The sequence below is a fragment of the Phaseolus vulgaris genome, chromosome 11, assembly GCF_000499845.2.
Source record: "Phaseolus vulgaris cultivar G19833 chromosome 11, P. vulgaris v2.0, whole genome shotgun sequence".
Classification (NCBI taxonomy): Eukaryota; Viridiplantae; Streptophyta; class Magnoliopsida; order Fabales; family Fabaceae; genus Phaseolus; species Phaseolus vulgaris.
Genome location: NC_023749.2, coordinates 18810128 through 18882216, shown reverse-complemented (window position 1 = coordinate 18882216; position 72089 = coordinate 18810128). Strand labels below are relative to the sequence as shown.

Sequence of the window (72089 nt, the reverse complement as noted above, 5' to 3'; positions counted from 1 at the left end):
GTTTTCTTAATTTTCTTTGCAACTAAACTTTTGTTAATTACTTCTTTAATTACGTGATTAGACGGTGAGTGTGTCTTCAAGGGCTCCAAGTGTCCAAGAAGCCTCACCTAGGGCCGACTAGTGTAGAACTATCTAGTTTAGCAATTGTTAATTGTTTCTAATTACATTTCCTTGCTTAATTAGTTACGTTTTTCAAATTGTGTTGTTTTGTTTAAGCTTTGTTAATCCTTGCTTGGTTAATTAGTTAGCTTGCATTGTTTTCTTGCATTAAAATCTGATTTCTCAACTTAATTGTGTTCTAAGTAGTTTACTAAGAGAAAGCTTTGTGTGAAGACATTGATGGATAGTTTTTGGCTAAGGCAAAGGCTTGGTTTTTAAGTAGTCCACTGTGACTGACCTCCCTTACCTGGAAAACTACCTTCTTTGACTTTCCTAAATTTTCTCAAGGTAAAATACTTGTATACACAAAGCTTTTAGTCATGTCTTCTTCTTCTCATTCTCCAAAGTCTATTGAAAGTGAAGTAAAATCTATAAAAACTCTTTTGAAAGAAGTTTCACAAGCTGTGCAAATGATTTCTTTTAGACAATTGGAGAATGAGACTAAAATTAATGAGTTGACTAAAGCCCAAGAAGAGAAGTCACAAAAATAAAAAAAATCTCATACTCATGCATCTAAAAGTAATGAGTCTCTAGGGGAGGGGAGCCTTAGAATCAATGACTATTACCAACCACCCCCTAGAAGAAATAGGCAAAGGGAGCAAGAGGGGCCAAGGGAGATTAGAGTAGACTTACCTCACTTCCATGGTAAGGAGAATGTAGAAATCTACCTAGATTGGGAGATGAAAGTAGAACAACTCTTTGCTTGCCATAGGGTGAGTGAAGAACGCAAGGTACCCCTAGCCGCCCTTAGCTTCCAAGGGAACGCCATGTATTGGTGGACCTCTCTTGAAAGAGAAAGACGTCTTCATAGGGAACCTCCCATTACGTATTGGAATGACCTTAGGGGAGCCCTAAGACGTCGCCACATACCTTCCTACTACCATAGGGAGTTGATGGACAAGCTCCAAAGACTCCAACAAAGAAACATGAGTGTGGAAGAGTGTAGGCAGAAAATGGAGCTCTACATGATGAGAGCATCCATTAGGGAAGAGGAGGACACCACCATAGCTAGGTTCCTTAGTGGCCTATCACTTGAGATAAGAGATAGGGTAGAACTCCTTCCCTACCAAGACTTGAATGACTTGGTTCAACTTTGCATTAAAGTTGAACAACAAATCTTGCGCAAAACTTCAAGTCAAAGGGTGAGTTCCTATTCTAGCTTTTATCCCAAGAAGGAATATAGAAGGGAGGGTAGCACATCAAAAGAAAAACAAAAAGAACCTACCAAAACCTTAACCAAAGAAACCTCCACCCCACCCATCCGAGCTAGAGATGTTAAGTGTTTTAAGTGCTATGGTAGAGGGCATGTGCAAGCACAATGCCCAAACCAAAGGACTTTGTTTCTCAAGGGTGTAGATGAATACACTAGTGGCGAGGATGAGCCTAGTGAGAGAGAGGAAGGGGGAGAGGATGAGAGGGTAGCTCCACTAGAGGGAGAATTGCTTATGATTAGGAGAACCCTCAACAATCACCCTAGCACATCCATGGAAACACAAAGGGAGAACATATTTCATACAAGATGCAATGTTTTAGAAAATATATGTTCCCTCATTGTGGATAGTGGATCTAGTTGTAATTGTTGGAGTGCTAGAATGGTGGAAAAGCTTAATCTACAAGTAGTTCCTCACCCAAAACCTTACAAATTGCAATGGATTAATGAAAATGGGGAACTAAGTGTAGATAAGCAAGTGAAAATCAAGTTTTCCATAGGGAACTACAAAGATAAAGTTTTATGTGATGTAGTGCCTATGGAAGCTTGCCACATCTTATTAGGGAGACCATGGCAATTTGACAAGAAAACCTTGCATGATGGTCTCACTAACGAGATTTCCTTCACCCACAAGCATAAGAAATTTGTACTTAGTCCTTTACCACATTCTCAAGTGGTGAAAGACCAAATACAAATGAAACATAAGAGGGATGAGGAAAAAAAAAAAAGAGCGCTAGAAAAAGAGAAAATCCTTAGGGATAGGAAGGCGCGGGAGAAGAGTGTTCCTTCCCACAAGGTTGATCAACAAGAAAATCCTTTTGAAAATGTTTTGGAAAATTTGCTTCTTGTTGAACAACCAAGCCTTATCTTTTGTAAAGGAACACTTACATGCACTGCCACAAGTAATGAACTCATGAATCTACCTCCTCAAATAGAAAAACTTTTAAGTGAATTTGAAGATATATTCTTTAATGAGGGACCCATTGGACTCCCTCCCATTAGAGGTATAGAACATCAAATTGACTTCATTCCGGGGGCAAGCCTACCAAATAGGCCCGCTTATAGAACAACCCCCGAGGAAACCAAGGAGATAGAATCACAAGTACAAGACTTGTTGGAGAAGGGTTGGGTTCAAAAGAGCCTAAGCCCTTGTGTTGCACCTGTCTTGTTAGTGCCCAAAAAAGATGGAAAATGGCGCATGTGTTGTGATTGTCGAGCAATCAACAACATCACCATCAAGTATAGGCATCCAATCCCAAGGCTTGATGAACTACATGGGTCAACCATATTCTCTAAAATTGACCTTAAAAGTGGATATCACCAAATTAGAATCAAAGAGGGTGATGAGTGGAAAACCGCTTTTAAGACCAAATTTGGATTATATGAGTGGTTGGTGATGCCCTTTGGGCTCACTAATGCCCCTAGTACATTCATGAGGCTCATGAATCATACCGTGAGAGATTGCATAGGTAAATATGTAGTAGTTTATTTTGATGATATCCTAGTGTATAGTAAAACCCTAGAAGACCATCTAAGTCACCTTAGGGAAGTTCTTCTAGTGCTTAGGAAAAATAGTCTTTTTGCCAATAGGGATAAGTGTACTTTTTGTGTAGATAGTGTAGTTTTCTTAGGTTTCATAGTCAACAAAAGGGGGGTGCATGTTGACCCCGAGAAAATCAAAGCCATCTGAGAGTGGCCCACTCCACAAAATGTAAGTGATGTAAGGAGTTTTCATGGGTTAGCTAGTTTCTATAGAAGGTTTGTACCTAATTTCTCAAGCCTAGCTTCTCCTTTGAATGAACTTGTAAAAAAAGATATTGCATTTTGTTGGAATGAAAAGCATGAGCAAGCCTTCCAAAGGCTAAAGGCTCAACTCACCAATGCACCAATTCTAGCTCTTCCAAATTTTTCCAAAACTTTTGAGATAGAATGTGATGCATTGGGAGTAGGCATTGGTGCGTTATTGTTGCAAGGTGGACACCCCATTGCATATTTTAGTGAAAAACTCCATGGTGCCACCCTCAACTACCCCACCTATGACAAAGAGCTCTATGCTCTTGTGCGAGCCCTAAAGACTTGGGAACACTATCTTGTGTCCAAAGAATTTGTCATCCATAGTGATCACGAGTCTTTAAAATATTTAAAGGGACAACACAAGCTCAACAAGAGACATGCTAAATGGATGGAGTTTCTTGAACAATTTCCTTATGTAATCAAATACAAGAAAGGAAGCACCAATATAGTGGCCGATGCTCTTTCAAGGCGGCATATACTCTTTTCAAAATTGGGTGCCCAAATTCTTGGATTTGATCACATAAGAGAGATTTACCAAGAGGATCAAGAACTTTCATCCATCTATGCCCAATGTCAACATAGAGCGCAAGGAGGGTACTATGTGGCCGACGGATATCTTTTTAAAGAAGGAAAACTTTGCATTCCCCAAGGCACACATAGGAAACTCCTTGTCAAGGAATCACATGAGGGGGGACTCATGGGCCATTTTGGAGTTGATAAGACTCTAGACCTTTTGAAAGCAAAATTTTGTTGGCCACACATGAGAAAAGATGTCCAAAGACATTGTTCTAGATGCATATCATGTTTAAAAGCAAAGTCTAGAACAATGCCTCATGGTCTCTACACCCCTTTGCCGATTGCAAATGCTCCTTGGGAAGACATTAGCATGGATTTCATTTTAGGACTCCCTAGGACTGCAAGAGGCCATGACTCTATCTTTATGGTAGTGGACCGTTTTAGCAAAATGTCCCATTTAATTCCTTGCCACAAGGTAGATGATGTTCAAAATATTTCTAGACTCTTCTTTAGAGAAGTGGTGAGACTTCATGGTCTCCCTAGAAGTATAGTATCCGATAGAGATCCCAAGTTCATAAGCCACTTTTGGAAAACTCTTTGGGGCAAACTTGGAACAAGACTACAATTTTCAACTTCTTGTCATCCTCAAACGGATGGCCAAACTGAAGTAGTCAACCGATCTCTTGGGACTATGCTTAGGGCTATCATGAAGGGAAACCATAAATCTTGGGATGAGTATCTTCCCCACATTGAGTTTGCTTACAACCGAGTAGTCCACAAGACTACTAATGCTTCTCCTTTTGAAGTAGTATATGGATTTAATCCTCTCACACCTATGGATTTGTTACCTCTTCCTAATCCACAAGAATTTGTGCATAAGGAAGGAGTAATCAAAGCCGAATTTGTGAAGAAAATGCATGAGAAGATTAAACTCCAAATACAACAACAAAATGAGAAGTACACAAGATACAACAATAAAGGGAAGAAAGAAATAATTTTTGAGGAAGGAGACTTAGTTTGGCTTCACCTTCGCAAAGATAGATTTCCAACTCAAAGGAAGTCCAAACTAAGTCCCCGAGGTGATGGACCCTTTCAAGTCCTCAAGCGAGTCAATAACAATGCATACAAATTGGATCTACCTCTTGAATATGAAGTACATGACACTTTTAATGTAATTGATCTTTCTCCATTTGTAGGTACCAATGACGACGAGGACGAGTTGGATTTGAGGACAAATCCTTTCCAAGGGGGAGGGGATGATGGAGGAGGGCTAAGCTCACCACACTATGAAAGCCAAGCTCCAAGCCTAGACCGTCTAGAACCATGTGGGAAGCGTCTAGACTCAAAAGGAGAGCGTCTAGCACAAGATGAGGGGCGGCTACAAGAGGAGTGTCTAGGAGGAAGCCTAGACCGTCTAGGACCTATCACTAGGTCCATGACCAAGCACCTTCACGCACAAATGGGTCAAGCAACGGATTGGAGGGAGAAGAACTTATACATGCTACATGGAGGCCCATTAGGGGTGGCTTAGTAGTTAGTGTAGTGTTAGAAAGCATAAACTTGTCTTATATGTGATTTACCCTAGATTTTGTGCACATTCTAGAACTTTGCCTCACATGGTCGGCCATGTGCCCATGTGCTCCATGTGGAGTAATTTCCATTTCATTTAAGTAGCATTTCATCTTCTCTTAGCTTAGGATTTACGGCCTCCTTAGCCTATAAAAGGAGAAGCCCATCACTTGTATTTTCAAGATTAATGAGAGTAATGTTATGCTGCCCACATTGTGCCATACATTGCTTTTGCCTAGTTTCTAGGACCTAATCTTCATCTTCATCACCTACCATAGGGCTGGCCGAACCTCCCTTCTTCCATACTCATCATGCACCTTCAAGATCACCACAACTCCTAGGATGCACATCTCAATCCATAGCTTCCGCACCATTGTTCACAAATCCAAGAAGAGCTCCATGAGAATGCCATCATATATAGCATGGGATGACAATGAAGTCTCATCCTCAAGTTCTTCAGATAATGAGGAGGCTAATCTTTGCCTTCTAGCATCAGTGAAAAGTAGTGTGGACTCTACTTCAGCAAGTAAAGGTACCACCTATGATCAATTGCTTAATGCATTTTATGAAACTCACAATGAAGCCAACCGATTGGCCCTTTCGTTCAACCGGTTGAAAGGTTTAAATAACTGGTTAGAAAATAAAGTTACGAGTCTAGAGGAAGAACTGTGCAAAACAAATGAAGATTTAGAACATCTGGATTTGATCTACAAGAATTCTTCTTGCAGTTGTGAGAAAATGAACTGTGAAAATTGTGATCTTCTTGAAAAGAAGATTTGTTATCTTTTGAAAACTTTGGACAAGCTTACTACTAGAAAGTCCAACTTTGAAGATGTTTTAGCCTCACAGAAATGCATATTTGGAAAATCAGGTTTGGGATTTTATCCTCAAAGCAAAGAAAAAAAGATTGCAAAACCTTTTTCAAAGTTTCCAGAAAAACAATCGGTTAAAGTGTCGTTTCAACCAGTTGTTACATGCTTCTATTGCATGAAGAAAGGCCATTCTGACAGGTATTGCAGGTTTTTTAATTCTCTTGTACCTGAAGGCATCTACAAATGGATTCCAAGATGTATTGTGAATACAAAAGATAAAACTAACACCGAAGGTCCCAAATTTTTCAAGGGATCAAATCTTAAGATTTAACGAAGTTATGTTTTGCAGATTTTTGATTTCTTTTGGAAGGTTCAGCAAGGACTGGATATTCTGTACATATCTGCATATCAGGATCTAGTGCTGGATTCTTGAACTTCTGATATTATAAATTCTGTAATCTGAGAATTATATTCTCATTCTTTGTTGAGAACTCATGTGAACAAGAATTGAATGCAATATGTCTCTCTATGTTTCTATGAGTGATTTTCATATATTCCATCTATTCTAAATATGTTTTATTGTTTGCAAATATGTGGAACTGAATAATTACATGCAACATGTGCTTTTGGTTTAAAACAAGTTTTTCTTCTCAGAACAGAATTTTAACCGATTGTTTCCTCGAAACAACCGATTATTTTGTGTCTGATAAGATCTGAACTTTTTTTTTTTTTTAAGGTTGAGATTTTGTTAAAACCCAGTGGTTTGTATGGTCAAACTTGCCTTAAATTGATGTTTGAATACAGTTTAACTCTGGTACAATTGCTTTTAATAGATCAGATCTCTACTTATCTTGAAAATAAAAAATGTCTTAAATGCTTGGTAAAATATCACATGTGAATTTGTACTTTCTGATTTGACTGACAGTGTCAGCTTTATGGTTCAGATTTGATTCATTTTTGTGTTGAATGCAACCAACTTTGACCAGGGGCTCTTTGCTATAAAACCCAATGTACTCAACTACTGTTTCCACACACAAATAACTGGTTAAACTGGAACTGTTATTTTTATCTTTCTTCAAAAGCTTTCTTTGCAGAAACTATTTTTTATTTAAGCAATGGCTAGATCTCCTCCATCTGCAAAAAGAATGAAGTCCAGGGGTGTCAAAAGCTTTGGAAATCTTGAAGGATGGTTTGCAGGAGATACCAATCTCATCAACAAGTACCTACTAGAGACTAGTAGAAAGAATGTGAACACTCCAAAGGTAGTTTCATTCACATGGATGAAACATCAGAAGTTGGATTCTGTCAGGGCTGTTCTCAAAGAACAAAAGTTGAAGAGGTTCCTAGAACTTACAGGGAATATCTATTCTGATCTTATAAAGGTATTCTACACTAACCTTAACTTTGATGGTGACTAACATGTTTCTCATGTCAAAGGTGTAAATATGATCATTACAAGTGAAGTATGGGTTGCTGTGACTATGTTAGAATGTATGGCTTTAAACTAGAGGGGGGGGGGGGTGAATGGTTTAAAGAGGGATTTCAAAAACTTTTAAGCCTTGAATGAAATTACTTCGAGAATATCTTGATTAAGAAATTAGTTTTTCAAAACACAAAGCTAAAAGCACAGCACCAGCAAAACAATCGGTTGTTTCACAGAAACAATCGGTTGTTTATACCAGTTTAGAAATATCAAAACTGAATTTAAAGAGTTAAGGGATAGAGAAAATGCACACGGAGATTTATACTGGTTCACTCTAAACCCAGAGCTACATCCAGTCTTCTTAGAAACCACTGAGGAACACCACTAAGTAATCAAACCTAGATCACTTACAACACAACCAAGAAAGTGACCTTGATCCCCTCAAGACACACACTTCTCTTGGTCAACACACCAACACTAAGAATGCTGATCTTGATCCCCTCAAGAACACACAACACTTCTCAGCAAACACACAAAGGTTCTTGTTCAACAGATACAAGGATTACACTTGTTACAGAAGCAAATCTGAAATCAATACAAGAGAAAATCCTATCTCACACTCTTTGATCAATCTCAATCTCTAAGCAATCTCAACTCTTTGAAAATCTCAAAACTTGTGTAAGTGTTCAAAACTCAAATCTATTTTTCTGAATATATTCAAAGATGTTGTTTGTTATAAAATCTTAACAAACTATTAATTGCCTTTAAAGATTGGTCAAAGCATTAAAGACTGGAGCGTAAACAGTTAGAAAATCATTTAATGCTTAGTCAAAGCATAAACCATTTTTCTGCTATGGTATCAAAACAAACAATCGGTTGTTTCCTCGAATCAATCGGTTGTTTTGGTTTTAACAACTCAACCATTTGAAAATATTTTTCAATCTTTTCTAAAAACACTTAAGTATACAACAATCGGTTGTTTCGACAAAACAATCGGTTGTTTTTCATTTAGTTTGAAAAACACTTTTCTTTTAAAAGATTGAGAATGCCTATGCTTTGGATTCAATCAAGAGTGGATTACAAAACTCAATCTACCCCAAATCCTATCTAAGACAACTCAGCAACAGCAAGCACAGCCTAGCCTTCAACATCCTTCAAAGGGTTTGGATTCTTCAAAGCTTGAACACCACTTGGTTCAACAATCACCCCCTATTTGATGAAGACAAATCCCTGGTGCTTGTGTTTGATCTGATTGAATCAGAAGCAGTACCTGCAAAAATAGCATATCTACCATCCAATGCTTCTTACAGCAGCAGGTTAGATTTTCACACATTTAAAGCATAAAACTTGATAAACAATCGGTTGTTTACTCGAAACAATCGGTTGTTTCTATCAGCAGCAACAGAAAAACAGTTTTATATAAGAGATTTTAACAAAATTAAACAGTTTCAGATAAGGATACACAAGACCAAATTATTCTCCCCCTCTTTGTCTTCACAAATAGACTTTAACAGTAACAAAACAGATTTATGAGAGATTATTAAGATCAAGGATACCTAACTCATTTCTTAGGAAGAAAAACCTCTCTTTTGGTAGTGATTTAGTGAAGATGTCAGCTAATTGCAGTTTGGTCTCCACAAACTTCACTTCACAGTTCCCATTGTTTACATGATCCCTGATGAAATGATGCCTTATCTCAATATGTTTGGTCCTTGAGTGCTGAATTTGATTTTTGGTAAGATTGATGGCACTTGTGTTATCACACATGAAAGGGACTTTGCTGATCTCCAATCCAAAGTCTGCAAGTTGTTGTTTGAGCCATAGAATATGTGCACAACAGCTTCCAACAACAATATACTCAGTCTCAGCAGTAGAGAGAGCAACACAAGCTTGTTTCTTGCTATGCCATGAGATTAGGCTTGAGCCAAGAAGGTGGCAAGTGCCACTTGTGCTCTTTCTTTCTAGCTTGCAACCTGCAAAGTCAAAATCTGAATAACCAATTAAATGAATTGGAGAGTGAGAAGGATACCATAACCCAACAGATGATGTTCCTTTGAGATATTTCAGAATTCTTTTTGCAGCTTTGAAGTGTGACTCTTTAGGATTTGCTTGATATCTAGCACATAGACACACCGCAAACATGATGTCCGGCCTACTAGCTGTTAGATAAAGCAAAGAGCCAATCAATCCTCTGTATTTGGTTTGATCTACACTCTTTCCAGCAGAATCAGCATCCATGTAGCAGCTTGATGGCATTGGAGTGCTTGCTTCTTTGCAACTTTTCATTTCAAATTTCTTGAGAATCTCCTTGCAATACTTTGATTGACATAGAAAGATCCCATCCTTTGTTTGCTTAACCCGCAATCCAAGAAAGAAAGACAGTTCTCCCATCATAGACATTTCAAACTCACCTTTCATTGCAGCCACAAATTCTTCACACAACCCATCTTGTGTAGCACCAAAGATGATGTCATCAACATAGATTTGCACAAGAATTATTTCTGAATTTGAATTTTTGATGAAGAGAGTCTTGTCTACCATTCCCCTTTCATAACCATGAGATAGCAAAAAGTTGCTAAGCCTCTCATACCACTGCCTTGGAGCTTGCTTCAGTCCATACAAAGCCTTATTCAACTTGAAGACATGGTTGGGATGCTTATGATCTTCAAAACCCGGTGGTTGATCTACATACACTTCCTCATTTATGTAACCATTCAAGAAGGCACTCTTGACATCCATTTGGAAGAGTTTGAAACCACTCATACAAGCAAAAGCCAGCAGCAGCCTTACAGCCTCCAACCTTGCAACAGGGGCAAAGGTTTCACCATAATCTATGCCCTCCTCTTGATTGTAGCCTTTGGCAACTAGCCTTGCTTTGTTTCTTGTGATCATACCATCTTCATCCAACTTGTTCCTGAAAACCCACTTCGAACCTATAATGTTCATTTCATATGTTCTAGGGACAAGAAACCATACCTCATTCCTTGCAAACTGATTCAACTCTTCATGCATAGCTTCAACCCACTTCTCATCCTTGAGAGCTTCATCAATTGACTTTGGTTCAATTTGTGAGACGAAAACTGTGTGCCTGTAGAAGTTTGAGATGGAGCTTCGTGTGGAGACACCTTCCTTTATCTGCCCTATCATGTTTTCCACTGACAGATCTCTAGAAATCCTCCACTCTTTGGGCAACTCACTCTGTTGCAGAATTTCAATCGGTTGTTTCGGCGAATCAACCGGTTGTTTTTCTGCACAGATTTCCAGCTTCTCCAAACTGATGCTCTGTTCATCCTCTTCAGCTCTGGTCTTCGGGATTTGGATGTTTCTGTGATCTACCTCATCAAAGACAACGTGAACTGATCCTTCTACAGTCATCAACCTCTTGTTGTAGGTTCTGTATGCATGACTTGTGAGAGAATACCCTATGAAGATGCCAAGATCCGCTTTCTCAAGTTTTCCTTTCCATTGTTGAGAACGAAACAACTGCAGCCAAAAACTCTGAGATGGTTGATGTTAGGCTTCCTTCCATTGAAGAGAGTCTTGTCTACCATTCCCCTTTCATAACCATGAGATAGCAAAAAGTTGCTAAGCCTCTCATACCACTGCCTTGGAGCTTGCTTCAGTCCATACAAAGCCTTATTCAACTTGAAGACATGGTTGGGATGCTTATGATCTTCAAAACCCGGTGGTTGATCTACATACACTTCCTCATTTATGTAACCATTCAAGAAGGCACTCTTGACATCCATTTGGAAGAGTTTGAAACCACTCATACAAGCAAAAGCCAGCAGCAGCCTTACAGCCTCCAACCTTGCAACAGGGGCAAAGGTTTCACCATAATCTATGCCCTCCTCTTGATTGTAGCCTTTGGCAACTAGCCTTGCTTTGTTTCTTGTGATCATACCATCTTCATCCAACTTGTTCCTGAAAACCCACTTCGAACCTATAATGTTCATTTCATATGTTCTAGGGACAAGAAACCATACCTCATTCCTTGCAAACTGATTCAACTCTTCATGCATAACTTCAACCCACTTCTCATCCTTGAGAGCTTCATCAATTGACTTTGGTTCAATTTGTGAGACGAAAACTGTGTGCCTGTAGAAGTTTGAGATGGAGCTTCGTGTGGAGACACCTTCCTTTATCTGCCCTATCATGTTTTCCACTGACAGATCTCTAGAAATCCTCCACTCTTTGGGCAACTCACTCTGTTGCAGAATTTCAATCGGTTGTTTCGGCGAATCAACCGGTTGTTTTTCTGCACAGATTTCCAGCTTCTCCAAACTGATGCTCTGTTCATCCTCTTCAGCTCTGGTCTTCGGGATTTGGATGTTTCTGTGATCTACCTCATCAAAGACAACGTGAACTGATCCTTCTACAGTCATCAACCTCTTGTTGTAGGTTCTGTATGCATGACTTGTGAGAGAATACCCTATGAAGATGCCAAGATCCGCTTTCTCAAGTTTTCCTTTCCATTGTTGAGAACGAAACAACTGCAGCCAAAAACTCTGAGATGGTTGATGTTAGGCTTCCTTCCATTGAAGAGAGTCTTGTCTACCATTCCCCTTTCATAACCATGAGATAGCAAAAAGTTGCTAAGCCTCTCATACCACTGCCTTGGAGCTTGCTTCAGTCCATACAAAGCCTTATTCAACTTGAAGACATGGTTGGGATGCTTATGATCTTCAAAACCCGGTGGTTGATCTACATACACTTCCTCATTTATGTAACCATTCAAGAAGGCACTCTTGACATCCATTTGGAAGAGTTTGAAACCACTCATACAAGCAAAAGCCAGCAGCAGCCTTACAGCCTCCAACCTTGCAACAGGGGCAAAGGTTTCACCATAATCTATGCCCTCCTCTTGATTGTAGCCTTTGGCAACTAGCCTTGCTTTGTTTCTTGTGATCATACCATCTTCATCCAACTTGTTCCTGAAAACCCACTTCGAACCTATAATGTTCATTTCATATGTTCTAGGGACAAGAAACCATACCTCATTCCTTGCAAACTGATTCAACTCTTCATGCATAGCTTCAACCCACTTCTCATCCTTGAGAGCTTCATCAATTGACTTTGGTTCAATTTGTGAGACGAAAACTGTGTGCCTGTAGAAGTTTGAGATGGAGCTTCGTGTGGAGACACCTTCCTTTATCTGCCCTATCATGTTTTCCACTGACAGATCTCTAGAAATCCTCCACTCTTTGGGCAACTCACTCTGTTGCAGAATTTCAATCGGTTGTTTCGGCGAATCAACCGGTTGTTTTTCTGCACAGATTTCCAGCTTCTCCAAACTGATGCTCTGTTCATCCTCTTCAGCTCTGGTCTTCGGGATTTGGATGTTTCTGTGATCTACCTCATCAAAGACAACGTGAACTGATCCTTCTACAGTCATCAACCTCTTGTTGTAGGTTCTGTATGCATGACTTGTGAGAGAATACCCTATGAAGATGCCAAGATCCGCTTTCTCAAGTTTTCCTTTCCATTGTTGAGAACGAAACAACTGCAGCCAAAAACTCTGAGATGGTTGATGTTAGGCTTCCTTCCATTGAAGAGTTCATATGGAGTCTTCTTTAGAATAGGCCTAATAAGCACTCTATTCATCACATAACACGAAGTGCTCACTGCATCCGCCCAAAAGTACTTAGGAAGAGATGATTCACTAAGCATTGTCCTTGCTAGCTCTTCAAGAGATTTGTACTTCCTCTCTACCACACCATTCTGTTGTGGAGTTCTTGGTGCAGAGAAATTGTGCAGAATCCCCATCTTATCACAAAACTTGCTGAACTTCTCATTTTGAAATTCTCCTCCATGATCACTTCTAATAGAACCTATGGTGCAGTTCTTTGTATTTTGCAACCTTCTTGCTAGCTTCTTGAATGCAGAAAAGGCATCACTCTTCGATTCCAAGAAAAGAGTCCAAGTGAACCTAGAAAAGTCATCAACAATAACAAGAGCATAATAATTTCCACCAAGGCTCATAGTTCTTGATGGTCCAAAAAGATCCATGTGAAGAAGCTCAAGGGGTTTTAAAGAAGAAACAACATTTTTTATTTTAAAAGAACTTTTCACTGGTTTCCCTTTTTGGCAAGCTTCACAAATATGGTCCTTCTCAAACTTGAGCTTTGGTAGCCTAATCACAAGATCCCTTGAAATTAACTTGTTCAAGTGATTCATGTGAATATGAGCAATTCTTTTATGCCAAAGCCAAGATTCATCTTGCTTGGATAGAAGACAACCAATAGAACATGGTGAAGAGATATCTAGAAGATACACATTATGGACTCTCTTACCTACCAACATTACCTCTTTGGTGTTGGGTAGACAGATGTCACATGTGTTTGACTTGAACATCATTTGATATCCCTTGTCACATAGTTGGCTAATGCTCAACAGATTGTGCTTTAGACCTTCTACATAGAGCACATCATGGATGACCAAGATGTCTTTGTCTCCTATGGATCCTCTCCCAAGAATCCTTCCTTTGTTGTTGTCCCCATATGTGACATGCCCTTCTTGCTTAAAGGAGATACTCAGGAACTTTGATTTGTCCCCTGTCATGTGCTTGGAACATCCACTGTCCAAGTACCATTGTTGCTTGCTCTCCTCCAAGATTTCCTACAAAGAAGATTTTCAAGTACAAAGATTTGGTCCCCTTATGAATGTGGGTCCATTTGGTTTACATTCATCAATTGAATATCTATTACACTTAGGAATCCACTTCATAAAGCCCTTAGGAACAACATATTTTCTGATTTTACAGAACCTCACATAATGGCCTTTTTTCATGCAATAGAAGCATGTAACAATCGGTTGTTTCGATGGTTCAATCGGTTGTTTTTCTGGCATTTTCGAAAATGATTTTGAAAATCTATCTTGTTTGTTTTGTGGGTTAAAACCTAATCCAACTTTTCCAAAAACACAGTTTTGAGATGCCAAGACATTCTCAAAGTTGGATTGACCTTTAGAAAGCTTATCCACAGTTTTAACAAGATAGTGGATCTTCTTTTCAAGATTTTCGCAATTTTCACAAACAAGAGTATCACATTTGCAAGAGGAGTTTTTGTAAATGATTTCATGGTTTTCAAAATCTGTTTTTGAATTTTCTAATTTCTCTTCAAGTGATTTGACTCTGTTTTCAAGCTAGCTATTCTTTTCCTTTAACCGATTGTTCAAGAGGGCCAATCAGTTGTCTTCTTCATGCGTTTCTTGAAAGGCTTGAAGCAGTTGACCATAATTTTCAAAAATTTGATGAGTTAGATGAACTTACACTGCTTGAGTCATCTTTCTTTCTGGCCATGAAGCAGAAGTTGAAGTTTTTCTTGTTTTGCCTTCTTTTCCTTCTTGCTTGACTTTTTGACCTTGCCTCCTTTGGTTCATTGTTTCCATGAGCAGCCTTGAGTGTGTCCCACATCTCTTTAGCAGTTTTGCATTTTGATACCTTGAAAAACTCATTAGTATCTAGTGCAAAAGCTATTATGTTTTGAGCAGTACAATCAAGCTTGGCCATTTTACATTCATCATTGGTCCATTGAGACCAAGGTTTTGCAATGAAAGAACCACTCTTTTTAAACTTTGGAATGTAAGGACCATTCTCAATTGACTCCCAAATTCCTTGATCAATAGATTCCACAAAGATTTTCATTCTGGCTTCCCAATACTTGTAATTTAATCCACAATAAAGGTGGTTTGTAGATTGAAGAACCTTCCTCAAAAGATTGTTTTCCAGCCATAGAAAAAAGATTTTTGGATCAACTTGAATAACTTTCAAGAACCAAGCTCTTAATGCCAATTGTTAGAATGTATGGCTTTAAACTATAGGGGGGGGGGGTGAATGGTTTAAAGAGAGATTTCGAAAACTTTTAAGCCTTGAATGAAATTACTTCGAGAATATCTTGATTAAGAAATCAGTTTTTCAAAACACAAAGCTAAAAGCACAGCACTAGCAAAACAATCGGTTGTTTATACCAGTTTACAAATATCAAAACTGAATTTAAAGCATTAAGAGATAGAGAAAATGCACACAGAGATTTATACTGATTAACTCTAAACCCAGAGCTACATCCAGTCTTCTCAGAAACCACTGAGGAACACCACTAAGTAATCAAACCTAGATCACTTACAACACAACCAATAAAGTGACCTTGATCCCCTCAAGACACACACTTCTCTTGGCCAACACACATCCCCTCAAGAACACACAACACTTCTTTGCAAACACACAGAGGTTCTTGTTCAACAGATACAAGGATTACACTTGTTACAGAAGCAAATTTGAAATCAATATAAGAGAAAATCCTATCTCACACTCTTTGATCAATCTCAATCTCTAAGCAATCTCAACTCTTTGAAAATCTCAAAACTTGTGTAAGTGTTCAAAACTCAAATATGTTTTTCTGAATATATTCAAAGATGTTGTTTGTTATAAAATCTCAACAAACTATTAATTGCCTTTAAAGATTGGTCAAAGCATTAAAGACTGGAGCGTAAACAGTTAGAAAATCATTTAATGCTTAGTCAAAGCACAAACCATTTTTCTGTTATGGTACCAAAACAAACAATCGGTTGTTTCCTCGAATCAATCGGTTGTTTTGGTTTTAACAGCTCAACCATTTGAATTTTTTTTTTCAATCTTTTCTAAAAATACCTAAGTATAAAACAATCGGTTGTTTCGACAAAACAATCGGTTGTTTTTCATTTAGTTTGAAAAACACTTTTCTTTTAAAAGATTGAGAATGCTTATGCTTTGGATTCAATCAAGAGTGGATTACAAAACTCAATCTACTCCAGATCTTATCTAAGACAACTAAGCAATAACAAGCACAACCTAGCCTTCAACATCCTTCAAAGGGTTTGGATTCTTCAAAGCTTGAACACCACTTGGTTCAACAGACTGGACTAAGGTCTTCTGGATTGCGAATCAATAGGGGAAACCTTGGAGTAGTGGAAGATTTCAACAAAATTCAGCTTTACAAAGGTTGTCTCAAGGATCCCCACTCCAAAGTGAGGAATTTTTCTGTTGGAGGGATGAAGCTTGATGAAAGGCTTGTAGCCTTCATAGTATCATGGATTCTAACATCTAGGGGGAGCAACCATTCAACTCTTTCTGAAGAAGATCTTCTTATGATCTACTGCATCGTGAACAAAGTGAAGATCAACTGGATTCACACAATCAAAGAACACATGGAAAAAGCCATGAGGTTATGTGATTTTCATTATCCTTATGTTGTTTTGATTTCAAAGTTCCTTCATTATTTTGAAGTAGATATAGAAGGAGAAATAACAGAAGTCATCAAGTCTTCCAGTGAAATCAATAGTGGATCCCTAGGCAAGATGGGGTTTACTAAGATTGGTGGAAGATGGGTAAGCAAAGGTGGTGATCATGTTGGCCCAAGTGGAACTAATGAAGAAGATGCAACTGAAGAGGCAGCAATGCAAGATGATCCTGTTGATGAAACTCAAGAAGGTATGCATCATGACACCAACATGGGAGAAAGGATGACTAGCATGTCACCTTTTGAGATGCAAATGATAAATAGAATGGACACATTTGCTGATAATCAAAGGAACCTTTATGAGTTGTGTGAATCAAGGTTTACCAACATGGAGACACGGTTTTCCACTCTGGATGAACAGATTGAGGAAGTTCAGAGGCAGATTCTGGAACTGCAATTTCAAAGGGAGGATAGTCCTTCTTTTTAGATTAGTTTTTTTTATGATGTTTTTCTTTCCTACCTTTTGTCTATTTGATGAGACGAATAGGGGAGAAGTGTTTGAGAAGTTGTAATGTTCTTAATCTCGTGTGTTTTCTGTTTTTTTTTTAACACTGTTATTACTACTATTAAACTGCTTTAAGTTTCTGGAAGTATTTGAAACTGTGATTTTTGGTTTACAGTTTTTCAACCGGTTTTCTCTGTATTATAACCGATTGTTCTTATGCAGGTTCTGCTTATATTTAAAATTTGTTATACAATGCTATTTGTTTGGATTAGACTATTCTGTGTTTGTTAAGTAATTATAGGATTCAACAAATTCTAAACAAAGAACATTTTTAAAAAGCATCCCAGGGATTTGTCTCCATCAAATAGGGGGAGATTGTTGAAGATGGGAAGCTTTGATGTGCCAAATCCTCATGAAGCCTAAAGTTGTGTGATGTTTTAGATCTAGGTTTTGGTTTGGGGTTTAGAATTGTTGTAAGATCAGTGTTGATACTCAGGCAAAGCTTTTTACAATCTGTTTTTAAAGATTAAAGTGTTTTTCCATGCAAAGGGAAAAACAACCGATTAAAATTTCGAAATAATCGGTTGTTTGTCACTTAGCTGGCAGAGCTGTTTTAATTTTTTTTTTTGAGTCAGTTGCATAACTGACAAAACCATTCAACCAGTTAAATCGTGGTTTTAACCGATTAAATGTGTGTTTTCACAACAGGTTTTTGAAAGTCTGTTTTAACTGTTTTGATTGTTCAAAACTGTAATCATGATAGCTTTTCAAGGTATATAAAATGAGTCTTAGTTTTAACAAAATGAGATTGATGAAGAGAGAAGTTTTTTTTTACTCTGATTGAGCTTTGATTTGAGAAAAGGTTTCTACCAAGTTTTTCTTTAGCAAGATTGCCTTTGAAGCTTTGTTGTGGTTCAGAGAACTGATCAAAGGGTTCTGGTGTATATAGGTTCTAGGTGTTTTTCTATCTTGTTCAAGTTCTTGTAATTGTTCAATATTACTTTCTGTAGAACTATGGTAAAATCCTCTAAAGTCAGTGTGATTTTGACTTGAGGTGGTTGTTGTGTGCAAAGAAGGTGAGAAGGCTTTATGGGATTCAAAGTCACTTCTTTGTGGTTGATGTATGTGTAATCTGTTATTGATTGCCTAGTGAATACTCAGTGGTTTGGTTGAGGACTGGATGTAGCTCTATGATTGAGTGAACCAGTATAAACTCTAAGTGTGATTCTCTCTATCTTTTCTCTCATTAACTGTTTGTAATTTATGTTGTCATAAACAACCGATTGAATCGTAATTTCAATCGATTGAATTTCTGATACTAGTTTATATTTGTTTTCTATATTGGTTTTCTTGGGCAACAAGCTTAATGTTTCCTCATCACTTTCATCACTTGAGTCTTGACAACTTTTGTTCCCAACAACCTTCAATGTAATTGTTTTGACACGTTTGTCCTCATTTTCTTGAAGGTTCAGCCTATCCATTTTCAACTCGTGCTCTCTTAGCTTTCCAAACAATGAGGCAATGGTCATGGAGGTGAGATCCTTCGATTCAGATATGGCAGTGACTTTGGGCTGCCATGACCTATCAAGACACTTGAGACTTTGATGTTGAGTTCCTCTTTATCAAAAGTTTTCCCAAGACTCATAAGATGATTTACTACATGAGTAAACCGTTTTTGCACTTCAACAATGGTTTCACCCTTCTTCATTCTAAACATCTCATACTCTTGTATGAGAGTATGCTTTCTTGCCCTTTTCACATCATTTGTGCCTTCATGAGTCACATCAAGAGTGTCCCACATTTCCTTTGCAGACTCCCATTAAGATACCCTGAAATAATGTTATTTTTAATAATGTTTATAAATCCTCTAACAATTCTAGTAAAAAAATTCATGTATCTAATGTTTCTCAAGTCCTTGTATCCCACACTCTCTCTAATTACTCCCCTAATTCTCTTCCATCAATAAATGTCCATCCATGCAAACTAGGTCTAGGTTTAACCTTTACAAATGTAAACTTTGTCCTTCACTTCTTTTCACACTTTAAACTTAAAACTATTAAACGAAACTCTTGCTAAACTAATGAACCTTTGACTCATATAGCATTCACTAAGTCAGCCCAACCTTCTAGAAGGGTAACCAAGAGCATGACACAAAACTCAGGGCTGGGTCAAACTCATTTCATAGCTAGGGACTCAGGGTCAGGGCCATTATGTCCTAAAGGATTACAAGGAGCAAAGTACAAATTATTATACTTGAGCATAAACTATTTTCTCTGCTTTGTATTTTGTAGAATAGGAATTAAATAGTATAATCTGGGCTTGTGTCAAGCCCAAATTAAAAAACCTAGCTTCTAAAAGGTGAGCCCCATGTGCAGGCCCTAGTTACACTTTCCACATTAAGTACATGCTTAAATGTGAGAAACATAACCCCTTATAGATCCACAATTAGTAACACATTTTTAGAAGTTAAGATAGTTTATTTTGAATTTCAAATTTTCCTCCATGCCTTAATCACATGGCACCTATTATTATAAATATGTGGTCACGCCCTCTTGTAAATCCCAACATATTTTGAGTAAAGAAACTTTGCATAAGTGATTTTTTGAGTGTCTAAAATTCTCTGAGTCTTATATTAGCAAGATGTTTCAAGTGGTGACTCTCTTCATCACTTATCTTGGAATTCCTCTCCTCCAAGTGGTGACCTCCTTTATTTCCTCCACCTCCATGAATGACTACAACCATCTAAGTTTTCATTTCTTCTTCTCTAATTCCATGTCTTTCATTTTCGCCAATTCTACTCTATTTTGAGTTCTTATTTTCCGCTTGCATATTTTCCTTTGTGTGAGTCTTTTTCCTTTGCTCTTTGAAGAAAACCTTCGCACTTACTTAATCACTTGGTTAAGTTCGTGTCCAGTGGCAATCCTCACTGATTCATCACCATAAATTTTAATCCAAGTGAAAAATCTAAAAGTATGTACAATTCTCAAATCAACTCATGTCATAACCCTTAATGTTTTGCTACATGAAACAAGAATATGAGATTCTTCTTAGTATAAAAAATTGGAATCTTTTCATCTCCCCTTAAATAGACAAGTAGTGGGTTATAAATGGATTTTTTTTAATTGGAGAGAATGTTGACAACTATGTTAACAAGGTTTGATTAATGGCTAAGGGCTTTAATTAAGTTGTTCATTTTTGCTATAATAAGACTTTTCCCCTATGATAAAGTCAATCATAATAAGATTGATTATCACTAAAAATGTGAACTATTTCAATTAGATGTCAATAATACAATTTTAAATGACTAACTATGTATATCTTTAAGAAACTATCCACATGCAACAACAACAAGCCTTTGAGGATTTAGAAAATTTTCCAGTGTGTGAAATTAATGAAGCTTTATATGTGCTCGAATAGGGCTTACGACAATGGTTTGAAAGGCTTAAAGGGATTCTCCTTCCACCTGGATTCTCTAATGACAAATGTAATTTATCTTTATTTGTTTATAATGCTAAAGTGCATGTCATAAATTTTGGTTTGTGTGAATGATGTTATAGTTACTGGCATTTCTAATATTCAAATTCAACAATTAATAACTGAGCTTCAATCCATTTTTTTTTAAATAATTAGGAAAATTAAATTCCTTGGTACATAAGTCAAGTCTAAGAATGATGACTTCCTTCTCTTAAAATCAAATATATAAGATATTTACTCCAAAATACAAAGATAATAAAAGCTTAATTTATGCCCTCTCCTGTGAAACTCAATTGCAAGTTCATTAAAAATGTCTCCAAATATCTTTAACGACCTTACAATTTATATATTAGTTGTTGGTGCTTTCCAACAACTATTTTTATACGATCCAAATTGAGTTATATTATGTGATGGTGTTGGTTCCATTTCTGAATTGGTTCCTTGGAGAATTGAAGGTGGATTGGCGGAAGCTAATGGTTGGAACAGACAAGGATGGTTCCAATGGAGCTATGGTTTCCTTGAAGGTGCATGATAGGTAGGGAAAGTGATTGGTTGGGCCATATCACTTGGAGAAAGGTGAAGAAGAAGATTAAGGTGTCTATCCTAAGACAAGAGAGTGAGAAGGCATGCAATCTTGCTAGCAATTCACTCATTCATTAATCTTGAAAATTCATGAGCCAAGCACCCCTTTATATAGCTTAGAGGTCTGGCCATTGTACAAGAGAATTGGTGGGAAAATTTAAATAAAATTGGTTTGAAAAAGGCGCCTAAAATGAGTTCACAAGGCAAGCATGACAAAGTGTGCTCCATGTGACTTATTTAGGTCTAAATGATCGGCCTATGTTAATTAGGAGTCTTCGAGAAACCCTAATTTAACCTAGGTTGGTTTTTAATGCCTAAACCCAACCCTAGTTACAATTAAGAAAAAAATTACAAGTAAAATTCTTATTCTACTTTACAATTTTACACTAGGTTTATGACATTTTTGAACATGTATAGAAATGATTCTCTGCCATCAGTAGCAGAGTCCTAATCTTCTTGTATCTTCCTTGCCATGGACCTAGTTGTTGGGCCTAAACTTGGGCCTGAGCTTGGCCTCTTTCCATCATTATACATAATGTATGGTAATTTATAGTAAATCCTTTGAATTCTAATTAAATAATTGTTAAATGTATTTTGAAGTACTTAAAATTAGGGATGACAGTGTGGGTCAGCTAATCTTGCATAAAGTTGCCTCACAAAAAAAAATGCAGATTGATTTATTGGACCGTCCCGCATGTGAGTTGACCCGCAGGCCTACGGGACAAGTTGTATAAGAAGTAATTTTTTTAAAAGTAATGAAAAAAGAAATTAAATATAAATTTTGAATAAATTTAATTTTTGTTTATTAAGTTTTTTTTTCTTATTTAGATAAAATAGGTAAATGATCTCATAGTATTATTTTTATGACACATGCATAATAAAATATGGGTAAAAAAATTATAATGATGTTTTTTATTTTTAATGAAATTTAAATTTAATTGTACTAATAAATTGACTAATAATATATATATATATATATATATATATTAAGGTAAATTACATGTAGACACATGATTACTATACTAATTTGGAAAATAATATATATAATACTATATTTAAATTTTATTATAAAAACAATGGTTTGATTATTGCATTTAACATTTGATGAGTATTAAAACCTAAATAATCTATGCATTTTTAAAGACAAAAAACACTATTAAATATTAAAAAATCATTATCGAATTTCGTGAAGGTGTTATGAATTAGGGAATAAGGATAGTTTCTTCATGCACCCTCCCTTTCTTCTTTATGCCATACTTCAAAAAAATACTCAAATTACTCTTTTACATTTTTCATTGAATTGTTTTTTAATTCCGAAATGTGAAATTCAAAGACTTCCTAGGTTATAGAACTTGGAAGTTGAAATTTGTGTTTCGGAATGTACAATATTCTATATTGCACAATCCAAAATACAAATTTGTATTCCATATTATAGAATTTGGAATATACGATTTTAGATTTTTTGAGAATGAGGTTGCAAGAAGAAATTATGAGAGTGAAGAAAGAAATTTCTAAATTTGTAAAATATGCAGGCCAACCTACACTTGACCCACACGCACTATGGGCTATGCTAAGCGGGACAACGAATTGAAATAGGCAGAAATGATGAGGGTGTGAAAAGAAATTTCTAAATTTTTAAAATATTCGGACCAACCCACACTTGATCCGCACAAGCTGTGAGTTATGCAAGCGGGACAATAGGTTGAAATAGGCAGTCCACCCAGCGTTTTTGGGTCATCCCCCTTGTTATCCCTACTTAAAATGGCTTCTAACAATTTTCTCTCTCTCTCATTCCAACATTGTGAAAATTAAAGTATTATGACAATTATTCACAATTCGGTTCTTCACTTCAAAACTAAACGAAATTGATATCTTCTTTGTCAAAAGGAAAGTATTTACTAACAAGCTTCAAGAATATCATATCATTGTTATAGACTAATGGGTTGATACTGTCACTAACTCTCTTTTGTTAGAAAAGATGGCTTTAAACTAAAGGGGGGTGAATTGTTTAAAGGGGTTTTCGCAAACTTTTCAAAGATAGAATGAATTTATTTCAGAAACCAATTGATTCAGCAATTCAGTTAGCCAAAACAGCAAGCAAAAACTGTAATACTAGAAAAAACAATCGGTTGTTTCTTCGAAACAATCGGTTGTTTATACCAGCAAACAACTAACAAACTGAAATTAAAGAGATAGGGATAGAGAAATTGTACACATTGTTTATATTGGTTCACTCCAAACCAGAGCTACATCCAGTCTTCTCAGAAACGCTGAGGATATCCACTAAGCAACCACACCTTGATCACTTACACAACAACCAAGAGAATGACCTTGAAAACCTCAAGAAACACACTCTCCTTGGCCAACACTAAGATTGCTGATCTTGAACACCTCAAGAACACACAGCCAATCTTAGCAAAAACACACAAACGAATTGTTCAGCAGTTTACACAGATTACACTTGTTACAGATGAATATCTGAAATCAATACAAGTAGAATCCTATTCCAGCACCTTGATCAATCTCTCAACTCTTAAGCAATCTCAGAACTCTTTGAAAAACTCTTTGTTCTTCTTCTTAAAAAAACTTTGTCTTAGGATCTTAATCCTTAAAAACAGTTTTTCAGAATATATTCAAGGATATAGTTTGTTATCAAATCTTAACAAACTCTTAATTGCATTTAAAATAGATTGGTCAAAGCATTTAATGACTGGAGCGTATTCAGTTAAAGCATTTAAAGCTCAGTCAAAGAAAACTGTTTTTCTGTTATGGTTTCAAAACAAACAATCGGTTGTTTCCTCGAATCAATCGGTTGTTTTGTTACTTAACAGATTTCACCATTCAAAAACAATTTTCAAACTTTCTCAAAACACCTAAGTGTAAACAATCAGTTGTTTCGACAAAACAATCGGTTGTTTCAACTTAGTTTGAAAAACATTTTACTTTGATAAAGATTGAGATGCTAATTGCTTGAGATTTAATCTAAGGGTGGATTACAACATTAAACTACCCCAGAACAAAGCTTAAACCAGCACAACAACACCAAGCAAAGCAGAGGCTTCAACATCCTTCAAAGGATTTGGATTCTTCAAAACATTGAACACCACTTGGTTCAACAATCTCCCCCTATTTGATGAAGACAAATCCCTGATGCTTGTGTTGTACCTGATTAAATCTGAAGCAGTTCCTGCAATAGAACTTTGAGCAACACATTGAACTTCTGATATTCTGTTAGCATACAGATAAACATTTAAAGCTTAAAACAGTTAATATTAGAAACAAAATACATGTTACCCAAACTGTTTTTAACAACATGAAAAACAGAAATATTTAAACAAATTGGAAACACAGCATATATCTCCCCCTATTTGTCTTCACAAATAGACAAAGATAAGAGGTAAAACAAGATATTGTTCCATTACATCAGAATTAAAACAGCAACAGCAGAAGGAAAGAAATTTTAAAGCCAGAAAAGAACAGCCCAAAAACAATCGATTGTTTTGTTGACCAATCGGTTGTTTTTCCTTCATTCTTCTTCATCAGCAAACTGAAGATCAAAGATTTGATTCTGGACAGGTTCAATCTGTTCATCCAGAGTCATAAACCTTGCATCCATGTTGTCAAACCTTGTGTCAATCCTCTGGAAATTTCTAACACACAGATCATGAAGGCTCCTTTGATTTTCAGCAAAGCTATCTAGCCTATCCATCATTTGTCTTTCAAAAGATGACATGGTTGACATTCTTTCTCTTTGATATCAATCAGCAGCACTAGGCCCTGCATCTTGAAAATCTCTAGTTGGATCTTCATGTTGAACATCCATATCAGCAGGTTCATCTTGTTCAAGATGAGCAGCACCACTTGATGAGGCACTATGATCACCATCCTTACTTATCCATTTTCCACCTACTTTTGTAAAGCCCATCTTGCTGAGTGATCCATTGTTCAACTCTTGAGTTGACTTGACCAGCTCAGAAGTTTCATCTTCAAGATTAACTTCAAAATAGAGTAGAAACTTACATATTAAAACAGCATAGGGATAGTGGTAATCACCTAACCTCATGGCTTTTTGCATATGTTCTTTGATTATGTGAATCCAATTGATCTTCACTTTCCTGGTGATGCAGAAGATGTAAATCAGATCTTCTTCAGTCAACACAGAGTGATTACTCCCCCTTGGAGTTAGAATCCAAGTTACAATGAGAGCAAGCAACCTCTCATCAAGCTCAAACCTCCAACCGAGCATGTGCTAACTTGAGATTGATTGTTCTTCAAGCAACTTTTGTAGAACTGGATTTTGTTGAAATCTTCCACCACATCAAGGTTTCCCTTGTTGATTCATAGACCAGAGAACTTAAGCCCAGCAACAGCAGCCCAAACCTCATGAGTTATCTCCATTTCCACACCTTTCACATGAGAAACTAGGTTGTTTCCCTCAAACTTCAAGTTGGTGTAGAATACCCTCACCAAATCTGGATAGATGTTCCCTTTTAGCTCCAGAAATTTTCTGAGTGATTGGTCCTTGAGAAGCCTCCTCACTTTGTCAAGCTTTTGACTTTTCAGCCAATCAAAGCACACAACCTTGGGGTTGTTTATCTTCTTGACACTTGTTTCATATCTATACTTCTCAATGAGATCGGTGTCACCAGAAAACCAGCTTTCAAGCCTTCCTCCAGACCTTACAGCTGTGGTTTTGACTCTTTTAGAGGTGGGAGGGGTTGATTCCATGACAGCAGAGACGAAAACTCACTTCACAGAATTTTTGCAAGAGATGGTGCAAGAGATATTGCAAGAGATGTTGCAATTGGTTGTTCTTGTTGGAAGAAATCTGCACCTAATTTTATAGCAGTAAGAGAATCAAATTGAATTTAATTTCATTCAATGGGTACCTGATTTTCAGAGAGAGGACTTGACTCTGTTCTAAATAGAAAATGTCAGAAAAAGCTGAAAATCACATGGTCTTCACATGTGATCTTTGACTAGTCATTAAGGCTCTTGAATTTTCAAGATTTTGGAATATATTCCTTTATGACTTGTTATAACTTCTTTCTGATCATGATTAGCTTTCAACACAGATCCTTTGACCAATATTCTCCCTTTGAAATTGATCTGCAACGGATAGTATTTCAAAACGCAATTAAATCAATTTCTTCACAGTGCTGTCAGACTCAAAACAATCGGTTGTTTCGAAGAAACAATCGGTTGTTTTTCTGCAGCAGTTAAAAACTTGATTTTGAAATTTTTAACCATAAATAGAAACATATTAAAGCACATGACATTGATTAAAAGAAAATTAATCACAAGAAAGAACTTTGAAACAGAAATTGAGAACTAATAAAGGAAGGTCTTATCCTTGTGTTGTTTCTTCAATAAGCCAATTGCTTGTTGATCAAGAAAACTTCTTTTCACTGTTTTGATCTTTTGCATAGCATTGATTCAGCTTCAATGACTGCCTTTATCTTCAACAGCTTGATCAGTTGGCTCAGTTCTTCTTTTTCTCTTCATTTTTCCTGCATAAACTGTTAGAATATATGGCCTTAAACGAGAGGGGGCTGAATTGTTTAAGAAAGATTTTAGTAAACTTTTAAGCTTAGAATGAAAATTCTTCAAAAGAACCTTGATTAAGGATTCAGTTTTTCCAAAACAAATAGCAAAAGCACAAAGCTGGAAAAACAATCGGTTGTTTTAGCGAAACAATCGGTTGTTTATACCAGTTTCAAAATATCAAAACTGAATTAAAGAGATAGGGATAGAGAAATTGTACACAGTTGTTTATACTGGTTCACTCCAAACAAAAGCTACGTCCAGTCTTCTCAGAAACCCTGAGGATAAACACTAAGCAATCACCACTTGATCACTTACACCACAACCAAGAGAATGACCTTGAACACCTCAAGAAACACACTCTCCTTGGCCAACACTAAGATTGCTGATCTTGAACACCTCAAGAACACACAGCCAATCTCAGCACAACACACACAAACGAATTGTTCAGCAGTTTACAAAGATTACACTTGTTACAGATGGAAATCTGAAATCAATACAAGTAGAATCCTATTCAACACCTTGATCAATCTCTCAACTCTTTTGCAATCTCAGAATACTTTTTAAATACTCTTCTTTCAAAACTTTGTTTCAAGATACTTAAACATCAAAAACAGTTTTTCAGAATATATCTAAGAATATAGTTTGTTATCAAATCTTAACAAACTCTTAATTGCATTTAAAATAGATTGGTCAAAGCATTTAATGATTGGAGCGTATTCAGTTAAAGCATTTAAAGCTCAGTCAAAGAAAACAGTTTTTCTGTTAAGGTTTCAAAACAAACAATCGATTGTTTCATCGAATCAATCGGTTGTTTTGTTATTTAACAAAATACACCATTCAAAAACAGTTTTCAAACTTTCTCAAAACACCTAAGTGTAAAAAATCGGTTGTTTCGACAAAACAATCGGTTGTTTCAACTTAGTTTAGAAAACATTTTGCTTTGTTAAAATTGAGATGCTAATTACTTTGAGATTTAATCTAAGGGTTGATTGCAACATTGAACTACCCCAAAACAAAGCTTAAACCAGCACAGCAGCATCAAGCAAAGTAGAGGCTTCATCATCCTTCAAAGGATTTGGATTCTTCAAAACATTGAACACCACTTGGTTCAACAATCTCCCCCTATTTGATGAAGACAAATCCCTGGTGCTTGTGTTGTACTGATTAAATCTGAAGCAGTTCCTGCAGAGAAAGCATTCATACTATCCAAAGCTTCTTACAACAACAAGTTAGATTTCAACTCATTAAGCAGAATAAACAATCGGTTGTTTACACGAAACAATCGGTTGTTTCTATCAGCAGCAACAGAAAGCAATTTTATATTCAGAGATTTAAAATTTTTATGCATATAAGACATAGATATAAAAGAACCAATAATTCTCCCCCTATTTGTCTTCACAAATAGACTTGAACATGTATTAAAGACAGATTTAAGAGAGATTATTAAAATCAAGAATACCTAACTCATTTCTCAAGAAGAAAAACCTCTCTTTTGGCAAAGGCTTTGTGAAGATGTTAGCTAGCTGCAGTTTGGTCTCCACAAACTTTACTTCACAGTTCCCATTTTGCACATGATCTTTGATGAAATGATGTCTTATTTCAATATTTTTGGTCCTTGAGTGTTGAATTTGATTTTTGGTAAGATTTATTGCACTTGTGTTATCACACATCAAAGGAACTTTGCTTATTTGTAAACCAAAATCTGCAAGTTGTTGTTTGAGCCATAGAATCTGTGCACAGCAGCTACCTGCAGCTATATATTCTGCCTCAGCAGTAGAGAGAGCAACACATGCTTGCTTCTTGCTATGCCATGAGATTAGGCTTGAGCCAAGAAGGTGACAAGTGCCACTTGTGCTATTTCTATCTAGCTTGCAACCTGCAAAGTCAGAATCTGAATAACCAATTAAATGTATAGGAGAATGAGAAGGATACCATAGTTCTACAGAAGATGTTCCTTTGAGATATTTCAGAATCCTTTTTGCAGCTTTGAAGTGTGACTCTTTAGGATTTGCTTGATATCTTGCACATAGACACACCGCAAACATGATGTCCAGTCTACTTGCTGTTAGATAAAGCAATGATCCAATCAAACCTCTGTATTTTGTTTGATCTATACTCTTTCCAGCAGCATCTGCATCCATGTAGCAGCTTGATGGCATTGGAGTGCTTGCTTCTTTGCAATTCTCCATTTCAAACTTTTTGAGAATTTCCTTGCAATACTTTGATTGACTTAGGAAGATCCCATCCTTTGTTTGTTTAACCTGCAATCCAAGAAAGAAAGATAGTTCTCCCATCATAGACATTTCAAACTCACCTTTCATTGCAGCCACAAATTCTTCACATAACCTATCTTGTGTAGCACCAAAAATGATGTCATCAACATAGATTTGCACAAGAATAATTTCTGCATTTGACTTCTTGATGAAGAGAGTCTTGTCTACCATTCCTCTTCCATAGCCATGAGATAGCAGAAAGTTGCTAAGCCTCTCATACCACTGCCTTGGAGCTTGTTTCAGACCATACAAAGCTTTCTTCAACTTGAATACATGATTAGGAAACTTGTGATCTTCAAAACCCGATGGTTGATCTACATAGACTTCCTCATTGATGTAGCCATTCAAGAAGGCACTCTTTACATCCATTTGGAAGAGTTTGAAGCCACTCATACATGCAAAAGCCAGCAGCAGCCTCACAGCCTCCAATCTAGCCACAGGAGCAAAGGTTTCACCATACTCTATGCCCTCTTCTTGATTGTAGCCTTTGGCAACTAGCCTTGCTTTGTTTCTAGTGATCACTCCATCCTCATCTAGCTTGTTCCTGAAAACCCATTTCGAACCAATAATATTCATTTCATTAGTTTTAGGGACAAGAAACCATACCTCATTTCTTTCAAATTGGTTTAGCTCTTCATGCATAGCCTCAACCTATTTCTCATCCTTGAGAGCTTCTTCAATTGACTTTGGTTCAATTTGAGAAACAAAAGTTGTGTGCCTACAGTAGGTTGAGATAGAGCTACGTGTGGAGACACCTTCCTTTATCTGCCCTATGATGTTATCCACTGACAGATCTCTAGGAATCCTCCACTCTTTGGGCAGCTCTCTCTGTTGCAGAATTTCAATCGGTTGTTTCTGCGAATCAACCGGTTGTTTTTCTGCACAGATATCCAGCTTTTCCAAACTGATGCTCTGTTCGTCTTCCTCAGCACTGATCTGTGGGTTCTCACTGGTTCTGCGATCTACCTCATCAAAGACTACATGAACTGATTCTTCTACAGTCATCAACCTTTTGTTGTAGATTCTATAAGCATGACTTGTGAGAGAATAGCCAATGAAAATGCCAAGGTCAGCTTTTTCATCAAACTTTCCCAAGCTTTCCTTTCCATTGTTGAGAATGAAATAGCTACAACCAAAGACTTTGAGGTGACTGATGTTAGGCTTCCTTCCATTGAAAAGTTCATATGGAATTTTCTTCAAAATGGGCCTTATAAGCACCCTATTCATCACATAACAAGAGGTGCTCACTGCATCTGCCCAAAAATACTTAGGAAGTGCTAACTCACTAAGCATTGTCCTTGCAAGCTCTTCAAGAGATCTGTTCTTCCTCTCTACAACTCCATTCTGTTGTGGTGTTCTTGGAGCAGAGAAATTGTGTAGGATCCCCAACTTCTCACAGAACTTTGCAAGCTTCTCATTTTGGAATTCTCCTCCATGGTCACTTCTTATGGAGCCTATGTTGCTGTTCTTTGTGTTTTGAAGCCTTCTTGCTAGCTTTTTGAATGCAGCAAAGGCATCACTCTTTGATTCCAAGAACAAAGTCCAAGTGTACCTAGAGAAATCATCAACAATAACAAGAGCATAATAATTTCCACCAAGACTCATAGTTCTAGAGGGTCCAAAGAGATCCATGTGAAGGAGTTCAAGAGGTCTCAATGAAGAGACAAGATTTTTGGTTTTAAAAGAACTCTTCACTTGTTTCCCCTTTTGGCAAGCTTCACAAATGTGATCCCTCTCAAACTTGAGTTTTGGCAGCCCAATCACAAGATCTTTTGATATTAGCTTGTTCAAATGATTCATGTGAATATGAGCAATTCTTCTATGCCAAAGTCAAGATTCATCTTGCTTGGATAGAAGACATCCAATTGAACATGGTGTAGAGATATCTAGAAGATACACATTATTAACTCTCTTACCTACCAACATTACCTCTTTGGTGTTGGGTAGACAGATTTCACATGTGTTTGTCTTGAACATCACTTGATATCCCTTGTCACATAGTTGGCTAATACTCAAAAGATTATGCTTTAGGCCCTCAACAAAGAGCACATCATGAATCACCAAGATGCTTTCATCTCCTATGGATCCTCTTCCAAGAATTCTTCCTTTGTTGTTGTCTCCATAGGTGACATAACCCTCTTGCTTGAAGGATATTCTCAGGAACTTTGATTTGTCCCCTGTCATATGCTTGGAGCATCCACTGTCCAAGTACCAAAGATGTTTTCTTTCCTCCAAGATGTCCTACAAAAAGATTTTCAAGTGCATAGGTTTGGTCCCTTTATGAATGTGGGTCCATCTGGTTTATACTCATCACTACAAACTTTATTTTTCTTGGGAATCCACTTCATAAGCCCTTTAGGAACAGCATGTTTTCTGATTTTACAGAATCGCACAAAATGACCTCTTTTCATGCAATAGAAGCATGTAACAATCGGTTGTTTCGATGGTCCAATCGATTGTTTTTTTGGCATTTTCGAAAATGATTTTGAAAATCTATCTTGCTTGTTTTGTGGATTAAAACCCAATCCAGATTTTCCAAAAACACAATTTTGAGATGCTAGCACACTCTCAAAGTTAGATTGGCCTTTAGAAAGCTTATCCACTGTTTTAACAAGATAGTGGACCTTCTTTTCAAGATTTTCGCAATTTTCACAAACTAGAGTATCACACTTGCAAGAGGAGTTTTTGTAAATGATTTCCAGATTTTCAAAATCCATTTTTGAGTTTTCTAAATCCTCTTCCAGTGCTTTTACTCTGCTTTCAAGCCAGCTATTCTTTTCTTTCAACCGATTGTTCAAGAGAGCCAATCGGTTGGCTTCTTCATGAGTTTCTTGAAAGGCTTGAAGCAATTGACCATAATTTTCAGAGTTTGAAGAGTTTGATGAACTTACACTACATGAGTCATCCTCCCTTCTGGCCATTAAGCAAAGATTGAGGCTTTTCTTGTTTTTCCTTTTCTTTCTTCTTGCTTGACTCTTTGTCATTGCTTCCTTTGGTTCATGAGCAGCCTTGAGTGTCTCCCACATTTCCTTAGCAGTTTTGCACTTGGATATTCTGAAAAATTCATTAGTTTCTAGTGCAGAAGCTATAATATTTTGAGCAGACTTATCAAGCTGAGCCATCTTACATTCATCATCTGTCCATTTGGACAAAGGTTTTGTAAAGAAAGCATTTTCCTTTTTGAACTTTGGAATGTAAGGACCATTCTCAATTGAGTCCCAAATTCTTTGATCAATAGATTCAATAAAGATTTTCATTCTTGCTTCCCAAAACTTGTAATTCAATCCACAGAATAAAGGTGGTTTGTAGATTGAAGCACCCTCCTCAAAAGATAGTTTTCCAGCCATAGAAAATTTTTTAGATCAACTTGAATAACTTTCAATAACCAAGCTCTGATACCAATTGTTAGAATATATGGCCTTAAACGAGAGGGGGGGGGGGTGAATTGTTTAAGAAAGAATTTAGTAAACTTTTAAGCTTAGAATGAAAATTCTTCAAAAGAACCTTGATTAAGGATTCAGTTTTTCCAAAACAAATAGCAAAAGCACAAAGCTGGAAAAACAATCGGTTGTTTATACCAGTTTCAAAATATCAAAATTGAATTAAAGAGATAGGGATAGAGAAATTGTACACAATTGTTTATACTGGTTCACTCCAAACAAGAGCTACGTCCAGTCTTCTCAGAAACCCTGAGGATAACCACTAAGCAATCACCACTTGATCACTTACACCACAACCAAGAGAATGACCTTGAACACCTCAAGAAACAAACTCTCCTTGGCCAACACTAAGATTGCTGATCTTGAACACCTCAAGAACACACAGCCAATCTCAGCACAACACACACAAACGAATTGTTCAGCAGTTTACAAAGATTACACTTGTTACAGATGGAAATCTGAAATCAATACAAGTAGAATCCTATTCAACACCTTGATCAATCTCTCAACTCTTTTGCAATCTCAGAATACTTTTTAAATACTCTTCTTTCAAAACTTTGTTTCAAGATACTTAAACATCAAAAACAGTTTTTCAGAATATATCTAAGAATATAGTTTGTTATCAAATCTTAACAAACTCTTAATTGCATTTAAAATAGATTGGTCAAAGCATTTAATGACTGGAGCGTATTCAGTTAAAGCATTTAAAGCTCAGTCAAAGAAAACAGTTTTTCTGTTAAGGTTTCAAAACAAACAATCGATTGTTTCATCGAGTCAATCGGTTGTTTTGTTATTTAACAAAATACACCATTCAAAAAAGTTTTCAAACTTTCTCAAAACACCTAAGTGTAAACAATCGGTTGTTTCGACAAAACAATCGGTTGTTTCAACTTAGTTTAGAAAACATTTTGCTTTGTTAAAATTGAGATGTTAATTACTTTGAGATTTAATCTAAGGGTTGATTGCAACATTGAACTACCCCAGAACAAAGCTTAAACCAGCACAGCAGCATCAAGCAAAGCAGAGGCTTCATCATCCTTCAAAGGATTTGGATTCTTCAAAACATTGAACACCACTTGGTTCAACATAAACAAGTTCAAGTTGCAAGATTTGGTCCCCTTACAAATTTGGGTCCACTTGGCTTTTCTTTGCTGTTAAAAACATCACATCCCTTAGGAATCCATTTTATAAGACCTTTAGGAACACAATATTTTCTAATTTTACAGAATCTAACAGAGTGGCCTTTCTTCATGCAGTAAAAGCATGTAACAACTGGTTGTTTCGTCTTAACAATCGGTTGTTTTTCTGATTTTCTTAGAAAACTTTTTGAAAACCTATCTTGCTTGTTCTATGGATTGAAGCCTAAACCAGCATTTCCAAAAACACAGCTTTGAGATGCCACGACATTCTCAAAGTTTGACTTCCCTTTTGAAAGCTTGTCCACAGTTTCAACAAGATAGTGAACCTTTTTCTCAAGATTTTCACAATTTGTGCAATTGAGAGTATCACATTTGCAAGAGGCATTTTTGAAATGATTTTCCAGTTTTTCAAAATCAATTTTTGCTTTTCTCAGATCCTCTTCAAGTGATTTAACTTTCTTTTCAAGCCCATTGTTAAGATCTTTCAATCAGTTGTTTGAAAGAACCAATCTATTAGCTTCATCATGAGTTTCTTGAAAAGCTTTAAGCAATTCACTATAGTTTTGTTCATTTAAGGAAGCACATGAACTTACCTCACTTGAACTGCAAGAATCATCATCATCCTCAGCTACTAAGCATATGTTGGCTTTTTCATCTTCACTTGATGATGACACCTCATTTTCATCCCAAGCTATGTAGGCTCTTTTTGTCTTGCCTTTCTTCTCCTTGTAGCTTGTCTTTTTCTCTTTGCTCTTGTTGGGACAATCTGCCTTTATGTGACCTTGCTCACCACAACCAAAACAAGTATAGTTATTTGAATTAAATTAATTGGGTTTCTTGTTTCCATACCTATCCTTGTTGTTGTCTTTGTTGCGGTTTCTCTTTAGAAATTTGCTGAATTTTCTTGACAGCAAACTAAGATTTTCCTCATCACTTGAATCTTGCTTTCCCTTATGTTTGGATGCTTTCAAGGCTATGCTCCTTGTGTGCTTATCTTCACTTTCTTGAACATTGAGTCTATTCATCTCTAGCTCATGTTCCCTAAGCTTTCCAAACAAAGAAGCAACACTTAATGATGTTAGATCTTTAGATTCGGAAATAGCAGTTACCTTTGGTTGCCATGCTCTATCAAGACATTTCAAGATCTTGATGTTCAGCTCTTCTTTGTCAAACGTCTTGTCTAGGCTCATAAGGTGGTTGATGATGTGTGTAAACCTTTTCTGCACTTCAGCTATGGTTTCACCTTTAAGCATTCTAAACATCTCATACTCTTGGATGAGAGCATGCTTTCTAGCTCTTTTCACCTCTTTTGTTCCTTCATGAGTGACTTCCAAAGTACCCCACATTTCTTTTCATGATTTGCATTGTGAGACCCTGAAAAACTCATCAGAATTTAAAGCAGAGGTTATAATATTTTTGGCAATGCAATCGAATTTGGCCTTTTTACTTTCTGCATCAGTCCATTGAGACCATGGCTTCTCAATGACAGAACCATCTTTTTCAAACTTTGGGATAAAATGACCATTTTCAATTGCATCCCAAATTCCTTTGTCAAGAGATTCCATAAATATTTTCATTCTAACTTTCCAAAACTGGTAATTCAAACCACAAAACAAGGGTGGTCTGTTTATTGAGGCACCTTCCCCAAACGGTACTCTATCAGCCATTTTAAAAGATTTTAGGATCAACTTGAATGACTTACAAGAACCAAGCTCTTGATGCCAATTGTTAGAAAAGATGGCTTTAAACTAGAGGGGGGGGGGGGGTGAATTGTTTAAAGGGGTTTTCGCAAACTTTTCAAAGATAGAATGAATTTATTTCAGAAACCAATTGATTCAGCAATTCAGTTAGCCAAAACAACAAGCAAAAACTGTAATACTAGAAAAAACAATCGGTTGTTTCTTCGAAACAATCGGTTGTTTATACCAGCAAACAACTAACAAACTGAAATTAAAGAGTTAGGGATAGAGAGATTGTACACAGTTGTTTATACTGGTTCACTCCAAACCAGAGCTACATCCAGTCTTCTCATAAATCCTGAGGATATCCACTAAGCAACCACACCTTGATCACTATTCACTTACACAACAACCAAGAGAATGACCTTGAAAACCTCAAGAAACGCACTCTCCTTGGCCAACACTAAGATTGCTGATCTTGAACACCTTAAGAACCCACAACCAATCTCAGCAAAAACACACAAACGAATTGTTCAGCAGTTTACACAGATTACACTTGTTACAAATGAATATCTGAAATCAATACAAGTAGAATCCTATTCCAGCACCTTGATCAATCTCTCAACTCTTAAGCAATCTCAGAACTCTTTGAAAAACTCTTTGTTCTTCTTCTTAAAAAAAAACTTTGTCTCAAGATTCTTAATCCTTAAAAACAGTTTTTCAGAATATATTCAAGGATATAGTTTGTTATCAAATCTTAACAAACTCTTAATTGCATTTAAAATAGATTGGTCAAATCATTTAATGACTGGAGCGTATTCAGTTAAAGCATTTAAAGCTCAGTCAAAGAAAACAGTTTTTCTGATATGGTTTCAAAACAAACAATCGGTTGTTTCCTCGAATCAATCGGTTGTTTTGTTACTTAACAGATTTCACCATTCAAAAACAGTTTTCAAACTTTCTCAAAACACCTAAGTGTAAACAATCAGTTGTTTCGACAAAACAATCGGTTGTTTCAACTTAGTTTGAAAAACATTTTACTTTGATAAAGATTGAGATGCTAATTGCTTGAGATTTAATCTAAGGGTGGATTACAACATTAAACTACCCCAGAACAAAGCTTAAACCAACACAGCAACACCAAGCAAAGCAGAGGCTTCAACATCCTTCAAAGGATTTGGATTCTTCAAAACATTGAACACCACTTGGTTCAACATCTTTCACCTACTTAGTTTCTTTTTCTGAAGCCCAAACTCAATGTATATCTCTTTCTAATTTTCAAAAATATTTCATTTACGGGGGATATTAGTGTATTTTTTTTTATAATTAGTTTTCGAAAATTGTTTGTACAACTCTCAATTCTGCCAGAATAGATTAGTTCTATTTAAGAAGTAATGTGTGGTTATATTGAAACTTGAAACAAATTTGAAGATGGAGTATCTAATGTTTTCAATCACATAATTGGTTGAAGATACGAGAGATGAATAAATTGATTATTTTGTTTTATCTTGTTTTTCTAGTTATATTTTGAGCTTATAGTGTGTTGTTGGCAACTCTTTGATCTATAGTTTGAATTTGATTATGTTAGAAAGTGTTTAAAAGTCGTTAAAGAGTTTGAGCTGTGTTTTAATGGGTTTAAAGGTCTTTTAATGTGTTAAAATGTTTTTTCTCTTGTTGGGTTTGCAAGGAAAACCATTTCAATCAATTAAACAAATTATTCTATTAAAATCGCTTAAAACTCAAAATTTTGCAATTGATTTTATTTTAACAAACTAAAATGAACTTTTAATTAACATATTCGTAAGAGATATATGTTTGCCTTATAATTAGCTTTGTTTTATCGATTAAAATGATTTTTTAAATAATTAACATAACTTAAAACTTAGATTTTACTATTTTTTACATATTAAAATATAATTTTAATATATTAAAATTACAAAGCATTGGCTTATGACTTTGTTTAATTGGATTGGAACAATTTTAATTTATCAAAACTATCAGTTATAAAGACAAACATATATCTCTCAAGAATTAATAAATCTGATGAAATCTTTTTTATTTTAAAATTTTGAGAAACATTTCCTCAAGATGATTTTTCTTTTTTAGAATTTTTGTGAAAATTATTGATTTAAACACTTAGATTTAAACCAATTATTTAAGAGTTCATATATGAGATTATCTTATTTCTTTATTGTATTTCTCAGCTTAATCATTTCCAGGTGATTTTGTGTAATGTTTTGTGTACTATTTATGATTGATTAAGGTGTTTAGTGTGGTTGATAGTAAAAAAAATTCTAGAAGGGAGAATTACATGGAGTTTCAAAAAATTTCGAATTAAAAAATGTATAATTTATAAAATAACTTTTATAAAGAAATAAACACAAAAACAAAATTTATACTGCTTCATGTTTGAGTTCTAGGCTACATTTAATTTTCTTTCGAGAAATCTTGAAGTGTTATCAACAAATTGATTACAAATGCACCTATGATTTGCCTTGTCAATCTTTCCATTTTTCCATTGAGATAAAAAATTCAAATATTCTTAATTGTTATTTTGAACTATAAAATATAATAATTTTTAAAAAGATAACTCTTAATGAGAACATCAACTGACTTTCTTATAAGGTGGATACTTTCACAAAGCAAAGAATACATGTTTATCACACTTCTATTACTAAAAAGGATAATATACATATTCATGAATGAATTGTTACTAATATAGTAAAACTTAATAGACATTATTATATTTTTGGTTAGATTGTTTTTATTTTATATTTTATATTGTATTGGTCAGAACTCGGACATCAACGGTCCAGTCACATTAATGGACCACGTAGGTGGGTCCAAGAAATAATAATGAGATATTATCCATATGAAAGAGGGACCTAAGTCATGAGAGGATTCATGCATGTGGTGTGTATAACACGTTCAGGTCTAGCACAAGTAAATAATTCTTGGAGGCGCTAAGGCCCGTTAGGGTTAGGGTTTCCAAGGATAGACTGCATGCATGACACGTGAATACTTAGGGCACCCATAGAACAGATGACCCCGCAGCGCTTGTACATAAGTTGGTACCTTGGCGGCCATGCTGTTAAGAGTTTGCACTCCAAAAGAGACAAATCCTGTGTTGCGACTACGCTAAGCTTGTGCAACGCATCACAATATGCCTCACTAGTAACCCTAATTCCACTAAAGGAAAGATCCTCCGGAGTTGACCTAGATACAACCTATATAAATGGTGGTAAGAACCCTAGAAAAAGTATGTCGTTTCTAAGACTGAAACTGCTTTACATACTTTATTGTTTCTTAGCCTAGTACTGACTTGATCGTCGGAGTGCAATCAACAGGTAGAGCTCCCTCTGTTTCAACGGAGCCACTCTCAGCTACTCAAGGAGAGAGCGAAAACCACCAAGAGATAGGAGGAGCCACCATCTGTCTTTGAAGTCAACGGTGACTGAGTCAACGGGCGTGAATATATAGTTTTAGAGATGTGACTATCACTTTGTAAAATCTTTTTAATGAGAAATTTCTTTATTTCTGCATGCTTGATAGCAAAATCCATGACAAATACTTGTGTGAAAGGTTAAGTTTCCTTGTTTGAAATAGTTATATAAAAATAGACATTATAAAAGACATATATAACTATAATATATGTCATCATGTCATACATGAGACAAGTGTGGTCAATATTCTTAATTAATTTGAAATTAATTATTTCAAAAGCATATTTTTACGTTAATATGAAATCCTTTTTATTTCTCAATTAAAGTATATTGACGCATATAACACTATTTAAAGTGTTTATCCATGTCGAGCAAGGCATTTTATAAATATATAATTTTTATATAGAAATTGATTATACGTTTTTGTTAAGATCTAGTTTTTCTTTTTATACGTCACGAGTCTTTATAAAGCATCTTATGGATGTTTATAATTATGGAAGATTTTGTATTTGCAATCAGGCTTAAACAAGACAAATATTAGATAACTAAAATGTAATACTTTCAAAAATAAAATTGTGGAAGTAGAATATTAAAAATACCTTACAAAAGATAAAAATATTGAATTTTTTAATTAAAAAAATAAAATAAAATAATATATATATATATATATATATATATAATACGAAGGTCTCCTTCTCCTATAATTTATAACATAGTATTAGACTTTAATCTATACAACTTTAAGTTTTATATTGAATGTTAAAAAATTATTAATAATACAAAATTTCAATGTATCTATATTATTTTATTCATATGAAAGAAAACGGAGAAAACATATGAAGGAAGTATTGATTTGTGTTTTAATAAAATTTTTTAAATATCGTCTTATGATAATAATTCAAACAATAGTTTTATGGAATTGATGATTAATGATTCTCATAATAAGAATTTACAAGAAAAAGAAAAAACATAAAATAGAAACCAATTTTAGACACAAAAAATAATTAGTTGCTATAGTAACTAAATTAGAAACCATTTTAGAAACTAAAAACAAATTGATTTCTAAATTAGTTTTTATTATTGTTAAATGATTTCTAAATTGGTATCTAATTAGCTACCAAGGTTTTAACTACCAAGGTTTTAACTACCAATTATTTAGTTTCTAAATTTGGTAGCAAAAACCTTGGTTGCTAATTATATACCAATTTAGAAACCATTTAACAATAATAGAAACTAATTTAAAAACAAAATATGTTTTAGTCTTTAAAATGGTCTCTAATTTTGTCACTATAACAACTAATTATTTTTTGTCTCTAAAAATTTGTTTCTATTTCATGATTTTCTTGTAGTGTGTGTCTTATGTGATACTTTAAACGAAATCTTTTGTTTAACACATTCACTTGTTTAAAAATATTTATCTAATTTAATTTTTTAATAGTAACTCTCTCTCATAATAATATATATGACGATAATAACATGAAAAGTAAAAGAGATCAAGGAAAAAAGAAATACACATGGTAATTTTATATTGGTTGGTCTGACAAGAAAGTATATGTAGTTTGATATATCCTTAGTTGCATCAAGTTTTTCAAACAAAACTAAGCTTCCCCTAATATAATATAGAGCTAACATAGGTCGAATCCCTAAAGGCACATCTCATAGGGGTGACAATGCGGGCGGTGACCCGTATCGCATAGACCCGCCCCGCGCAAGAAGTGCGAACTTATTTTACTAACCTGATCCGCATAAGAGATAACCCGCAGACTTGTGGACCAGCCCGCATAAGAAAAATATATATTTTTTAAATTAAAATTTCATTACTTATAAAAGAAACTTATTCTCATTGGTAAAAAATTAAATTTGTATTCCTGTTTTAATTCATTCAATTAAGATAAAAATATGAATTCAAGTACAAGGATTATTAAAAGACTTGATTAAAAATAATTAAAGTTTTTTTTGAATCTATTTTTCCTATTTATGTATGTAAATGTATAAGAGTATCTTATCAAAGTTTTGCTACAAAATATTTTAATGAAGATGACTAATTTTGTAACTATCTTATTGAAATCTCTTCTTTATATTAATTTTTTATTAACAAATTTTAAATATAAGACTTTACTTAAAACTAAATTCAATCTCACTCTTAATATTAACTCCTTTCGATGATTAAAATAAAATATTCATTTTTTAGTACATTAAATTCAATTTTTTAACATAAATAAAATAAAGATCACACTACAATAATGGATGAGTGAGGTATGATTTTTTTTTCTTTTTGTAGAATAAAATTTATTTATTTTTATTTATGTGGGCCAACCCGCCCCGCCCCGCCCCGTTGTTGGCCCGTGCGGGCTGCCGGTTATGGAGGCTAGATTAATGAGTCGTCCCGTGCTTTTTGGTAGCGGGTTGTGGGCCGGCTCGGATAACCCGCCCCACATTGTCATCCCTAACATCTCATATATTATATTTCCACTACTTCATATTCTCCTAAAACAAATTACAATTGGGGAAAAGTCTTTCAGAACCCCTGTTAAATACCGTGGGTTTAAGAACCTTCATAAAATATCATGGGTTTCAAAACCTCCGTAAAATACAATGGGTTTAAAAACCTCTGTAAAATACCACGAGTTTCAAAATTTCCATAAAATGACTTGTCATTTGAAATAACCTTCAACCCCATTTTCCACCATATCTAACGATCCTCCTGATTTATCTCTTCCACCATAGACACACTATTCTTCGGTATAGGCTCAATGGTCGACAACGACAGTCCTAGCAAGGAATCACAATTCAACCACATTTATGTCTATTATATCTATGGAGAAGAAACACTAGATAAGACATTATATTTTTCATACTCCAATATTGCTTCTTCCATCACCTTACTGCCCCAACTTTATATATCCTAAATAATTGTATTATCTATCAGATGTGGGCTTAAAAGCCATGTGTGTTCTTAGATACGAGGGCTTAAAATATTGCAAGAACATATTGCGAGGATAAATTAACTTTATTACTTCTCACTTTCACAATGAATTAATTAATGGCTGCATTTTAAAATAAAGGTCTTAATTTAAAATATTTCAAAATTATGAGAATTAAATTTTAACAATTATAACTAAAACTAAAATTGCACATAAAATATACGTACATCAAAAGCTAAAACAACATAAGTCATGTTTTTTGAAGTATGAGCTCGTAACTAAAAGAACTAAGAATTATATAAACCAACTACCATCAATCATAAGAAATATGCAAATCATAAGAAATATGCAAATACTGTTGAAATACTTATTATCCAAGATTAGTTGTTGAAATACTTATTATCTAATTATTTTGCTTTCAAAATAATTTTTTGAAACTTTAGAAAACTTATTTATAATGTAAAGTTATACTTTCAAAATTTTAAAGAATTCAGTTATAAAATTTTATATTAAAACTATATAATTTTTAATTATTTATTTATTGAAGTTTGAAAAATAGTGTTTTATTGAGGTTATACACTAAATCTTTGGAATTTAATGAAGGTTAAAAAAAATTCCGTTATTTTGTTGAGGTTTAGAATAAACCTTTGAAATTTAACGAAGGTTAATAAAACCTCTATTATTTTGTTGAGATTTTAAAATAAACCTTTGGAATTTAACGAAGGTTAAAAAACCTTCATTATTTTGCTGAGGTTTTAAAATAAACCTTTGAAATTTAACGAAGGTTAAAAAAATCCATTATTTTGCTGACATTTTAGAAATAACCTTTGGAACTTAACAAAGGTTAAAAAAAATCTTCGTTAATTAAATCAATTTTTAGGATTATATTAATCTTCGCTAAATAATCTCTCTTGAAATTCCTTTTTCTTGTAGTGAATTGTAGGAAGAACCGTCGTCTATTGTTGAGTTTGCGACCATAGGCAATGGTTTTAGCGAAGAATCGTCGCCTATGAGCTTTTTAATTTGCACCCAAAGCTCCCTTCGTTCTCACTGTTTTAGTTTGAAAGCTTTCTCTTCTCTGCTATGTCGCGGCTACGTCGTTTGGCTTGTGTATTTAGTTTTTTTGTTATGTTTTTGGTTATTAATGTTTATTTTGGTTGTCCTAAGTTGTTTGTCTTCCTTCGCCATTACCACTGTTGTCGTTGGTTCCTCCTCCCTTGCATCCTCTTTGTTCCTTCTCTATCTATATTGTACCTCCAAGTTAGTTTTTATTTTTTTAATTATATTTTATTTATTTAATTTTATTATTAGTGTTAATAAAATTTAATAATTAATATTATGGTTTATAATCAATATTAATAAATTTATACAATAACTTTTAGGGTTTATAATTAATACTATTTTAGTTAATGTTATTTTATTTATATAATTAATACGAATAAAATTTTAGATTTGTAATTAATATTTTAGTTAAATTATTAATTAAATGATTAATTTGATCATTAGTTGTACTTGTTATAATTTAGAAACGATTATTTTGAATTGCATGTATAATTAGAATTGATTATTTATTGAATTGCATGTATAATTAAAATTGTTAATTTTTGGAAATGCATGTATATTTATAATTGTTTAATACATGTTGGTATTGAGTATGTGAGTATCCTACCCATGGAAAATTATTAGATTTTTTATTGAGAAATCCAAATTTAGTAAACTTTCATTGAGAGATCCTTAATTTTCGGTTTGAGATTTAATATATGTATTTGGCTACTACTCCTCCAGTTGTAATTTTTTTTTAAACATTTAAAAAAAACATAGGAGGTTGTAGTGACAATAATTATATTGAGTCTTTAATTGTCTAGTTGGATAGTTTGGGAAGAGAAATCACTTTTAATTAATTCATTAGTACATAACTTGAAATCTACATCTCATATATTTTACATAATTTTGGTTAATTGCATTTTGTGTTGTTCTTCAATTGCATATTTGATTGTGGAGATTTTGTGTCACCACTTTCATTTTGTGCCACCTGAAGACAGATACAGAGTGTTGCCGAAATTTTGTGAAATATAAGAGATGATGATTAAAGTGTATGTACTATTGAATTATAATAAAAGTAAATATTTTCTAATAGGACATGTTCATACATTTAATAAAAAATGTGAGATTTTACATGCATTAGTCAATATCTTAATGACCATTAGAGAATATACATATGGATCAAGGTTGAATTAAACCTGCATAAGTTATGATTACGAAAGAAAAGTAGAAGAATTATACAATTGTGCAACATAATGTCAACACTAGTGGTGATGGAGTAAAGTTCAGGTGTCCAAGTGTTAATTGTTTGAATGACTGAAAATTGGATGTTAATAAAATGAGGGAACATCTTCTATGTGAAGGGTTTCTACGATCTTATACAACTTGGATATGACATGGTGAATTATTACATTTACCAAGTGTGTATGTATCCCAAGAATATGTTCAGTCTACCATGAATGAATGATGATTGATTGAAGGACATGATTCATGATGTTGGAGCTGAGTCTTTTGCAGAAGCGCATGTTAACAAAAGTATGTCAAGTAATATAGAGACTCAATTATATCCTGCATCAACTAACTTCACACGATTATAAAAAATTAGAACGTAAAATAGAGTGAAGAATAAACCATTTATAGACAATCGTCTAGCAAATAGTCTATCAACATATGAAATGTAAAGAAATAAAATATAAATGATAGAATATAAAAAGACGTGAAAATAAACTGCATTGTAAACTAAAATAGTAAAATGTAAAAAAGTAAATGACTAGAATGTAAATTGCGAGAAATGTAAATTATAGGAAACATAAATGATTGGAAAGTAAAATGCAAGAAAGTGAATTGCTGAAATCTATAAGTGCAGAAACTTAAAGACTGGAAATGTAAAACAAAGTCTGACTGAAAATGTAGATTGAAATTGATTTAACATGAACCGAAAACAAAGTAGATGCGTAAATTGAAGAATTGTGAATGAACATAAATTAAAAGGAAAAAATAAATTCAATCTATGAACGTGAAACATGGAACAAACCATGGTTCGATAATCTTCAACTTTGAATGTAAGAGACTCAAATATGGATTCCTTTTTAATGAAGTAAACACAACCAATTGAAAAGAAAATTTTGAAATGAATTCAAAGAGGAAAACACTAAAATAGAGCATCATCAAACATGATCTTTAATTCATTGTTCCAAAAGTTAAATTCACTTCCAAAGATAAAGTGTAGAATGTAAAGCAATGTAGAGGGTAGAGAGAAGAAGAAATGCGAGAGGATGAAGAAGAAAAATGAAGAAATTTCAAAGAACTGAAAAATGACAAAAACTATTAAATGGAAACTGAAAACCTGAAAATTAAACTAAACTACTATTGTGCCTAAGTTCTTGATGATACATATATTTTTTTCTATAACTGTATAGTTATAGTGTTTGGAAGCATTACAAGTGGATGGTGTTGAACATGAGAACTTTGATGTTTCAAATCCACATGAAGCCTGAAGTTGTACTGCTTTTTTGGTTTGGGTTTAGATTAGGTTATTTAGAATCTTTGTTAAAATCAGTTCTTAATCCTACACAAAGCTTGATCAAATAGTTTTAAAAGAAACAAAGTGTTTTTCCAAGCAAAGGGAAAACAACCAGTTGAATCATCGAGATAATCGGTGTTTGTCACTTAGCTGGCTTGAGGTTTTTGAAACTGCTTTTTGACTTAGTTATGCAACTGCTTGACTCATTCAACCGGCTAAATCGTGGTTTCAACCGGTTAAATATGTGTTTTCATAACAGATTTTTGAAAACTTATTTTAACTGATTCAACTGATTAAAACTGCCTTAAACGACTACATTTCAAGTGTTATAAATATAGTCTTTCTTTCAAAGAAAAATACACAATCAAATACAACAAGTATTGATACATATTTGAGATCAAAGAAAGAGATTTGTTTTTGAAAGGAGTTTTTCAAAGTGCAAGATTGTTGTTCAAGCTTTGTTGTGGTAACAAGTTCTGATCATAGGAGTTTCCTGTATTGTGCAAATTTAGGTGTTTTCTATCCTTGTCTAGACACTTGTAATAGTACTTCCTTTAACTGTTGTATGTGTTTGAAATCCTGCAAAGACAGGGGTTGTTCTGTCTTGAGGTGTTTGATATTTCAAAGAGGGTGAGTGAATCTTGTGGGTTGCAAGGTTACCTCTTTGTGTGTGTATTGTAATCTGGTTTTGATTACTGGTGGAACTCAGAGGTTGTTATGAGAACTGGATGTAGTTCATGAGTGAGTGAACCAGTATAAACCTATTGTGTAAATCTCTCTTTCTCTCAAACTCTCTATAATTGTTTGATAATTTTGTTGCTGGTATAAACAACTGATTAAAACGTATTTAACCGATTAAAATTTTGATATTTGTCTCTGTTGGATTGTTTTGATTGCTTTCCTTAAGTGTTTATCTAGATTGTTTGATAAAGATTCATTCTATATTAAGTCTTTGCGAAAATCTTTCATAAAACAATTCACCCCCCTCTTGTTTAAGCCATCAATTCTAACAATTGGCATCAAGAGCTAGGTTCTTGAAAAATACTTAAGTTCTTGTTTCTGTTTTTTCTGAAAAATCTTTTTGATGGCTGACAAAATGCCTTTTGGGGAAGGTGCTTCTTTGAATAAACCACTTTTGTTTTGTGGTAAAAATTATCCGATTTGGTGCATAAGAATGAAGTTCTTTATTGAATCATTAGATAAGGAAATTTGGAATGTTATTTCAAACAATGCCTACATGCATATGCCTGAAAGTAACTCTGCATCATCTAAAAAAGAACACCTTGACTGTATAGCAAAAAATATAATTGTCTTTGCTCTAGATTATGATGAATTGCTCAAGATTTCAGAATGTATCTTAGCTCAAGAAATGTGGGATACCCTTGAGAAATATCACAAGAATCCAAGGAGTGCTTTGGTCGATAAGGAAGAATCTTCTGTTGATTCATCTTCTTCAAAAACCAAGATGGAGGTTGCTTGGAGAGAAGACAACACTTATGGTATCTAGATAGTGGTTGTTCCAAGCATATGACTGGAGATGCATCCAAGTTCATCAACATTTCTCTCAAACAAGATGGGCATGTAACATGGGGTGACAACAACAAGGGAAAGATCCTTGGTAAAGGTACCATAGGCAATGAAAATAGCTTGCTTATTCATTATGTGCTTTATGTTGAAGGTCTGAAGCACAACCTGCTCAGTATTAGTCAACTCTGTGACAGAGGATATTAAGTCACCTTTAGAACGAATTCGTGTGAGATTCGATTGCCAAATTCAAAAGATGTTATGCTCATTGGTAAGAGGTATAACAACATCTATTTGCTTGATATATCCAACTTCACATCAATAGGTTGTCTTCTAACAAAACATGAGGAATCATGGCTTTGGCATAGAAGAATTGCACACATTCATATGAATCATTTAAATAAACTTGTTTCAAATGAACTTGTTCATGGCTTACCCAAACTCAAGTTCGAGAAGTAACATGTGTGTGAGGCTTGTCAAAAGGGGAAACAAACTAGAAAATCTTTTAATTTGAATTTGTGTTTCAAATTCAAAACCCCTTGAGCTTTTGCACGTTGATCTTTTTGGTCCTTCTAGGACTATGAGCCTTGGAGGAAATCTGTATGCTCTTGTAGTTGTAGATGACTTTTCCAGGTTTACCTGGACTCTTTTCCTACACTCAAAGAAGGAAGCATATCCAGAATTCAAAAAGCTGCAAAAAGGCTGCAGAACACATGTTGCAGCAACATTGGAGCTATCAGAAGTGATCATGGAGGAGAATTTCAAAATGAAAAGTTCATAAGCTTTTGCAACAAGCTAGGAATCTTCCACAACTTCTCTGCACCAAGAACACCCCAACAAAATGGAGTCGTGGAGAGGAAGAATAGATCTATGGAAGAGCTTACAAGGACTATTTTGAATATTTCTTCCCTGCCTAAGTGCTTTTGGGCTGATGTTGTGAGTACTGCTTGCTATGTGATGAACCGTGTGTTAATCAGGATTATCTTGAAGAAAACCCCATATGAGCTATTGAATAGAAGGAATCCAAACATAAGACATCTAAAGGTCTTTGGATGTAAGTGTTACATTCCAAACAATGGCAAAGAAAGTTTGAGTAAGTTTGATGCTAAATCAGACAAAGGTATCTTTCTTGGTTACTCTTTATCTAGCCAAGCTTATAAGGCTTATAATAAAAAGCTTATGACTGTTTTAGAATCTATACATGTTGTATTTGATGAAACTAACAAGTATAAACAAGGTTTAGCAAAGATCAACACAAAAGAAGATGAACAGAACATCTTCCTGAAGAATCTTAACAACAACAAAAAAATTAAACTGGTTGATTCTACGAAACAACCAATTGAAAATCTGCAGCAGGATGATCTACCAAAGGAGTGGAGGATCCCAAGAGACCTGTCAGTTGATAACATCATTGGCCAGATCAACAAAGGTGTATCCACAAGAAGAAGTATGGCAAACTTCTGCAACCATACAACTTTTGTTTCCAAGATTGAACCAAAAATCAATTTGTGATGCTCTCAAAGATGAGCATTGGACAACAACAATGCACGAGGAGCTCAACCAGTTTGTGAGAAATGATGTGTGGTCCCTTGTCCCGAAAACAACTCAGATGAATGTTATAGGTACAAAATGGGTTTTCAGGAACAAATCGGATGACTCGGGCATCATCACAAGGAACAAAGCCATGCTCGTTGCCAAGGGATACAACCAAGCTGAAGGAATTCACTATGATGACACCTTCGCACCGGTAGCAAGGTTAGAAGCTTGAAGACTTTTATTAGCTTTTGCTTGCATGAGTGGTTTCAAATTATTTCATATGGACGTGAAAAGTGTTTTTCTCAATGGAGTTGTAAATGAAGAGATCTATGTTTCACAACCACCTGGGTTTTAAGATCACAAGCATCCTGATCATGTATACAAGCTAAAGAAAGCCTTGTATGACTTCAAGCAAGCACCACGACAATGGTATGAAAGGCTAAGTCACTTTCTTTTATCCCATCAATATGAAAGAAGGAAGGTTAATAAAACTATGTTCATTAAAAAGGTTGATTCTGATGTTATCTTAGTACAAATATATGTGGATGATATTATATTTGGCTCTTCTAATGCAAAACTCTGTGAGGATTTTGTCAAAGCTATGCAGGAAGAGTTCGAAATGTCAATGATGGGGGAACTTTCCTTCTTCCTTGGACTGCAAGTCAAGCAATCCAAAGAAGGCATCTTTGTATGTCAATCCAAGTACTGCAATGACATACTCAAGAAGTTCGAGATGGAAGCCTGTAAAGCTGCAACAACGCCTATGTCAACAAATTGCTACTTAGATGGTGATGAAGCTGGACCAGAAGTTGATCAAACCAAATACAGAGGATTAATAGGTTCTTTGTTATACCTAACAGCAAGCATACCAGATATAATGTTTGTTGTCTGCCTATGTGCACAATTCCAATCTTGTCCTAAGGAATCACATCTCAAAGCTACCAAGAGGATTCTGAAGTATCTGAAAGGCACAACATCCATGGGTTTATGGTATCCTTTGCATTCTCCTATTCATTTAGTAGGATACTCTGACTCTGATTTTGCAGGTTGCAAACTAGACAGGAAAAGTACAAGTGGAACATGCCACCTACTTGGATCTAGCCTCATTTCATGGCATAGTAAAAAATAGCATTTGTAGCTTTATCAACAGCTGAAGGTGAATATATAGCTGTAGGAAGCCGTTGTGCACAAATTTTGTGGATCAAACAACAACTTGAAGACTTTTGATTAAAGATTAACAAAGTTCCTTTACTGTGTGACAATACGAGTGCCATAAATTTGACGAAAAATCAGGTTCAACACTCAAGGACAAAGCATATTAAAATTAGGAATCACTTCATCCGTGATCATATCAACAATGGAATTGTGAAATTAAGTTTGTCTAAAAAAAAGTAATCTTGCAGACATCTTCACCAAGCCTCTATCCAAGGATAGGTTCTATTCTCTAAGGAATGAATTGGGTATAATCGATATGTATGCCTTGTCTTAAAGTTGTTTTTAATTCTGCCTTTTGTCTATTTGATGAGACAAATAGGGGGAGAAGTTGGTTCTATAATGTTCTTATTAACTGCTTTCTTTATTGCTTTGAACATTGCTGCTATGAACTGCTTTAACTGGTTAATATTTGAATTTTGTTAAACTGTTAACTTTGATATAAAAAATTTCAACCAGTTATTCATGCGAAATAATCGATTGTTTATCTGTTTTGCACTTATGTATTTTTGCTGGTTTCTCATCTGATTTGGCTGATATTCCTGTTTTGGATATCACCAAGAGAGAACTAGTTTCTGGTGCTTATTTGATTTGGAATAGATTACCCTGTGTTTCTGTGTTTGCTCATGAATGCAGGTTGACCAAATTCTAAACAAAGAATATTCCTAAAAGCATCCCAAGGATTTGTCTCCATCAAACAGGGGGAGATTGTTGAACATGGGAGCTTTGATGTGTCAAATCCACATGAAGCCTGAAGCTGTGTTGCTTGATCAAATAGTTTTAAAAGAAACAAAGTGTTTTTCCAAGCAAAGGGAAAACAACCACTTGATTCATCGAGATAATCAGTTGTTTGTCACTTAGCTGGCTTGAGGTTTTTGAAACTGCTTTTTGAATTAGTTATGTAACTGCTTGACCCATTCAACCAGTTAAATTGTGGTTTCAACCGGTTAAATGTGTGTTTTCATAATAGATTTTTGAAAACTTGTTTTAACTGATTCAACTGATTAAAACTGCCTTAAACGACTACATTTCAAGTGTTATAAATATAGCCTTTCTTTCAAAGCAAAATACACAATCAAATACAACAAGTATTGATACATATTTGAGATTAATCCTGCCTGTTGACCGAAACGCTGGAGCCTTGCCTCGTCAAACCTGGATCGACTTCTGCGCCGTGTTAGCCTCCGTCCTTCACCGCGATCCACCTCAAGAACCTGCAAAAGACAGAACGGCGCCGTTGCGGCCGATCACGCTCCGACGTCCAAGTCAGCGACTGAACCACCAAATACTAAGAGAAAACTCAAGAACTCTAAGGAACCGTGCACAAATTCTCTCTCAGCGTACTCTCGTTCTAGCAGTTGTAAAGAAGTAATCTAAACGCATGCGTACCTCAGAAGTTCGTTAGAAACTCTTATATACCTGGGCACTTTCTCTCTCCTGGCAGTTACACATCTGGACACGTGGCTCGCATCCAGCTGTACACGTGCCATCATCTGGAGCATCCTTGACTTGGGCGCTACTTCTTACTCTTCAGGTTTTTGGCTAAGTTACTTATGCATGATACGACTCAGTGCATAGCTGCCTTGGAGCGTGATCTCTTCTGGGTGGCGAGTTCGGGTGCCTTCGTACACACCTTCCCTGTGGTCTCGCCGGCCGCCTTCATGATCTGCCCTACCTGCTTCACCGTATACGTTCAAGTAAGCTGTCTCCCGACCTCATCCTCTGGCCAGCTGGGAAATGACTATCTGCCGTTATCTTCGACGGTGTCCTTGTTTTGGCGATCTCTAATTACTTGTTCGCCCGGGTTCACATCTGGCGACTTCATCTTCAACCCGGTGACCGCCAGTTTAGGTATGCTGGAGATCGGAGCACGCCAACTTAATAACTGGTGACTACACGAACCCCCCGACTTCCTTCCCTTCTGCCAGCCAGGTGTCCCATCCAACATGCCTATATAATAGCTCGATGCCACGTCATCACTTCCGACTACCAGGGCGGTACAGAGATCAAAGAAAGAGATTTGTTTTTGAAAGGAGTTTTTCAAAGTGCAAGATTGTTGTTCAAGCTTTGTTGTGGTAACAAGTTCTGATCATAGGAGTTTCCTGTATTGTGCAAATTCAGGTGTTTTCTATCCTTGTCTAGATACTTGTAATAGTACTTCCTTTATCTGCTATGTGTGTTTGAAATCCTGCAAAGACAAAGGTTGTTCTGTCTTGAGGTGTTTGATTTTTCAAAGAGGGTGAGTGAATCTTGTGGGTTGCAAGGTTACCTCTTTGTGTGTGTGTTGTAATCTGGTTTTGATTACTAGTGGAACTCAGAGGATGTTCTGAGAACTGGATGTAGCTCATGTGTGAGTGAACCAGTATAAACCTATTGTGTAAATCTCTCTTTCTCTCAAACTCTATAATTGTTTGATAATTTTGCTGTTAGTATAAACAATTGATTAAAACGTAGTTTTAACCAATTAAAATTCTGATATCTGTTTCTGTTGGATTGTTTTGATTGCTTTCCTTAAGTGTTTATATAGATTGTTTGATAAAGATTCATTCTATATCAAGTCTTTGCGAAAATCTTTCATAAAACAATTCACCTCCCTTCTTGTTTAAGTCATCAAATCAGGCCCATAAAACTTATCAAAAACTAACTAAACTAATTGTGTTCAACTTTTTCTTGAGTTTTTTTTTACTATCTAATACTCATTTTGTTGATTTTCACTATTTCAACTGAACTTCTTCCACTCTTTATGATATAAGTATCTCATTAAAGCTGATTATGTTAAAGACCAATTCCTACAAAATTTAAGCTACAAAATGTAGTTTTTATTATATTTTTTAAAATCCTAATTTCTTAAAGAAAATACAAATTTACTCTTAAAATAGAAAATAAGAACAGTAGAAACCTCTAAGAGATACAATTAGTTTAGAAATTACGATAAAATTGAGAGTTATTTGAGTTCTCAATTAAAAAATTGAGTCCAACGAAATAGAATAATGTTCCAAAGCACAAAACTAGTATTATTTCAGATTGTAGTGACACCTGGCTAACATGTTAAGTATTTTCTAGTTCATAGCCACTATTGGCTAACCCCTTCAGTATTTTTTTGGGCTTGTAACCAATCTTGGCTAACCCCTTGAGTATTGTTTGGGCTCGTAGCTACTCCTGAATAATTTCTTGAGTATTTTTGGGTTTGTAGCTAATCCTGGCCAACCCTTGAATATTCTTTGGATCAGAACAACTCACGGCTAAAACAAGTATTCTTGGATTACAACCACTATTAGCTAAAATGAGTAATCTTTGGAACACAACAACTTCGACTTAATATGAGTATTCTATGGAACACAACGACTCTTGGCTAAAATTAATATTATTTAGAACACAACCACTCTTGGCCAAGACTAAATATTCTTTGAATAACAACCACTCATGATTAGTGATCTACATATCACATGGTTGCTCACTAGAGAGGAATATTGTCTTTTAATGTATACAAGGTTTATGCATTCTCTTGTAGTTTGCTAAGTGAACACGAATAGTATTCTATATGAAGCTTCTAAGGGCACATAAATTTTAGTAGCGTCTTAGCACTTTACAACAATGTCTTTGTTGTTTCTTCTTCTTCATGAATAATTTCAAATAAGTTGTTCCCGCCGGTTGACCAGATTGTGCTTCGTGCGTAGCTAAGACTCGCGTATCAAGGACTCCCTTGTCTTTGTTCCAAATCCCCACCCTACACCGCCGTGAGTACCTAAAAGAAGTGAACAAAGGGGCGCCCTCGCGGCCGTTTGCACTCCGACAATCAAGTCAGCAAGTGAGAAACATCAAAAGAACACACCTCCGTATCGGAGCACCGTGAATGGATGCTCTGAAGGTGGTAAAATAACTGGGTAATTAATTTCTCTCTAATTGCTTGTGCGTACAGTGGGTCCGCGAGCAAGCAACTAGAGTGTGTGTGTAAAACTGAGTCTCGATCCCCGTCTCAAACGTCTAAAGCCCCTTTTAAACGTCTAAGGCATTTAAAGTGTCTTAAAGCGCGTTTTAAGCGTTTAAAAACGTTCAACGCATTTAAAATGTTCAAAGCATTTAAAGCGTTCAAAACGAAAACTGAATAAAAACGTACCTTAGCAAACTTTCAGGGAAACTTATACACCTTGATGTTTCAGTACTTACTGCCATGTGTTCTTCTGACTTGATCGCTATTCTACATGGAAGGCCTTACAACACCGTAACCCAACTTAGGGATATTCCATCGTGTAAGTCCTCCTTCTCGAAATGCATCTAGCGCAAGGGGTGACTTTCTGGGTGCCAACTCATGCGCCCCAGCCTCTAGTCACTCACCCTGGGAGTGTACCTACCTTCCTCTCGTACTACGCACATGGTTCGCCCTTGGGCATGGGTACTTCACGAGTCAGGTTACCCCCTACTAGCACTAAAACCATGGCCTTGGAGCCACCTTTCTCTTACTGTTCTGAGGTAGCAGGCCCCTCGTGGTGTCGCCCCCTCCACGGTCTTTCCTACCCGTGGGTATCGGGGGAAGACACCGTTGACGCCTTATCCTGGCGACGCCTCATCCTGGCGACGCCTTAAACGGTCAACCTATTGACTTTCCTCCCTGGGTCCCACCATATGTTTGACTTTGGCTTTGACTTCGACTTTGGTCAACGCCCGAGGACGGGACGGTACATAAGCCCTCCAGTCTTGAGCTGGCAACTTGTTTTCAGCGAAAAGACTAAGGCCTCGCCCTATCGTCCACGTGGCATTCTGATGCTGACTAGACATTTCTGCGTGGTGACGTGACAACTTAAGTCGCGCGCTAATCTCTCGACACGTGGCACGATCCTACGGTTGGGGATGAGTGTCGCTAGCGCTTCTCAAGTTAACGTTATAACCTTTCAAAACGCGCGCTCAAAGCACTGTTTCATCACCTCTCATTTCTCTCTGTACTGTTCATCTTCCCTGCGACCTTTGCGTTCTTCATTCACGAAAACTCACACCTTTTCGACTTCCAACCACAAAAGGTATGGTCTTTCTACTCGAATGGCCCTTACTCTTTGTTTATGTTTATGTATTCTTCTCGCTCCTTCGTTCAACCCCCCCTCCCCCCCCCCGTTCTTCTCTTCTCGCGTGGGTAGGGCTTTCTAGGGTTTCTTCCCACTTGCTCCTTCAAACCTTCTTTGCTAAGCCTTTGCTTTTTTTCTTCCTTCTTCAGCTTTTTCATCAATCCATGGCGCGTACAAAAACAACCGCCAATCCACCACCCCCAAGGATCAACTATAGGGCTCACTACCCCTGGGCCTCTGATGAACTCTTAGCCGAGTGTTCGACTCTAACCACCGTCGAAGACGTGGAGAACCATCTGGGTGACCCACGTGCATACAACTTCAATGCCTTCTCCAGTAGACACGACTTCCACATCTCCGTTCGTCACTGCATCCCCGGGGAGCCGGTCTGCATGGATGATAGGTCCAACGGTGCGAAGCCCTTCTTCTTCCTCTACCAGATGGTGTTCAAACGAACCGGTCTGCGCCTACCCTTCCCAGGCTTCGAGAGGGAGCTACTTACTGAAATTAACGTAGCCCCTGCCCAGCTACACCCCAAGAGCTGGGCATTCATCAGGGCGTTCGAAATTTTGAACGGGTACCTAGGCCTGCCACCATCAGTCGACATTTTCCTCCACTTTTTTGAAGTGAAGAAACAAGGGAAGAGCCTCTGGGTGAGCTTCTTTGGAGTTGCTGGAAGGATAATCCTCACCCTCTTCCAAAACTCCTACAAAGGATGGAAAGGCAAGTTTTTCAGGGTGTGTTGCACCAAACGCGACCCCACAGCCCTGGATGGCTTCCCCCTGTATTGGGTGAAAGAGCCAAGGCTGATTAAGCCCAAGTCCTTAGACGAACTACCCTCTGCTGATAGAGAGGTATGTGTGGCTTTAGCTGGCATGGGAGTCGTCTTCAACACCGCGGAGCTCATAGCTCGTGAGTTTGATGCGGACGCCCTTACTCAATACTTTGGTAGGAGAATCTACGCCCATACTTGTCTTCTTTATCTTTGCCCCTTAATGTGCTTTCTCTTATTGCTGTATGTGCTGTTTTTCTGCTCCAAACTTATGTGTGTAACTATGTGTATCTGATGCTTCGTGCTTAACTGGTATTGGCTCTAACCTTTGTTCTTTTGCCTGTCTGGTGTAGCCTCAGTGACGGACTCGTCAAGGCGTCTTGCTCTGGCTAAGGCCTTAAAGGCTCGTACTAAGGCGACATCTGCGAAAGCTAGCGCCTCTGACACCCCCATGACTGAAAAAACCCCTTCAGAACCTCCATAAAGCCCAACTTCACCACACACCGCCCAAACAACCAATTCACCCCACACCCTCCAAACGCCTAATTCACCTCCTCCCATCGCTGCAGTCCCACTGGCTGTGGCCAACACCCCTACCCCAGCCCCCCTTGATAAGGGCAAAGGCGTGCTCACCATCCCCTCTGATGACGAAGGTTCAAACGAGGGACATGCCTTCAAGAGGAGGAGGACCAACAGATTCTTCTCCTCACGATCTGCATCCCCCCAACATGGAGGGTCCATAAGGGACAACCCCCCTAGCGCCACATCACCATCACCACAACCGGGCCAAGAAGAGGGGGCAGAATCCGCACCGCCGTCTACACAAACACCTGCTGCACAAGCCCCTGCCCCAGAGATCTTAGAAATTCCCCCTCCAATTATACAACTAATGAGGGGCTTCACTGAGAGGTCGTCGGGAAGTTCTTCCGGCGAGGCCAAGAAAGAAGGCATGCCCTACTACATGGGGGCCTTCCTTGATATTGCTCTCAAGTGACGCGCACAAGCGAAATCCAAAGCTGTCGAGATGCAAGCCCTTCAGGCTCTCAAGCGAGAGGTGGCCACCCTGAAGGAGGAGAAACTGAAGCTCGAACGCCTCTGGGAGCACAAGGAAGATGCTTACAAAACCTCTCTGATGGAGACCCGGAAGGCGGAGGAGGCGACCAACCTGAGGCTGCACGAGGCTGGCCAGAAATATGTTGACCTTCTGGGCTCCATGGTCCCTCTGCAGGCGGAGGTTGCTGAACTGAGGGCGGCTGCTGTAAACTCCAAGGCCCTCGAGGTAAAACTGGGTGAGACTGAGGGGGAGCTAGCTGCGAAGATCGAAGCTTTCAACCTTCTCCAAGATGAAAATGGCAAAACTCCAAGCTGATGTCAACAAGCTTCAAGTGGAGAGGGAATTTCTGGACAAGCAGCTAGCCACCAAGAACTCCAAGATCGAAGAACTGGAGAAGTCCAACAAAGAGCTCATTGACGACATGGCTGGCACATTTGAGGAGGGGTTTAAAGAGGCTCTGGCTCAAGCAGCGTGTGAAAATTGAGAGATTAACACCTCAAATTGTGACCCCGGCAACCAAATTGTTGATGGAAAGGTGGTGCCCCTCAACCTCGGGGAATGAGCAGTACTTAATTGATTTCATCTTCTTTGTAAAGTTGTATTTACAACATTTGAACTATCTGTAACTCTGATACCCAACTTTACTTATTTAAATGCCATTCGAACATTATCTTTAAATTCTTGTTCGCTCTTAGCTTCTCTTGCACCTTTATCTGCTTCTGCTTTCTTTACTATATCAAAGGCGTAACTGGTACTTACCTTCGATGTATCTCTTCGTCACTTTGCCTTTAACTCTTTAGGTAGCACGTGATTTTCTCTTTTACTCTTCCTTTCTAAGTCGTGATGCATACCCTTCTCTTGATCTCTTTGCTTCAAACTTCACTTGGCCTTCGTATCTGCGAGGAATCTACCTCATGAAGGCGTCGCCTACCTCATCATCGCCCAAAGACATATGAGGACTTAACTTCGTGCCTCATCATCACTCAAAGGTGAAGGAGGACTTCTCTTGTCTTTACGGCTTTTGATAACTCGTGCTCTTCACGCTTCTTCTTGTTACTCTTTGATTTTCTTTTGCCTCTTCAACTTGCAAAAGTTTCAACTTGTTCTTTCATTGCCCTTCTATACCCTCGCCAGCGCTCGAGGGCGAGGGAGGACTTATCTTTTGCAGTACTGGGTGTCCACACTCGAGGAGAGACCCGCTGAACGCGAGGTCGTATCGTCCTCAGTGTGTCTAAACACTTGGGACAAAGTCGCGCTTTGGGGCCCATGCCCGTGGAGAGGCCTATTACAACAACGTCGTATCATCCACGGGGTGTCTAAACACCAAGGCAACTTAGCCCTTATCTTTGCGCGCTTGGTGCCCACGCCTGAGGAGAGGCCTACCCTGGGGTAGTGCCGTTTCGTCCTCAGGGTGTCTGAAAACACCAAGGCGATCAGTGTTCTTGGTACCCATGCCCAGGGAGAGGCGTGTCGGAAACATCGCCGTATCGTCCATGGTGTGTCTAAACACCAAGATGACAAGGTATTTAGGTGATTACGCCTAAGGAGAAGGTTTCCCAAAGGATGACGCTTCTCCTTAATTGCGTGTGTCTGCACCAAGTGACCTGGTTCTCCACTGCTCTGAAACTTCTTACTGTCTGATGCCCACACTCGAAGGAAACGCCCCCTGCCACTTCCTTGCGAGGTGTCTAAACATCAGACACCGGGGCTAGCTATTCCTACCTAAGGAGGGGGCGTCTCGAAGGAATCCCTTAACCCCTGCTCAGGGACTAGACTCCCGGATTTTAACTTATACTGAGCGTACCTTTTGACTTGACGCCCACGCATGAGCGTCTGCTCCCGTTACTTGCTTCGATTTCGATGCCCGCTCCCTTATCTGGCGACGCCTACGCCTGGCGACGCCGCTCCCTTATCTGGCGATGCCTACACCTGGCGACGCCGCTCCCTTTGTTTTTTTTTTTGTCTTTTACATTGTGTGGGAGGGAAAACTGAGACAAAGTTTTCTTGAACTTCTTTTTACTTGGGTTAACTCATTAAAAAACCCCCGAGAGGGAAAAAGAGTGTCCCCTTTACAACTGTGTGCTTCATAATTTTCAACTGAAATAAAATTTTAAATTGGCGGCATTCCAGCTGCGTGGGATGGGGCCCCCTTCTAGAGTCTCTAACTTGTACGAACCATTTCCTTTGGCTTCGGTTACTCTGAAGGGTCCGATCCATTTGGGAGACAACTTGTTCTCCAACTCATAAGGATGAGCCTTCTGCATGACCAAGTCAGCTACTCGGAACTGCCGCGGCTTCACCTTAGATCTATATTGATGCTCCACTCTCCTATTCACAGCTTCAGTCTTTATCCTCGCTTCCTCTCTGGCCTTGTCCAATAGATCTAGATTTACCCTTCTTTCCTCGTTGGACTCCTCTGTCACAAAGCTTATAAAGCGGGGTGAGCTCTCGTGAATCTCCACCGGGATCATGGCGTCTGACCCATATACCAAACTGAACGACGTCTCCATGGTGGAAGATTGAGGCGTGGTGTGGTAAGCCCACACGATCCTTGGTACTTCCTCTGCCCACGCCCCTTTAGCTTTCTCAAGCCTTCGCTTCAATCCCCTCAGCAAAACTCTATTTGTTGATTCTACCTACCCATTCGTCTGGGGGTGTTCGACTGATGCAAACACCTGCTTGATTCCTACCTCCGCACACAGCTTTCCCAACAGTTGGCTCGCAAACTGAGTGCCATTTTCTGATATGAGACGCCTCGGCACCCCGAAACGACACACAATGTTCTTCCAAACAAAGTGTTGTACCTTGTGCACAGTGATCTGTGCCACTGGTTCTGCCTCTATCCACTTCATGAAGTACTCGATGGCGACTATCAAATACTTCATCTTGGAAGCGCCTTGTGGGAAAGGCCCCAGAATGTCGATCCCCCATGTGTGGAAAAGCCGCGGGCCATAAATCGACCTCAACTCTTCTGGAGGCGCCTTGTGCCAGTCAGCGTGCATCTGACACTGCTTGCATCGCTGGGCGTATCTCACACAGTCTTCCCTTACTGATGGCCAATAAAACCCCGCGCGAATCACCTTGGAAGCTAGTGATCTTCCCCCTACGTGGCTTCCACAAATGCTCTCGTGGAGTTCTAACATGATCCTCGTACACTCGTCGCCACTCACACATGTCAGGATTGGGTGCGTGAACCCATGCCTAAATAGCACCCCATCAATGAGAGTGTACTTTGCAGAGTTTTTCTTTATCCTCTTTCCCTCTCCAGGCTCTGCTGGGAGAATCCCATCTGCAATGTATCGTCTATAAGGTGTCATCCACGTATCCCCTTCTTCCAAGGCACACACCTGCACACGTTTCTCTTCCTCGGGTGAGGCCGCATAGGCGCTGATGCAGGGTGTCCTCGTCGTATCTTGAGTCAGAGAGTGATGGCTCCTTGGCTTTCCTCTCGCCCCACTGATGTGAAGAACATCCACCCTATTATCTGCCACGAACTTTCGCGGCGTTTTGAGCGTCTCCTGGATGACTGTCCTCTGCCTTCCCCCCTTGCCTGAGCTGGCCAGCTTGGCGAGCAGGTCAGCTCTGGCATTTTGCTCCCTTGGGATATGCACCAGCTCAAAAGCGGCGAAGGCTCCCTTCAACACTTCGACTTACCTCAGGTACGCAGCCATCTGTGGATCCTTTGCTTGGTACTCCCCTGTTACTTGCCCTGTGACCAACTGGGAATCACTCTTCGCCAAGAGACATTGCGCACCCATCTCCTTGGCCAAGAGCATTCCAGCAATCAGTGCCTCATACTCAGCTTGGTTATTGCTTGCCTTGAAGGCGAAGCGTAGAGCTTGCTCGATCAACACCCCGTTGGGTCCCTCTAAGACTATTCCCGCGCCACTCCCCTGTTGATTGGAGGACCCATCAACTGAGAGCATCCATTGTGATCCTAACTCCCCCTCTTGGGGGGCACCTCCTGGCGAGAGCTCTGCGACGAAATCTGCGTAGACTTGCCCTTTGATGGACCCCCTGAGTTCGTACTGGATATCAAACTCTGACAGCTCCACTGCCCAACGAACCATCCTTCCAGCTACATCTGGCTTCTGAAGTACTTTCTGAATGGGGAGGTTCGTCATCACCACCACTGTGAAACTGTGAAAATAGTGGCGGAGCCTCCTGGCCGAGAACACCACTGCCAATGCCGCCTTCTCCAACGACTGGTACCTCGACTCCGAGCCTTGCAAAGCCTTGCTGACAAAGTAGATGGGCCTCTGCGCCTGATCCTGCTCTTGGACCAGCACAGAGCTGATAGCCCACTCAGTCACAGCGAAGTACAAACGAAGGGGGACGCCTGCCTGTGGTTTGCAAAGCACCGGCGGCGTCGCCAAGTACTCCTTTAACTTGAGCAATGCTGCTTCGCACTCATCTGTCCATGCAAAACGGCTACTCCTCTTGAGGCACTGAAAGTAGGGGTGGCCCTTCTCACCTCCAGCAGACACGAACCTCGACAAAGCTGCCATCCGCCCAGTCAGCTACTGCACTTCTTTCACTGAGGTTGGACTTCTCATGGCAATGATAGTTGCGCACATATCAGGGTTCGCCTCTATCCCCCTCTCAGTGAGCATAAATCCCAAGAATTTTCCCGCCTCGACGCCAAAAACGCTTTTCTCCGGGTTTAACTTGAGGCGGTACTTGGCTATTGTGGCGAACAGCTCCTCCAGGTCATGGGGGTGTCGCCCTCTTTCCTGAGAAGTCACCACCATGTCTTCTACGTAGGCTTGCACGTTCCTTCCCAGCATGGGTGCAAGGACCTTGTCCATTAGTTTCTGGTAAGTGGCACCTGCGTTCTTCAGCCAAAACGGCATCACCTTGTAACAGTAACTGCACGCCTCCGTCATGAACGCCATTTTGCTCCCATCCCTTGGATGCATTTTTATCTGATTGTACCCCGAAAACGCGTCTAAGAAGCTCATCATCTTGCACCCTAGGCGCTATCTACCAATGCGTCGATTCTAGGTAAGGGGTGCGAATCTTTAGGGCACGCCTTGTTTAAGTCCGTGAAGTCAACGCACATTCTCCACTTTCCATTCGCCTTTTTCACCAAGACGACGTTGGCCAGCCAGTCAGGGTATTGTATCTCCCTGATGTGCACAGCACTTAGCAATTTCTGTGTTTCTAACTTTACGACGAAGCGTCTCTCTTCGTTGAACTTCCTCCTCCTTTGTCACATAGGGTGGCACAAGAAATCTGGGTCGATGCCTGGCATGTCTGAGGCGGTCCATCCGAATGCATCTAAGTGGCGCAAGATCACCGCTGCCACTTCGTCTTGTTCTTCCTGGCTCAACAAACGCCCTAGCTTGAATATCTTGCCACCAACCCGCCTCTCCACCACGTTGACTACTAGTTGGGGTCGCCTATCTCGCACGCTTTCTGCACGAGACTTGTTTCTGCGATCTTCTCCTATAGGCGTCACCTTGTCAACTTCTCCCATGGGCGATGCCCCCCTGGTGTTTTTTCTAAGCGCGCATCTTCCTTTGGCGTCGCCCCTGCGGGTGAGGCCTCGACAGGCGTCGCCTTCGCAGGTGTCGCCTCTTCTGCGGACTCCACCTCCATTGGCGTAGCTGAGATGGGCGATCGTTCAAGCACCATGAACACGCCTCTCTTTGTCTTTAAGCTATTTTCATAGAATTTTCGGGCCTCCTCTTGATCAGATTTGATCACAATGACCCTGCCACTAAGATCCGGCAACTTCATCTTCATGTGGCGCGTGGAGGCCACCGCCCTTAGTCTATTCAGCGTTGGCCTTCCCAACAGAATGTTGTAGGTTGAATTAGCATTCACGACTAGATACCGGATGCTCTTGGTACGCGACGTCATTCCATCAGTAAACGTCATCCTCAGCTCCAGGTAGCCACGCACCTCAACTTGGTCCCCTGTGAACCCATACAAGCATCCAGTGTAGGGCCTCAGCAAGTCAGGGGACAATTGCAACTTATTGAACGTCGACTAAAACATGACATCTGCAGAACTGCCTTGGTCGACGAGAACCCTATGCACCTTTCTCCCAGCTGTGACAACCGAAATGACCACAGGGTCGTTGTCATGTGGGACAACATCTCGTAAATCAGCCTTCGTGAACACAAGGTCTGACTCCCACTGATCATCCGAACCCTCCTCAACAACTGAGTTCACCGCCCTCACGTACCTCTTGCGCTGAGAGGCAGTGGGTCCTCCTCCAGAAAAGCCACCAGAGATGGTGTGCACTTCTCCATGAATTGGCATTTCATGCGCTTGATCCTCCTCTGGCGTTGTTAGCGCCGCGGTCGTAGCAGGCCTAGCAAGATAATCCTTCAGAAAGCCATTCTTCATGAGCTCATCCAATTGATGGCCCAGCGCCAAGAAGTTGTTGATATGGTGCCCAAACGCCTCGTGGAACTCGCACCACGAGTCTTTACGAGGTCCCACCACTTTGTCAGACTTCATCGGCGGCCTCAACCTGTCAGCTATGTTGGGCACAACAATAAGATCCTTCAGCTCCATCACGAAATTGTGCCTTAACGGCCTATTTCCTTTCCTCACCTGCTTGTTCCCCTCTGCTTCCCCCCTTACCTGGTGTCTCCTCGCCTCGTATGGGTGCTTCCTGTCTTGGTTCTTCCTTCCCGTCGTGGCCTCGTTGACCCTGGCGGGTTGTGCACGCGACTGCGCTCTTGGGCGTGCGGGTGCAACACTTGTGCGTTTCTCGCACACCTCGCCCTCAGCGCCTTATCAGCAAAAGTTCGGGGACGGTTGCGGATGATTGACTCACAGAAAGACCCAGGGCATACCCCCTTTCTGAATGCGTATACAATCATGGGCTCCTCTGTAGTGCCAGTCTTCACCACCTGAGCCCCGAAACGATTGATATACTCCTTCAAGCTCTCGCCTTGATACTGCTTTACGTCAAATAGATCGTACGAAACTGGTGGTGGAGCCCTGTTGGCTAGGTACTGCTCTCTAAAAAACTGTGAAAGCTGTGCGAAAGATGTGATATGACAATCTGGAAAGCTGATGAACCAGTCCATGGCCATCCCAATCAAAGTGCTCATGAAGAGCTTGCATCTCACGGCGTCGGAGTCGCCTACCAGCATCATCTGTGTGTGGAACGCAGTGAGATGCACCTCAGGGTCCTCCATCCCCGTGAAAGTCACCTTAGGCCCCCCGAATGTGTTGGGGATCACCGTCTCTAGAATCGGCTGCGAGAACGGCGTAGAGAACTCTCTTGGCGGAGTGAAATGCTCGGGCTCATCTATGTCGCGTTGCCCTGAGTTGTTGCGCCATTCGCGGCGCAACTCCTTGTTCGCGCAGTAGAGCTCCTCATTTCTCGCCTGAGACGCCGCAAGATCCACCTGCATGCGCTCTTGCTCCACCTGCAACGCCGCCATTGCCTCCTGCAATCCCTGTACCATATCCATGACCTGTTGCATGGTCAGGTCTTCGCTCTCAGTGCGCGTCGAACCTTGCCTCGTGGACCTCATCTTCTGCGGTTTCAGGAACTTCTTCTACCTATCGTGCAACTCCAAGGGATGAAGAAAGTGTGGGGAACTCGAACTCAAACAAACACGACCAAACAGCGAACCGAACCGAAGGCAATCGGTGAAATTGCACCAATTTCACAATGAACGGGGGATCTTAGTAAAATCTCGAAGAAACTGAATCGAAAACTGCAACTAGAGAACTGAACACCTGCGGTGGGACTGATGTTTTAGATCGGGCCCCACGGTGGGCACCAAATGTTCCCGCCAGTTGACCAGATTGTGCTTCGTGCGTAGCTAAGACTCGTGTATGAAGGACTCCCTCGTCTTTGTTCCAAATTCCCACCCTACACCGCCGTGAGTACTTGAAAGAAGTGAACAAAGGGGCGCCCTCGCGGCCGTTTGCACTCCGACGATCAAGTCAGCAAGCGAGAAACATCAAAAGAACACACCTCCGTATCGGAGCACCGTGAATGGATGCTCTGAAGGTGGTAAAATAACTGGGTAATTAATTTCTCTCTAATTGCCTGTGCGTACAGTGGGTCCGCGAGCAAGCAACTAGAGTGTGTGTGTAAAACTGAGTCTTAATCCCCGTCTCAAACGTCTAAAGCCCCTTTTAAACGTCTAAGGCATTTAAAGCGTCTTAAAGCGCATTTAAAGCGTTTAAAAATTTTCAACGCGTTTAAAATGTTCAAAGCATTTAAAGCGTTTAAAGTGCTTTAAAGCGTTCAAAACGAAAACTGAATAAAAACGTACCTTAGCAAACTTTCAGGGAAACTTATACACCTTGATGTTTCAGTACTTACTGCCATGTGTTCTTCTGACTTGATCGCTATTCTACGTGGAAGGCCTTACAGCACCGTAACCCAACTTAGGGATATTCCATCATGTAAGTCCTCATTCCTCGAAATGCATCTGGCGCAAGGGGTGACTTTCTGGGTGCCAACTCTTGCGCCCCAGCCTCTAGTCACTCACCCTGGAAGTGTACCTACCATCCTCTCGTACTACGCACATGGTTCTCCCCTGGGCGTGGGTACTCACGAGTCAGGTTACCCCCTACTGACACTAAAACCATGGCCTTGGAGCCACCTTTCTCTTACTGTTCTAAGGTATCGGGCCCCTCAGGGTGTCGCCCCCTCCACGGTCTTTCCTACCCGTGGGTATCGGGGGAAGACACCGTTGACGCCTTAACCTGGCGACGCCTTAACCTGGCGACGCCTTAAACGGTCAACCTATTGACTTTCCTCCCTGGGCCCCCTGGATGGGTCCCACCATATGTTCGACTTTGGCTTTGACTTCGACTTTGGTCAACGCCCGAGGATGGGACGGTACATAAGCATTGAAAAAAATAGTCATTGCAAATCCGAAAAAAATAGTCATTGCAAATCCATTCTGACCGTTAAGTAGTTTCAACTCACTTGAATGTCTATGTTGTGTCTAATGAACTTGATTGAGAAGGATGCACTTCATGCAGCATTAATTGCTATTTTGTTCTTTAAGTAACATCCCAAATTGGATGTACTTATTTCTTCTCAAAGAATGTGCCTTTGCTCGCGTCTTTCTAAAGGGTAAAGTTGTCCCTAAAGACGATATCGAACTCACAAGGAACAATTCTAAAATATCAGGTATAATATTCACTAAATATCAAAAGACGTGCAAAAGTTTGTTTGAAAGGTTGTTATCATGAATATATGTAAGAAATTAATAAAAACAAAGTAAACGATTTAGATTATTCAATTGAGAAAATTGGGATTGGGGTTAATCCTTCTCACTCGTATGTACTTTCAATGAATAAAAACATGTAACATTCCATCTTGAATTGACATTGATGCATATATAAAAATCATTCATATCGATTCCTCGCATACAAAATTATTAATATTTTCTCCTAAATATTGACTCATCGCATATTTATAAAAAAAATCTCATCATTACGAACAAATGTTATAAAACAATTAACATTTCAAATCTATTCCTAACATTCAAATATGTTAAGAATTATCATTTAGGTCACATGCTTAAAAATACTTTCTATTCAAATCTAAGGATCAAAATCATGAATAAAGTTTCAAACTTTGAGAATAAAATATAGGTATAATTACCTTATTCGTCCCTATATTTTGAGTCAATAGTCAATTCAATATAGTGGTTTTTAAAAAAATCAATTTGGTCCCTATGTTTTTTTAAATGTATGCAAAATGGTTTTTTTTTTGTTAAGTTGCAACAAACGGCGTCAATTGTTGCTTATGTGCAGAGAGAAAAGGTTATGTGCACTGTGAGTTACAGGACACGTCAGATTGGGTGTTTAGGGTTTGCCATGAGTTTGGATTCGCGGAGATTAATAAATTGTGATTAGGGTTTCTATTTTGGCGTAAAGGTTTTTCGATGGTGGGTTCTTCACGGATACGAGGGTGTTGACAGATACGAGGGTCGTAGATTCGTTGGTAGGGGAGTAGTGAATAGCATTTGTGGTTCGTTCGTGGCTTCGTTTGCGGTGTAAATGTGTGTTTATAGATCTGCATCTGTATCATCATGCAGTTGTAATCGAATGGAAGTGCAGCAACACCGATCTAATTCTAGTCATGGTGGTGGGAGCAGGATGACTTTTGTTGGTCCCATTTGCGATTGTGGGGAACTCACGGTTTTGAGAACAACAACCACTGTCAAAAATGGTGGGAGGCAATTTTGGGGGTGTCCAAAGTACAAGGTGAGATGTATTGAACTGAGGTTTATGAAAAAAAAAAAAGCATTGGTATTGATTGTTTTGGTTATCATTTTGTCTCGTAAGCATGGGATGCAATTTCTTCAAATGGTGCATTGAAGACACTGGGATGACAAAGATGGAACTATTGCTAGACAAAGAAACAAGATTTGTAACTTAGAAAAATTTCTGAAGATGTCAATAAAGTGGATTAAGATGTTATTAGTAGGGTTGTGTGTTGTTGTTGTAATAAACATTGTTATGTTGACTATTTTCTTAAAATTCTCATGAGTGACATATCAATGTATATTTTGGGATTATGATTGAATGTGTTAATGTAATATGTATTAGTGTAACATTTATCCCCAAATATTTGTTTCAATGCATAATGAATTTGAATGAACGAAATATTTGATGTTTTGTATGAATGCATCTTGGATAGTAGTGCATACTGGTTTGATAGTGGTGCATACTGATAGTGGTGCATTTTTTCTCTTAGAATTATATAAGACAATTGTAAATTGGTTTGATGGTGCAGAATGAAAGAACTTTGGTATTATTGGTGCATAGAATTGATAGGATTTATTTTATTGGAAGTGCAACAGTAGCCAAAACTGAATGGCAACGAAAGGGTAAAGTAGAAATATTGGAAGTGCAACAGTATCCAAAATAAACTCAGCATCATCCAAAAGGAAATATTGCATGTGGATCTTAGTGAACATCCATTCATAGAACCAGTAACCGAATCTCATGAAATTTGGAGTATGCATCCAAGGATAAGGAAAACTAAAGCAATTAACTAAATCCAACAACAACTAAAGATGACATTAAAAATGAAACACAAAATTACAACTAAGAAGTTGCAAATCCAGTTTAGTGCAGGTTTTACAGAGTTGAAAGATGCACACGAAATCAGTTTTGAAAGCAATCCAACTTTTCCCATGTCAGAGTAAACCAAATACATTGACTACATGATACATTAACAAAAGCCTAAAATAATTGTTTTTCAAAATATACAACTATAGAAACAAGTGGGTTCCAAAAACATTCATGGCTTCCAAAAGCGGCCTCTCATGGAATGTAACTTAAGCCAGATGTTGGGTCTTGAAAATTTTGCACTTGATCTTGTTGTCCTTCGAGCTGCTTAAGATTGTTGTGAAACTTTTGGTTGAGTAGGGGGGATGGTGGATGGGGTGCAGTTGGAGCTGCCTGACTTAGAGCTTCTTGAGATGGCATTGCTGCACTTGGAGTTGCCTGAGTTGGACCTTGTTGAGATGGGCCTGGTGCACTTGGACCTGCCTGACTTGGACCTTGTTGAGATGGGTTTGTAGCACTTGGAGTTGTCTGACTTGGTTAAGATGACCTTGGGTGAGATGGCCTTGGGTGAAATGGCCCTGGTGCACTTGCACCTTGCTCAGATGGTTTTTCAATGTTGGACTTTCTGTTGTGGCCAAGCTTATGACAAATCCCACATTTTTTCTTTAATCTAGTTTGGCCTAACTGACTTTTGTTCTTCATTACCTCCCATGCCTCCAACCTTCTCTTCTTTTTTGGTCTTCCAGGCATCTTTTTTGTGGGAGGTGGCACAACATCTGGCATTTCAGTTCTGTCCCATACTTATTCATCATTCACTAGATTGATAATTGAGTTGTACATCTCTGCATATGTTTCTTTCTTGAACCAAAATGAAATGAAGTTGACGGCATCAACATTGACAAATTTCATTGCACAAAGTGCATGACAACAAGGTATTCCAGTCAACATCCATTTTCGGCAGCTACATTCATGTATGTTCAAGTTAACCACAAACTTTTCTCCAATGGTAGAGGTATGTTTCACTTCAAATAGGTGATATGTGGAAGAGCTGTGATGATGAAATTGGTTAGACATATGTATCAAGTAAGACAATAACCTTTTAAATGAGTGCATCAATGTTGTCATATAACTTGGGTACCCAATATCGAGTTTGATATGCTTCCTTTTGTAACCTGCTTAAAATCTTTGGACATATTGATCCTTCAAATGAGGCAATTTTCAATCTGTTTTTTGCCTATCTTTGCATTATATAAGTCCTGATATCTTCTAGCATGGTAAAGATAGGTTTTGCACGTGCAGCTACAAGCACACTATTAAAGCCTTCACAAATATTGTTGACAAGTGAGTCACATTTTGGAATGAATGTGAACCTTGATCTGGACCAGAACCTAGTAAAGGAAAATAAATGATTTTATAAAATGAAAATACATTACTTCATCAACTGAAAATAATTGAGCTCACAAACTGAATGTAGCTACCACAAATGGTACCCAAGTTTGCAATAGCTAACAACTGCAACAGAATGGACTGACATGCACAACAAAGTCTCAATTGGCCTACTTTGATACTAACACAACATCAGATTTTAGTAGTGACATGAGTGGACACCTATTATTCCTAAACAATCATTTACAAGGTTAACTTATCAATATTTAGGAATTTCCAAATTTACTCAGTATTGACAGGAAGGAATTTTCTCAAATCTGACATGAGTAAAAGAACAAGTATGAATACTTGCCTAGGAGGTAGTGCAATGAGATGTTTGAAAGCCTCATAATTGACTTCCTTTATAACCCTCATCTCTCTTCCCATGCTTGGGGATATGTGTTGTCGGCTGCCCTCCACATTAAAGTTTTCAATTTTTTTCCTGGGAATTTCTTTCTGAAGTTCAAGTACAAGTGTCAAACACATAACCGTTGCACTGCCCCAGGTATCAGTTCTTGAATGGCAGACAACAAACCCTGTCAAAAGTCATATATAGAATACTTAAATGAAATTATACATAAACAAAATCAACAATTTACAGCAAAGAATATACCTTTTGTTGGTCAGACATGAAAGTGACACCTTCACATACATCTACACCCCCAACATCTTCAATTAAAAGCTGCAAAAACTAGCTCCAAGAGTCTTTGCATTCAACCTCAACCACAACATATGCTAGTGGTAGCAAGTTGATGGGCCATGTGATTGGGCTCTAGAGATGTGAGTTAACTCTTTTTTGTATACTTAGCGTAACCCTTTGTGCGCAAGGCCTAGGCGGCCAACGATGGGTAGTAGTAGACCTAGGGGTGCGCTTAGTGCGTATGAGTCTAATACGAGTAAAACATTTTCTCTACACCTAAGCCCATGTGTGTTAGGGCACGATAAGCTAGGTTGCATGTATGATGTGTAGCGCCTCGTCGAGGGTGCCTATGTGAAACAGATTGGAACCCTGAGGCTAGTACACGAGTTGGTACCCTAGTGGTTATTCTGTTATGATTTTATGCACTCCAGAGAGGAAAAGTTCTATTCGGTTACGACCTTAAGAAAGACTGTCTTGAACAGAATATTTTCCTGTTGAGTAGGCTTTCAGTTGAGATGATATTCTCGTGATAGAAAGTTGTTACAAGAGGTAGGCTATAAAAGGGACTTGAGATCCCAGGTAAAGGTACGCTGTTTCTAAGACTGAAACTAGTTACTTCTTGTTTCTTATAAAACCATGTACTTACTTGATCGTCGGAGTACAATCAACAGGTAGGGCCCCCTCTGTCTCAACGCAGCCGCGTTCCAACGACAAAGGGAAAAGCAGATTCCAACAGAGATAGACAGAGCCAGGGCTTGTGTTTAGAGTCAACCGACAACTTGGTCAACCGACAAGAACATAATCATTCACTTAATTATATCAGAAACCAAATGTTAGACCACACATAGAAAAATCTTGCACATGATGGACCCTACATCATAAACTACTCTGTAAATGTTCTCTCAAAGAAATCACAAACAGAACCACTCTGAAAGTAAGTCAAAAAGTTCTAACCTTAAAAACGACCACCCACGAAACTGTACCACACTCAACAATGCCTTCGGGTTCCACAAACTTTGCCCCACACAATCGCACTTCACGAGCTCAGGATCGTACCAAAGGATCGCCCCTCATAATGGGCTCGGGATCGCACCTCACAATCCAACCACAAGATTGAACCACAGGATCGAACCGCAAAATTGCACAAAATCGCATCTCACAATAACGTACCTCAGAAACCTTCAACCTTGATTGCAATTAAAAATTCGTAACCCCCAATTCAAATTCCTTAAACCCTAACCCCCAATTCAATTTTCACTAAACTAATGTAACCATCCACGTCACTACACCTCACACGTCACACTAAACCCATAACCCCTTCTCTTTGCCACATAAGCAGTAGTTGACGTCGTTTGCTGCAACTTAACAGAAAGAACCATTTTGCATACATTTAAAAAAAACATAGGGACCAAATTGATTTTTTTAAAAACCACTATATCGAATTGACTATTGGCCCAAAATGTAGGGACGAATAAGGTAATTATACCTAAAATATAATACCAATCTCAATCAAGAACAAAATATTATATATAAATATTACCTCAATACATACAAGTTTGAACAAATTACTCTTAATTCTGAAGGGAAGACTTAGTCACTCATATTTGCCATTACAAGCGTGGAAAACAAGAAAAAAAAGATCCATGGTGTTTCTTCTAGACAACTGTCTCCTCCAAGTTTTCTATCTCTGATTGTCCTTTTTCTAGTCTCTAGGGTTTTGACTTACGCCTTATATTTAACCTAATTCGATGTAGGTTAAGTGACATCTTGCTTAAGCAAGATATTACTTGCTTAAGCAAGTTTCATAAAAAAAAACCCAACTTCAATGGAGTGAACTCACTTAAGCGAGCTTGAGCAAGTCTTAGGCGAGTTTTCTCCAGAGAACAAGTTTGTCTCTAGAGTGATCTTGCTTGGGTGTGTTTTTAGGTGAGTTTGTGCGAGTTTTCAATGCTCTAACTTTGTCTTTTCCCCTTCTCTTCAACTTGTCAATTGTCCTTTAGCTCTTTTATTAGCACAAATTTGGAAATAAATCATTCTTATTCGTCGCATAATCCAAAAATATGTAAAAATGTTCAAATTCCTAAATTAGAGATTTAATTATAACTCTATTAAAAATAAAGTCCATAAGTGCTTATGTTTTTGCTTGAAATATCACTAAATTATGACACTTATCAGAAGGCATAGAGGTCTAGGCACAACCTCTTAACATATAAAAAAGCTTAATTTAGGTAAATCAGAAAAAAGTTTCTAAATAATTTTCTTAATACATCAGACAAAGCTACACACAAGGAAACATAAACCTACTTTTGTCAAGTTGATATAAAATTCAACCTATTTGATACCATAAATGTAACATCCTAAAACTTAACTATCATAAATAAAAAATAGTTTATAATCACTTAAAATTATTACAAGCTTCTCCAATACACACACATCAAAAGATAAACTTAATACACACACATCAAAAGATAAACTTAAAGACAACACACACATAAAGTCTTAGAAAATTTACTAATTCCCTTTAGCTCTATTACCTGTAACTCCATCTACCCTCACGTCGAAACACTAACATCAAAATTAGAAT

General features: G+C 37.9%; 3 protein-coding genes across 3 annotated transcripts; 1 reads left to right on the top strand and 2 right to left on the bottom strand.

Annotated features, from left to right (window-relative positions):
• Positions 1-48822: 48822 nt before the first annotated feature.
• LOC137836110 (uncharacterized mitochondrial protein AtMg00810-like) lies at positions 48823-49430 on the top strand. Its single transcript, XM_068644964.1, has 2 exons — positions 48823-49319; positions 49376-49430. The coding sequence occupies exons 1-2, from the start codon at positions 48823-48825 to the stop codon at positions 49428-49430; spliced, it is 552 nt and encodes a 183-aa protein (XP_068501065.1).
• A 9087-nt stretch (positions 49431-58517) lies between these two features.
• On the bottom strand, positions 58518-58934 carry LOC137836104 (uncharacterized). Its single transcript, XM_068644951.1, has one exon. The coding sequence runs from the start codon at positions 58932-58934 to the stop codon at positions 58518-58520; it is 417 nt and encodes a 138-aa protein (XP_068501052.1).
• A 3484-nt stretch (positions 58935-62418) lies between these two features.
• On the bottom strand, positions 62419-63875 carry LOC137836079 (uncharacterized). The gene is made up of 2 exons (XM_068644905.1): positions 63237-63875; positions 62419-62940 (listed from the first exon to the last, which is right to left on the bottom strand). Exons 1-2 carry the CDS (start codon positions 63873-63875, stop codon positions 62419-62421), a joined length of 1161 nt encoding a protein of 386 aa, XP_068501006.1.
• Positions 63876-72089: the final 8214 nt, after the last annotated feature.

Coding starts and splice junctions, on each gene's coding strand:
- LOC137836110 (XM_068644964.1), top strand. CDS start 48,823: ATGTTCATTAAAAAGGTTGATTCTGATGTTATCTTAGTACAAATATAT. Junction 49,320..49,375: donor ACAACATCCATGGGTTTATG/GTATCCTTTGCA, acceptor CTGATTTTGCAG/GTTGCAAACTAGACAGGAAA.
- LOC137836104 (XM_068644951.1), bottom strand. CDS start 58,934: ATGGAGACGTCGTTCAGTTTGGTATATGGGTCAGACGCCATGATCCCG.
- LOC137836079 (XM_068644905.1), bottom strand. CDS start 63,875: ATGCAACAGGTCATGGATATGGTACAGGGATTGCAGGAGGCAATGGCG. Junction 62,941..63,236: donor TATACGCATTCAGAAAGGGG/GTATGCCCTGGG, acceptor ATGGAGCTGAAG/GATCTTATTGTTGTGCCCAA.